We start from the raw sequence: 60,948 nt of genomic DNA, 5'->3' as shown, positions 1-60,948 counted from the left end.
CCCCACCTGAAATACTCCATACATTAAATGCCAGTTAGGGAACTGCCTATTCTTTCATGCAAAACGTGATTGATAACTTATACGTTAGCTTGTTGAAAACATTTGCACATATTTTTTGGGGCATATCTTTAACCCAAAACACAAATACTATCCCAGTTTCAAAACTCTTAAAAGAACAGCTATGGCATTGCAGATTAAATGAATGTAAATACAGCATCCAGAAACCAAATAATTCTTGCGTATGGTCGGGGCAGAATTGAACTAAACTTTGACATGGAAATTCAAATGTGACAGAGTCTACTGTATTTATTCAAATAGCGCTGGAGGTATGCAGACTGTCCAGGGAGAACTTTTTCCGCCTTTTGACACCTTAAATTTCATTTGTGGGAATCAAAATGAAATCTGGCAGGATTTAGGACCCAGCCTTGTTCAAAGCATCTTCTTTTTCAGGTCTTTTCAGGGTGATGTCTTAGTGGGAGGTAGCATCCAGGGCTAACTGACTGGCATGAATGAGAGAAGAGACAGACAGTAATTCTAGAGTGAAAAGCCTGAAACTGGAATAGTACTGTGGTATCTAAGCAACCAGCTTGACGCAATCACATATACACACATGAAGGGGGAGAGAGAGGTCCCTTTGAAAAAAAAAATCCACACACATTTTTCAAAGCTGAGGCAGACACAGATTGTGAAGGTGGAGAGGAAGACGAGGAGGTAAAATAGGACCACAGCTGCAGCTGGGCAGAGATTCCTGTTGGAAAAAGAACAAGATGCAGACCAAGATATGAAGACACAACTCTCAGATTTTAATGGAGGGAAAACCCTCCCTGCCCAAGAAAACCTGGTGAGTTCCTTTTATTTTTATCCCATTGACCCATTCACAAAGAAAGTGGCAAATCAAGAGCTTTCTATGAAAGCTGCTAGTATTGAGTCCAAGAGCATTCACACACAGAGTCATGCACACTTTTCTTCTTCCCCAGGTGGAGATTTTGGCATTTCTGCAGCATGTTGAGGTGGGCAAATCACCATGTTTTATTATAGCAAAGCTGCAATTTTAAGGACAGCTCTGAAAGTTCCATTTAATAGCACACATTGCATTTCCACAAATTAGGGTGGAGAGATCTCTATCTTAGACAGGGTTTCTTTTCTCCTATCTGTATCTATTTTTGTGTTATATTATTAGTTTTCCAATAAATAACATTATTTGGATAGCATGAAACCCAAAATAAAAATATATGACCAACAATAATAAATTGTTGAAAATGGAATGCAAACCATATTAAAGGGAGAGAATGCTGAAAACATCTTCTAGTAAATAGAAACATTCATCATTGCCCAGAGAGTAAGGCAGGGGCAAAGGATATTTGTGAGAAGCACAATAGCACTTTTGAGTCCCCCCAAAAGCTTGAAAGAGTGTGGGGTGAACTAAGATTTTTTTTTTGATTGAAAACTGAGTGCTATTATAAAGATGATTAAAAGGACAAGGGACAATGAGATAAGATTAGATACTATTCAGCTCTAGGATATTTCAATTAAGGAGTGTCTTTTGGGAAAAAGAGATGCTTTTAATGGGTGTCAGGCTGATTTTATGGGGGAGGGGGGCTCTTCATCCCTTGAGCCACAAATGTTACTATATGAGGAACTCATAATTCAACTTACTGATGTATATTTCAGAGGTATCTCTATGGATGGCTCATAGCACTCACATTGAAAAGGCATTCTACAGTTCTTCTCGCTCTGCCTTTCTCTCTCCCTTTCTTTGCATTTATACCCCACCTTTATTTCCAAGATGGCGTGAGAATGGGAACTCTTCCTTTACTTTATTTCTACAACTGCTCTCTGAAGTACATTGCTGGTGTGTGGGTGTGCAAATCAAAATAGAAATGAGATGATGAAAAACATAAGAGGAATCCCCAACAGAAACATTTATTCTGAAATGGCAAATAAAAGCATCTCCTGAAAGCTTCTTGAGTCTGTGCTCCTGCCATGAAATCCAGGAACAACTCTGGAATAACAAACCTGTAACTGCAGGTGTATGAGAGATGATTATTATTAAGACAGGGAGGGTTTTGATATACATTATGCATATTGAATGGTTGAATGGGATAGTAAGAAATATTTGAGGACAGTTCCATCCCTGGTGTAAACTCACCATTTTGTTAGGTAGTAGACTTCATCTCATTTTGTAAAGGCTTTTCTTGAAATATTTAAGTTCTCATCCATTTGCACTATTTTATTACATGGGAGAAAGACTCCACAGCCATCTTCACTTGTTTGCATGCACTTCCTGCTATAAAAATAACAAGAATGGCTCAGGAAAGGAACTTCAATAGCAACAGATGATTGTAATCTCAGCATAATAGAAAATTGGTCTGGTTTTAAACCTCCCTCCCCTTGTCCTCCCCTGATGGACAAGAAAGAAAGCAGAAAAATGAGATGAAATGGAGCAGAGGTTTTATGGTAACAACTATATGACGTAAACTGGCCCAATGGCAATGTGATCAGATTTTGCTTGCTTTGTCTCTAATGTACTTATTGTACTTTTTAAAAATGTGTTGCATGATTAATCAAAGTTAGTCAATTGTAAAAAAAATAATAATTGGTTGACTACAGTATTTGGAGAGAAGTACTAAATCAAAGCTTTGTTGTTGTTGTTGGTGAGGATGGTGCAAACATCTTGTCTTTAATATGTGTGCATTCATAAAAGTAAACATTCTCTAGCTAAATGATATTTTGAAAAGGGAGAGGTACTCTGTTTTTCACAATATGGTCTGTGTCCACTGGGAATCTGAGAGAATCTTGTAGCCTATTCTCAATCACTCTGTTCCTGTACCCAAATGGTCAGCTGAAATCATGAATACGTTTTATGACAAGATGTAGTAGGGCATTGGGCACTATCTAACAAAACAAAATTTAATGGTGAAAAAAGTAAGGTTCTACATTTAGGATAGAAAAACAAAATGCACAGGTACAGTATAGGGGATACCTTGCTCAATAGTAGTAACTGTGAGAGGGATCTTGGAGTTCCAGTGGACAATCACTTAAGTATGAGCCAGCAATGTGCAGCAGCTGCCAAAAAAGCCAATACAGTTCTAGGCTGCATAAACAGAGGGATAGAATCAAGATCACGTGAAGTGTTAATACCATTTTATAATACCATGGTAAGGCCACATTTGGAATACTGCATCTAGTTTTGGTCGCTACGATGCAAAAAAGATGTGGAGACTCTGGAAAGAGTGCAGAGAAGAGCCACAAAGATGATTAGGGGACTGGAGGCTAAAACATATGAAGAACAGTTGCAGGAACTGGGTATGTCTAGCTTAATGAAAACTAGGGGAGGCAAGGGGAGACATGATATCAGTGTTCCAATATCTCAAAGGCTGCCACAAAGAAGAGGGAATGAAGCTATTCTCCAAAGCACCTGTGGGCAGGACAAGAAGCAATGGGTGGAAAGGAGAGAAGCAAGGAGAGAAGCAAGGAGAGCAGCAATTAATCCGTGGAACAACTTGCCACCAGAAGTTGTGAATGCTCCAACACTGAACGTTTTTAAGAAGATGTTGGATAAACAACAAATCTGAGTCTGTAGTTTCATGGCAGCTCCTGATCTTTTTTATAGGATACTAATTGTTCTCCCTGTGAATAATCTTTTATTCTTAGATTTGTTTATTATTCAGCCATGCATACTTGCAAAAACTTTTGAAGAATGTTTCAAGGATCCCTTTTTGTGCTCACCAGTGTCTTGGAACTTAGAACATATAATTCTAACACACCTGAAGGCACCACTGTAGAGGAGGCAATCCTAGAGTGAGTACTAAACCATCTAAGGTCTCATCAATCCATGATATCAAATAATTACTAATTGGAAAGACCACAGAAAAACCCCTACTAACTGAAATAGATGAACGAACAATCTGAATCACCATAAAGTACTTTCAGAAGTATTCATTTAAATTACCATATATATTCACAGAGAAGCCAAGAATTTTAGGTTCCAAAATAAATGCCCCAATTTGGGTTCAGGTTACCTGTGGATATGCTTATCCATGAGTATATACAGTGAGAAGCATTTTATATGTATTATCCTTCTCCATCTCCTCTTCAATATCTTTTATTGGATGAATTGATGATACAGCTATTGCTTTGTCCAAAGAAGATTGTCAATTTCAGTATCTGTAATCAAAAATTATACTTCTTGGAAAAGTTTCTGGCTGGGATGCTGTTGAGTCACAATATACAACAGGGAATACTGTGCAAGGGTCTCACTCACTATAAGGCAGCTTCATGTGTTCTTCATGACCCAATACTTCTCTGGAGCAATCAGGGAAGATCACTAAAGGTGGAATTGATCTTTCAAAGTAGTTAAGGTTTTATTGGGGGATCCTGAGAAACTTTCCATGAATTTCATGTTACCTTGGAAAATATAGCTAAATGTTCTGGATAGAAGAAGACTGGATGAAATAAAGGAAACAGCTCTGTGCCCTTCATGATGTACCATGGCTGTGTTTGGATGATGTCCTGAAGCCATAAAACCAAATGTTGTGTAACTGTATCCCCCTCCCTCAAACCGGGTGAGGTAGATTTGCCTTTTACACCAAAAACAACACAATCTTTTTGCATTTTTAAAGTTAACAAATTTCTAACTGCATACCCCACTGTAGCCTATGATGCATTACTTATATATTTATTCCCCACATTTATTATTTTCAGAAATAACTCAAGACAGCAAACATGTCTGATATAATATTTCTCCCTCCTGTTTTTCCCACAACAGCAATCTTGAGAGGTGGTTGGGCTGAGAGAGTGTGATTGCCCCCAAAGTCACCATCCAGTTTTCACACCTGAGGTGGAACTAGAACTCATACAGTATTCTCCTTCTTCTATACTGCTGCCTTAACCAGTAGACCAAACTGACTCTTATGAATAGTTGTGACTTATGAATAGTAATAGCAGCTGTATTTGTATTTGTAGCCCATCTTTCCTTTAACACAGTTCAGAGACTGTTGTGGTGTTTAACCCTCCCTTTGTACCCCACCCCCACTGTTTCCTCAGAACAACCACATCTTCCTGAACCAAAGTGAGAGATAGTTTATAGTTTATAGTTTTATTGATTTGTATGCCGCCCACTCCCGAAGGACTCCGGGCGGCTTACAATAAAACAAGGGAGGGAGAATAATACACAAACAACATTAAAATATACAACAGTCACAATCTCTGGGGGGCTGGATATTTCGAGAGCCCCCCGGCCTGCTGGAGCAGCCAGGACTTAACAGCTTTGCGGAAGGCCGGGAGGGTAGTAAGGGTCTGGATCTCCATGGGGAGATCGTTCCAGAGGGCTGGCGCTGCAACAGAGAAGGCTCTCCCCTGGGGAGTCGCCAGCCGACATTGGCTGGCAGATGGAATCCAGAGGAGACCTAACCTGTGTGATCGAATCGGTCTATGGGAGGTGATTGGCAGGAGGCGGTCTCTCAGGTACCCAGGTCCGATGCCATGAAGGGCTTTATAGGTAACGACCAGCGCCTTGAAGCGGATCCGGAGACTAATGGGTAACCAGTGCAGCTCGTGGAGGATAGGTGTAATGTGGGTGTACCTGGATGCACCCACAATTGCTCGCGTGGCTGCGTTCTGGACCAGCTGGAGTCTTCGAACACTCTTCAAGGGCAGCCCCATGTAGAGCGCATTACAATAATCCAGTCTTGAGGTCACAAGGGCGTGAGTGACTGTCTGAAGGGCCTCCTGATCCAGGTAGGGTCGCAATTGGTGCACCAGGCGAACCTGGGCAAAGGTCCCCCTGGTCACAGCTGACAAATGGTGTTCAAAAGTCAGCTGAGGATCCAGGAGGACTCCCAAATTGCGAACCCTCTCTGAGGGGCGTATAATTTCACCCCCCAGCCTGAGAGATGGAATATTTGGCCAATCTTTGGGAGGGAACATCAGTAGCCACTCGGTCTTGTCTGGATTGAGTGCCAACTTATTTACTCCCATCCAGACCCTAACAGCCTCCAGGCACTGGCACATCACTTCTATTGCTTCGCTGAGTTGGCACGGGGCGGACAGATAAGAGATGGACTCTGTCACTCCATTGTCCCTCAATAAGCTATGTGACAGTGAAGAACTGGATGTGAATTTCATCAGCTTCAGTGCTTTTTCCACCAGACAAAGTTGCTGAGTTTAAAGGGAGGGGGGGGGGTAATAGCAATTTTGGACCATAAACCATGCATGTATGAGTAAATTTAAAAATCAATGACTGTCTGCAGGCTAAAAAAAAAGTAAAAACCAGGTTAGATTTCCCCACAGTAAGCATAGTTAAAATGTGCACACATTTACTATTTAGTGGAATAAGTTTCTATATTTATGTACTCCTTAGTGAGCTTGTGAGCTTTTGTCCATATATCCATTTCTGTGAGAAGGAGTTTATAGATGTTTCAGTACAAAGCTTTGGGCAGAAAAAAAAAGCCATTCATCAATTTTTCAGCTATTATCCATAAAATGCAGAAGCTCTACTATTTGGCCTTGACTTCATTGTAATGAAATGAATTTCTCCTTCTCCCATTGATAGCTTTGTTGCAAATATTCAACACAAATTGTCTAACTATTCACCACCAAATACTGGGGACATTTTTTTATTTCAAGTTTGATTTTTTAGCAATAGATTATTGATTCATATGTAGTAACACATCTGTTTATTTTTATGCAACTGTGCTTAGAATTTGTACGGTGATGTGAAACATTCTTAGATATTGTATTAACATAAAAAAAAGATTGATGGCTTATCCCTGTAGTATATTTCATCATACAGTATCTCTTACGGTTAAGGTGTTGGTCTAGAAACCAGGAAACTGTGAGAACTAGTTCAGTGGTGGGATTCAAATAATTTAACAACTGGTTCTCTGCCCTAATGACCAGCTGGGTTGGTGTGGCTTGGTGACCATGTGACCATGTGGGCATGGCCAACTCAACATCACTCAGGTCAATGGGTGCTTTCCCTTAGCTGTTACAATGTAATAAGGATTAACTGGAGAGGCAGTTTCTGTAAGTTGGGCAATAAAGATTAGGCTAGAAACAACACCAGAATGTTTCCTTCCTGCCTTCTGTACAGGATTAGCCTGTAAAGTGGAAAAAACAAAATAAGATTTCTTCCAACAACCGGTTCTCCAAACTGCTTAGAAAGTTAACAACCGGTTCTCCCGAATAGGTGCAGTTCGGCTGAATCCCAGACCCTCCTGAGGCATGAAAGCTGCATGGGTGACCTTGGCCCAATCACTCTTTCTCAACCCAACCCACTTCGGAAGGTTGCTGTTTTGGGGAAAATAGGAGGAGGAAGGAGTATATGAGATATGTTTGCCATATTGAATTATTTCTAAAAATCATAAAGGTGGGAAATAAATATATAAATAGTGCAAGTTACCAGCAGGGTATCTGATCCAAAATTTGTACTGAAACATTTTGTTATTTTTAAGTGTAAAAGGCAAACACATCTCACTATCTGGGAACTGTTTTGGGGAGGGTTTACCTTTACACAACATTTGACTCTGAGATTTGGTTTATGGCATTAGGACATCACCCAAACATAATTGTAGGGTATGTGACATGCAGTAGGGTTTGCATGTTTTCCATCTGATAATATTAAGTGGCAGCATATGAAACAAAATTGTTTTAACAGAACTCAAACAGTATGCAATATTAACTTTAAAATGAAATTTCATATTAAAAACTGGATGCTTCCTTTGAAATATTGCATTTAAGGTTTCTAACAAGTAAACTAGCTAGCAATTTTGCTGCATTAGTTCTTTTGAATAAACGTGTGTGTGTGTGTGTGTGCGTGTGTGTGTGTGTGTGTGTGTGCGCACACCTGTGGAGAGAGAGATTTGATATCATTGCATTACAAGCCACTCTGCTCCCAATCTTTGCATCTATGTATTTACTTCCTTTTGTAGGGTAGAGAAAGTGGCACTCGGCCGCAATTGGAGTTCCTCCCAGGATACTTATGTACCTCTCTCTGCTACTTCAAACATCTCAAAATTCCAGTATTTGGGAGGTATTTGACTTAGTCCCTTAAGACCTCTTTCCCTGTAGAAACTCGTTGGTATGAGCAAATAAACTGCATTCTTCTTTTCTCTTGGTGTACTTTTGCTCCACCTTCCTTATCTTTCTTTATAACTTTCGCCTTGGATAAACTTTGAATTGAAGATTCAGAAGAGGAATCTTTGTCTTCACTGATGCTCTATAAACTATTTCTACACTATGTGCATACAAAATGAATATATGAAAATGTGTGTGTTTTGATTGACTTAAAATTGGCAGCCAAGCAGTAGAGGGGGAAAAACAGCTGTTCCTTCTAACATCGCTTGTGGACTTGCTGCATGGGGTCTCAGCTTCCTTTTTCTCAAAATAGTTTTTTTTAAATCTAATAGTCCTCTTCCAGCAGCAGAGAAATCAGAAGTTCCTGAGATATGGCAGCCAAGGGGTTACAAAGATGATCCCCAGAGAGAAAGATGTCTTTTCCCTCCATCATCTGTGGTAGAAGACACATGAGTATTTTAGCGTAGCAGTAACTAGCACATCAGACATAAAAAGCAAAGATTCCCAATACCTCCCATCAGCCATCTGTGCCACATGCCTGCGATGTGACCTGGCCTGTTTTCATTCTTGCAGCCCTCAATGTTAAGCACAGCCATTAGCTACTGAATAGCTAACCCATCTCTGTTCTCGTAGGTGTCTCAAGCAGAATTACGCAGCGTTAGCATATTTTCAAATAGTTTCAGGTATTTCTCACAATGCGCTTGTTAAGACATGATGGGAAATTTTAAATGGTAGAGTCATGGCACAGTTTGGAGGAGCTACAGATTTTGTTTTTAATCTTATTTCTTATATATTTTATTTCATATTGTAATGTGACTGGCCACCCAGTCAACCAGATATTTAAGATGGATTTGGCATTTTTATCCATCCACCAAGTTCTTTCTAAGGACGTGGGATGGGCAGATGTTGTTTGATGGGGCTAAACATGCTGTCACACGATGTAAGATGTTCCTAAGTAAAGCTGCCTTTTATAATTGACTGATGGTGATTTTGTCAATGCCAATGGTGTTCAAGTGGGGCTCCAGGCACTTTCCGCCCCCCACCCCAGTGCAGTTATAATTTTGAATACTTGCTAAATAAATAGTTGTAGGCCAGGGACTACCTGTATATACATTAGGGGTGAAATCAACTTACCTTCACTACTGGTTCACAAATTTGAATGCACGCGCCACTTCTGTGCATGTGCAAGACCTTCCGCGCATGCACAGAGCATCAAAATCGGGATGCAAACTGCTACCGGTTTGCCCGAACTGCATAGAACCAGCTGAATTTCACCAGTGATATACATGCATGCATGCATGCATGCATGCATTTCTTTCAACTCAAGGTGGTGAACATACTGAATACTCATCTCCTGTTTTCTACACAACTCTGTTAAGGGAGTTGGACTGAGAGAAGGAAGTAGCCCAGTCGATTTTCATGCCTAAGGGAGGTGTAGGACTCACTGACTTCTGATTTCTAAGCCAACCCTTTAATCACTAGACCAAGCTGTCTACAATAAAAGAGTGACTCATAGCAGCATTGGAAAGGGGCCAGTAATCCCAGGCAGGACCCATGTAAAGGTGATGTTGGTCTTGGTAAATGATGATTGAACATAGACACTAAATCAATCTTCTCCCAGATAACACTGGCAGTTATCATGTAATGTAACTTGTAGCTCAAAACGTATATGGTCACTAGATTGGGATGTGCAGCCTCAGTGTTATATATGTTTCTTTATTAGTATTTTTAAGAAACAGGAAATTATTTTGGAAAAGGGAAATTTGATCCAGATGCATTTTCCATGCTACAAAAATCCTTGTTTTAAAAAAACACCATCTCCCACTCTTGTTTTATAGGGTATCTCCTTTTGTTTACAGAATATTGCAGAGTGAAGGAGAGAGAGAACAACCTCTTGGCCCATAACCAGCTCTTGAGATTTCACAATACTTCTCCTTTCCCCTCTAATCTCTAAAGCAATATTGATAACTGTAAAGTCACCCAATAGATGGCCTCTCAGCTGTAGTTTTGTTATCAACAACATAGTCAAAACACCATGCTGGGGCTGGGGAATTCTGGGAATCGAAATCCCATATTAAGAAGCATTGGACTAAAGTCATTCTTTCTCAGCAAACAAACAAGGAAAGTAAGAAAGAGTTCAGTGTTTCATGAAAGATGTATCTGAAATATGGGTTTGTACTTATTTAATCAAATCAATACTAGATTAAGTCTCAGTCAACTTTCTCAACCCAGGTCAAATCTTCTTATTCTTAATCTATCAATCAGTGCTTTCCCAGGCAAGCGGGTGGGTGGGTGGGGGGGGGGAGGCATTGCCTTATTTCCTTGGATTATATCCTGCTTTTCTTTTCCTGTGGAAAAATTCCCAACATAAGACAGACCCAGAAAACAAACAAAAAGGAAGCAGACAATAATAAGAGAGCAATATGAATGATAAAAATAGAATGCTGAAAATGCAAATAGCAAACCTGTTGCAATTCCTGCCTTCTGGAATATTGTCTCCTCTTGCCCCAATGTTCTTCAGGAAATTGTTGAAGGCCTTGGGGACAGATGGGTCATGGAGCCCTTTTTTGGTTTTGCTTTGCTCTCTTTTAGTATTTTTCTCTCTGATTAGTGGCATTTTTTTCCTTTAGATTGGTTTATCATTGTAAGCGAAAAAGAGTAGTTTTGGAGTTGGGTGTGTGATCTTTTGAGGTTGGGCAGCTAATACATTTAAACAAACAAACAAATAAAAATAATAACCTGATTACCTAGATGTCATTCCTCCTATCTATTCTTGTCATCCATGACGTGTGCAAGCATACAGATAAAATATTACATTTTACAGAATTTAGCAATCCACGTCATTCCTTTTGGATAATATCTCATTGTATAAGTAATCCTCTAATGGCAGAAAGTGAAGAGGAACTAAAGAGCCTCTTGATGCGGGTTAAGAAGGAGAGTGCAAAAGTTGGCTTGAAACTCAACATTAAGAAAACTAAAATCATGGCATCTGGCCCTTTCAACCCCTGGAAAATAGATGGAGAAGAAATGGAGGTAGTAACAGATTTTATTTTCCTGGGCTCCAACATCACTTCAGATGGGGACTATAGCCAAGAAATTAAAAGACGTTTGCTCCTGGGGAGAAAAGCTATGGCAAATCTAGACAGCATACTAAAAAGCTAAGACCAATGCAAGCAAAAGGCTATGGTTTTTCCAGTTGCAATGTATGGCTGTGAAAGTTGGACCATAAGAAAGGCTAAGCACCAAAGAATGGAGGCCTTTGAACTATGGTGCTGGAGAAGACTCCTGCGAGGCGATCAAACTGGTCAGTGCTAGAGGAGATCAACCCTGACTGCTCTTTAGAAGGCCAGATCCTGAAGATGAAACTCAAACACTTCGGCCACCTAATGAGAAGGAAGGACTCACTGGAGAAGAGCCTATTGCTGGGGAAGATTGAGGGCAAAAGAAGAAGGGGAGGACAGAGAATGAGGTGGCTGGATGCAGTCACCGAAGCAATAGGCGTGAGCTTAAATGGACTCCAGAGGATGGTAGAGGAGAGGAAGGTCTGGAGGAACGTTTTCCATGGGGTCGCGATGGGTCAGACACAACTTCGCAACTAACAACAAGTAATCCTGAACTGACAACACTTCCTTTGTTGACCGTTCAAAGTTACAACAGCACTGGGGAAAGTGACTTAGATCATGTTTCACACTTACGACTGTTGCAGCATCCCTATGGTCACATGATCAAAATTCAGATGCTTGGCAACTGACTCATATTTATGATGGTTGCAATGTACTTCAGATCAACTTTTGCAACCTTCTGACATGCAAAGTCAATGAGGAAGCCAGATTCACTTAACAACCGAGTTACTAATTTAACAACAGCAGTGGTTCACTTAATGGTGGCAAGAAAGGTCGTAAAATGGGGAGAATGCATCTCTCTCTTAGTAACAGAAATTTTGGGCTCAATTGTGGTCATAAGCCGAGAGCTACTGGTACCCATAAGATCTAGAAAAAATGTAAACACATTCCATATGGCAATGCTTAGGCTTAGAGCAGTGGTTCCCAAGCTTGGCAACTTTAAGACTGGTGGACTTCAACTCCCAGAATTCTCCAGCCAGCAGAGCAGAATTGTAAGCCGCCCTGAGTCCCCCCAGGGAAAAGGGCGGCATATAAATAAACTACTCATACTCATACTCATACTCACAAGTCTTAAAGTTGCCAAGTTTGGGAACCACTGGCTTAGAGCATGGTTATACTTCAGAAATTCTAATCAACTCCCTTAAGGGGGAAGATTTCTCTAGGGTGGGGAAAGAAATTATTGCCACGGAGCTTGGGACTATGCCAGCCACTATTTTTTGTCCTTTTTTAGCCAGAGAACATTGTAAGATCTGCCAGACTGAGATCTGCCAGCAAGAAATTCCATTATGAACTTCTCATCAACAACTGAGACAACCGCACCTTGTAAATGTCTGCCCTTTATAAGTGTATTTCTCTGAACGTTTCCTGGTGAGTAGATGCTTTTCCTTTTTAACTTTGCGTAGATAGCTCGTTATGTAAGAAGAGATCCTTCAAGTCATTAAGGAATGCTTCTTGCTTAAGTACACACCCAAGTGGCTCGCTAGGGTAATTTTATAAACAAAATCAACAGATGCTCTGGAAAATGTTACATGGAACAAAGCCATTAAAATCTCAGGTGATCTCAGGCTTCTATAGAGAGACAGTTAAGAATTGTATCCACATAATTTACATATAATATTACCCTTCATTCTGCTTTGTAGGAGAGGGTGGAAGGTAGATTGCATTTTCTAGATCCTGTTTAGCCGCGTGTTTATTTATTTACATCATTTATGTACTCTGAATCAATCGACCTTGAGAATCGTGTAGAACATTAAATCTAAAAAACAGAAGGCACAAGAATAAATTGACCCATGCTTTAATTACCTGTCATTAAAAGATCATTACAAATATTCCACATCACAGAAACCTGAAGTCCAAAATACATGATAAAAAAGTACCAAAACCTTTACCCTTTTCAAAAATAACAAAGGGTGCTTTTTTAATTGTGCACATTTCAGGATCTCCTATGTTTTGCATGCACTGTGATGGTACAAGTCTACATTTCATTTTCAGAAATGCTAACCTTAATTGTGACTGCTTTTTGAAATCAGGGGCAACCTGACTCTGAATAGCTCTGAACATGAACATGGCTTTTATGCTTGGCTTGAGATCCTTAGTACTCATCTTTCTGGAAAATGAAATAAGAAAGCTTTTGAGGCCAAAATATGAGTCAGCAGTGTGCGGCGGCAGCCAAAAAAGCCAATTAATAGAGGGATACAATCAAGATCAAATGAGATAATAATACCACTCTATAAAGCTTTAGTAAGACCACACCTAGAATACTGTACCCAGTTTCGGACACCATACTATAAAAAAGATGTTGAGACTCTAGAAAAAGTGTAGAGAAGAGCAACCAAGGTGATTAGGGTACTGGAGGCTAAAACATATGATGAACGGTTGCAGGAACTGGGCATAGCTAGTCTAGTGAAGAGAAGGATCAGGGGAGACATGATAGCAGTGTTCCAATATTTGAGGGGCTGCCACAGAGCGGAGGGAGTGAAGCTATTTTCCAAGGCACCCAAAGGCCAGAGAAGGAATAATGGATGGAAACTGAACAAGGAGAGATTCAACCTGGAAATAAGGAGAAATTTTCTGACAATGAGAACAATCAACCAATGGAACAGCTTATGAGAGCTTTATCACTGGAAGCTTTTAAGAAGAGACTGAACTGCCATCTATCAAAAATGGTGTAGGGTCTGCTTGGGCAGGGGGTTGGACTAGATGACCTACAAAGTCCTTTCCAACTCTGTTAATCTGTGTCCATATCTTTGAAATCAGGGGCAACCTGGCTCTGAATAGGTTCTGAACATGAGCATGGTTTTTATGCTTGGCTTGAGGTCCTTAGTAGGGCACCTTTCTGGAAAACAGAGTATAAAAAAGCTTTTAGGGTCATCCAACAAAATTCTTTTTATGCTTTATTGGAAAAAAAAAAAGCTAGAAATAGTTTCTTCCACTAACACTGACATATAATACTCAGGTTCAGACCACATTAAAAATGTATTCATTCAATAAAGTTAAAGGATAAAATCCTTTTTATAGGCAGGCAGATAGAGTCAGGGTCAAAAGATTATTTATTTAGACACAAAACTTCCTTTCACATAGGAAGCTATCAGCAAAACGTATTGTAGTTTTAACTTTCTCCATGCACAACAGGTTGTCCTCGCTTAATGACTGCCCTGTTTAATAACAGCACTGAAAAAGTAACTTTATGACTGGTCCTCACATTATTCAACCATTCCAGTCCTTGTTTAGGTTTTAGGTTTTATTAGGATTTGTATGCTGCCCACTCCCTAGAGACTTTGGGCGGCTTACAGATAAAAAACTGGGGGGGGGGGGACATATAAAAATTAAAAAACAAACATTAAAAGGCCTGCCAGAACAGCCAGGTCTTAATTGCTTTGCGGAAGGTCAGAAGAGTAGTAAGGGTTCGGATCTCCACGGGGAGATCGTTCCATAGGGCCGGAGCAACTACAGAGAAGGTGCTCCCCCAGGAAGTCGCCAGCCGACATTGACTGGCAGATGGAATCCGGAGGAGGCCTAATCTGTGTGATCTTATTGGTCTCTGGGAGGTAAATGGCAGGAGGCGGTCTCTCAGGTAGCCAGGTCCTAAACCTTGTCACTACCAGGTCACTATTTGCATGGTTTACAGTCGACTTTTGGTAAACAGAGTCAATGGAGAAGGGAGCAGTACAATTACACGTTCCGGTCATCTGATATCTCGCTTAACAATGACAGCAGAAGTGAGGTTGTAAGTCTGTCATGGTCATGTGATGTTTTTCTTGATGACCACATCACTTAGGAATGGAATTGCCAGACCCAATTAAGGAGGGCTGCCTGTACTGCATCTATAAGTGAATGTTTAAAAGGGAGAAACATTGAAAACTTTATAATGAAATGATCAGTCTCAGAATCTATCACTTTATCCTTTTGAATGCTAGTAGCCCTTGGACTTAAAGCTACCAGGCATCAGAAAGGGTAAACAACAATTAGAAAGAAAGATAAATGGTGGGGGCTGGAAAGGGGGACATTGTTTAACTGTCTTACAACAAAAGTTCCAGGGAAAACCTGCAGAAGAATGTATTGACGTCTATATAAATGTACAATTACTTTTCCCAGCATCAGAAAGACTGGTTTTTCAATTGCAGGAATGTGCTAGAGCCGGTTAGGAGGCAAAAGCTTTCTCTGTGTAACTGAGTAAGGCTTTGTCAGGAGGGCTCTAATCAACTAATTAAGGTCACAGAATGAAGCTTGTTAACTTTCAGTTAGCACATTAGGAAAGAACTGCACCATGGAGAAAAGCTGCATAGTAAGAGATACTTGAAAAGACTGACAGTGTTTGATTTTAAGACTATGCCTGCTGGACAGAGGACAAAAAAAGAGGACATGCCCTCCTTTTGCCAAATGTCTGGTAAATTTATAACGTATAATTATTTTGTTACATTCCCAAATACAGATTGAAAATGCCACAGCAAAGCAAATAGATGATAGTACGATTTTAAGAAATGCTTTAGCTAAAGCAGTTTAATTTCCACAAATCAGCATGTCAGGTGCCCTCAAACTGTCAACCAATTAGCTTACCCAGTAATGCCCGCAGCATCTTTTTCTTGGTGCTTGAAAGATTCCTTACCCTGCTAGGCATTATATTTTTTAAAGGTTCCTTAATTACCGAATGAATGACTAAATAAGAAGCAGACGTTCTGCAAATCCAAGCTTCTAGTATCCTGATTTAGAGAAATACCTCTGGGCCCCAGAAACATTCTTTGAAAAGAAACATGGCAAGTCTTTCTTTAGAAGTATGTCAACCTACTTCCCCAAAGGAAGATTAGGGAGCATTGTTTTAAATCACCATCATCATCAACAACCACCACTTGGAGAACTAGAAAGCATAGCAGGGAATAACTTCACCAGTTTATCGTGAATACATTTACAAAGGGGAAACATTCTGTGAATGGGCATCTCCTTCCTTCTTAACATATCTTCTAGTATATCTTCATTATATATATATATATATATTATATATATATATATATATATATATATATATATGTGTGTGTGTGTGTGTGTGTGTGTGTGTGTGTGTGTGTGTGTGTGTGTGTGTGTGTGTGTGTGTGTGTGTGTGTGTGTGTGTGTGTGTGTGTGTGTGTGTGTGTTTAAAAACACAAATATAACAGGCAACAGTAAAAATATTGGGTTTCTGTCGTGATGGACTCTTGTGACGAGCCGATTGACAGATGATGGAAGCAGTTAGCTGCCTCCCATAATTGGGGCTTACCAGGGGTTGTGACACTATATATATATATATATAAATATAAATAAATAATTCAGGTCCTTTCCCGTGAAAGATTGGGATTGCCAAGATAATCCCAATCTTACACAGGAAAAGACCAGCATATACCTACACCCGTGAAACACATATATATATGTGTTTATATTTGTGCTGATAAATAAATAAAGGAAGACTAGTATAGATCTATTTCAAGCTATTTAGCTCTCATCAGCTAGCCATATCCTTACTGGGATTCGAACCTATGGCTAGCTGATGAGAGCTAAATAGCTTGAAATAGATCTATACTAGTCTTCCTTTATTTATTTATCAGCACAAATATAAACACAAAATATAACAAAGGCAACAGTAAAAATATTGGGTTTCTGTCTGGATGGACTCTTGTGACGAGCCTAATGACAGAGAGTGGAAGTGTGACCTTCCTCCCACATTTGGGCATACCAGGGGTTGTGACTTTAAGTATATATATATATATATATATATATATATATATATATATATATATATATATATATATATATATATATATATATATATATATATATATATATATATATATATATATATATATATATGCTGTTTCCCCCAAAATAAGACCTCCCTGGACAATAAGCCCTCCCCAAAAATATTGCAACACAGCAGCAGTCATGAGATGACCACGCTTGCCGCCTCCTGCACCTCAAAAATAATAAGAACTGCTCGAAAATAAGGACAAGCGCTTTTTTCGGAGGTCAAAAGAAAATAGCACCCTGTCTTATTTTCAGGAAATATGGCACAATAATAACATTGATTATAGTTATATTCATCATAGTCATGCTAACAATTATCATTTTATTCTAATCTCTATCTTAATACATTTTCTATTCTTTTTATCTTCTTCTTTTATTTACAATGTCCTTTTTTATTCTCTAACCTTTGGTAAAACACCTCCTATATTATATAATAATCAGATTGTTCTTTCTACTTAATTGCCAATGTTAGTCTATTCATTTCTGCACATTCTAATATTTTCCTAATCACCTTCTTTTCAGTAGGAATCTCTTGCCCTTTCCAATATTGCGTAAATACAATTCTAGCTACAGTTAATATATGAATGTCTCTCTGGATTTCTTGCAGAGAATTCCAGCTGTCTTCATATGTTCCTAAAAAAATCAGTGCAAGGCTGGATAGGTCTCATTTACCACTATTTCAGAGAATAAATGAAGGAGAAGTAAAAAAAACTAATAGCCAAAAGCCAATATGGGTTTGTCAAAAACAGATCATGCAGCAGCTGCCAAAAAAGCCAACACAGTTCTTCTTTGACAAAGTGACAAAATTAGTGGACCAGAAGAATGCCATAGATATAGTTTACTTGGACTTCAGTAAGGCATTTGATAAGGTAGACCATAACCTACTACTAGATAAAGTAGAAGAATGTGGGTTGGACAGCATCACCACCAGATGGATTCATAACTGGCTGACCAACCGCACTCAACATGTAGTCCTCAATGGAACTGCATCTACATGGAGGGAAGTATGCAATGGAATACCCCAAGGCTCTGTTTTAGGCCCAGTACTCTTCAACATCTTCATCAATGATGTGGATGAGGGAATTAATGTGGAACTCATCAAATTTGCAGATGACACCAAGCTGGCAGGAATAGCCAACACTCCAGAAAGTAGGCTTAAGATACAGAAGGATCTTGACAAACTTGAATATTGGACACTATCTAATAAAATGAAATTCAATGGTGAAAAGAGTAAGGTTCTACATTTAGGTAAGAAAAACGAAATGCACAGGTACAGTATAGGTGGTACCTTGCTCAAAAGTAGTAACTGTGAGAGGAATCTTGGAGTCCTAGTGGACAACCATTTAAATATGAGCCAGCAGTGTGCAGCAGCTGCCAAAAAAGCCAACACAGTTCTAGGCTACATAAACAGAAGGATAGAATCAAGATCAGGTGAAGTGTTAATACCACTTTATAATGCCTTGGTAGGGCCACACTTGGAATACTGCATTCAGTTTTGGTCACCATGATGTAGAAAAGATCTGGGGACTCTAGAAAGAGTGCAGAGAAGAGCAACAAAGATGATTAGGGGACTGGAGACTAAAACATATGAAGAACGGTTGCAGGAACTGGGTATGTCTAGTTTAATAGAAAGAAGGACTAGGGGAGACATGATAGCAGTGTTCCAATATCTCACAAAGAAGAGGGAGTCAAACTATTTTCCAAGGCACCTGAGGGTAGAACAAGAAGCAATGGGTGGAAACTGATCAAGGAGAGAAGCAACTTAGAACTGAGGAGGAATTTCATGAGAGTTAGAACAATTAATCAGTGGAACAACTTGCCTCCAGAAGCTGTGAATGTCCCAACACTGGAAGTCTTTAAGATGATATTGGATAGCCATTTGTCTGAAATGGTAGGGTTTCCTGCCTAGGCAGGGGGTTGGACTAGAAGACCTCCAAGGTCCCTAGGCAGGGGGGGTGGACTAGAAGACCTCCAAGGTCCCTTCCAACTCTGCTATTGTATTGTATTGTATTGAGAATGAGAGGAACATTTCCTCATTCTGCATGAACAACCATTTTTATTAGTAGAGCTGGTTGATTCATTCCCCTAGATTAAACAGATCTTCCTAATGTAAGGACAAAAGGATCATTGTAACCATGGAGACAAACATCCTTCGGTCAAGGCTTGATATCAGCACTATAGTGTTTTTTTATTTTTTTAATCCTGCCTTTATTATTTTGAAAAATAACTCAAATAAACAAAAGTATTTAATATTCCTCCCTCCTCTTTTCCCCACAACAACAACAACCCTGTGAGGTTTTGAGGGAATGAATGGCCTAAATCTTTATTAGCAATAGCAATAGCAATAGCAATAGCAGTTAGACTTATATACCGCTTCATAGGGCTTTCAGCCCTCTCTAAGCGGTTTACAGAGTCAGCATATTGCCCCCAACAACAATCCGGGTCCTCATTTTACCCACCTCGGAAGGATGGAAGGCTGAGTCAACCCTGAGCCGGTGAGATTTGAACAGCCAAACTGCAGAACTGCAGTCAGCTGAAATAGCCTGCAGTGCTGCATTTAATCACTGCGCCACCTCGGCTATTAAGGGGGAGCTTCAAAGATTTCCTGTTCACTGGCACTTAGGGTGGGTTACAAATATCTGAAAGGACAAAGAAACATTTGTTCTTCTAGGAATCATAAGAGCATAACTTAAAAGGGTCTGGAAACATGTTCATGCATGGAGAAAAGATTCTGGAAAACCATCGGGGAGAAGAACATTTTGACAGGTTACATTTCTATTTGTATATTTACAGATCATCATTAAATTGTGCCAGCTCTTACTTGCATTTTAAATGCTACAACCTCATCCTGTGGCTGGATTTGCCCACATCACTAGATTAAGTTAAAACAGTTGAGTACTTTGCTGTTCAACATGTGGTAACTAGGCCATTGTCTTAAACAACAATAAGCTTTATTTCTTTTGGCAGAGCTTGTGAGGTGAAACTAGCAGTTGTATTTTTTCCCCTTCTGTTCAATCATGTTCAATTCTCAGAGACTGCCTGGGCGGGTCCCTGAAGTTTTCCTGGCAAAGTCTTGCATAAGTGGTTTGCCATTGTCTCCTTCCTGGGGCTGAGAGAAAATGATTGACTCAAAGTCACCCAACTGACTTTGTGTCTAAAGTGAGACTCGAATTCACAGACTCTGTTTCTAGCCTGTTCTCTTTTTTTTTTTTTTTTTTTTTTTTTTTTATCTTTCAGGAAATATATTTTATTCAATTTTCACATCCCATTTGCAATCATTTATATACAGGGTATTTACTATAAGAAAAGAAAAAAAAAAAAGAAAAAGGGAATAAAACGAACAAGTAAAAAGGAAACACAACTCATCATTCACAACCCCACCTAACCCTTGCGTCCTCCATACACCCCATCTACCCCCTCCAACTTTCCTTTCTCCCTCTAACACTCCCCTCCTACTTCCCTTTCCCCTCAAGCCTTCCTTCTCCCCTTACTCCCCAGACACCCTCCTTACATTCCCCTTACTCCTTACATTCCCCTTACTCCTTCCTTACTCCTCCCTCTTCCTTCCCTCTACCTCCCTCCTTGGTGTATGCCTTTGTTCGAGTGTTGTTTGATCTGATAAAAGTAAAGTAAACCAAGGAAAATAATAATAATAATAATAATAATAATAATAATAATAATAATAATAATAATAAAAAAAAAGGAACCACCGTATATAAATACATTCTTGTTCTTATTAAAACTATATTAACACCCCCCCACCCCACCCCCCACCATCCCCATCCCTAATCCTCCCGACTTCCCAGGGTCCACACCTGGCACTACCTTCTATCTAAGATATCTTGTATACATATGGATTAAAAAAATAAAAGTAATATATCAAAAAAAAAAAAAAAGAAAAGAAAAGCAGAGAAAGAAAAAAAAGGAAAAAAAGAAAAGAGAAAAGAGAAAAAAGAAAAAAAAGAAACCACTCTTTGTGTTGATCTCAGCCCCCCATCTTTATCTATGCTTAAATAGTATAAATCATTCTATCTATATTTTATTCTCATCTCTTACTTCTTTGCTATTTACCCCGACCTTCTGTAGACTCTCCCGTTCCCTTCCTAAACCTCATGATCCCTTCCAGTAAGATTTAAGCAGCGTAGTTTATGCCATATATTCAAATATAACTTTACAAACAAATAATCAAACTTTCCCATCTAATAAAATTTAAACAACGTAAATGATCTTTCTTTACCCCTTTTTCAAACAGTAATTCAAAATAATCTAACCCGATTTCCCCTTCTTAGTAAAGTTAAGCAGCGTAGATCAGATATTACTTTACACAGGAATCAATTTCTGTAATTCCAACCGACTTCCCCTTCTAATAGAATTTAAATAACTTAGTTCATTCCACATGTATTTTACCCTCATCCCCCACTTGTCTGATATTTACCACTATCAAATTTATACTACCATTTGTTTAAAATATAACTCAGAGCGATTTGTAGCATGAATCCTTCCACATATTCCAATAATACTTTCAGCAAAATTCAGTTAACCTTCTATTTTAAGGTAGTCGCTTCTAACAAAATTTAAACAACATAAATCATTCCACATTCTTTTTACAGTTATCTTAAGATAATCCCAAGCGGCTTCCTGTTCTAATAAGCTTTAAACAACGTAAATTTTGCCCTCATCCCTTGCTTGTCTAATATTTATCACAAATAACGTAGTACTACCATTTGTTTAAAATATAACTCAGAGCGATTTGTAGCATGAATCATTCCACATATTCCAATAATACTTTCAGCAAGATTCAGTTAACCTTCTATTTTAAGGTAGTCGCTTCTAACAAAGTTTAAACAACATAAATCATTCCACATTCTTTTTACAGTTATCTTAAGATAATCCCAAGCGGCTTCCTGTTCTAATAAGCTTTAAACAACGTAAATTTTGCCCTCATCCCTTGCTTGTCTGATATTTACCACAAATAACGTAGTTCATTCCACATGCATTTTACCCTCATCTCTTGCTTGTCTAATATTTACCACTATCAAATTTATACTAGCGTTTATTTGAAAAATAACTCAGAACTATTACAACCAACTTTCCCTTCAAATAAAAGTTAAATAGCATGGATCATATTCAAATAATGCTTTCAGCAAGAGTCAGTTAACCTTCTATTTTAAAATAGTCCCATCTAACAAAGTTTAAACAACATAAATCATTCCGCATTCTTTTAACCACTATCAGATTTATGCTAACGTTACTTTAGAATCTAGCTCAAAGTAGTTTCACCCAGCTTTCCCTTCTGATAAAAATTAGTCCACTTTTTCTACCGGAGAGAGGTCTCAAACCCCCATTCAGTCCTCAACTTTAGGAAGTCTTTTGAAGTATCTAAATTCTCGATCTGCGTTCTTCTGCTTCTCCGAGGGAGGAGGGGCTACCCCCTCCATCTTGCAGCCGCATGGCCAGCCGTTTGCTTTCTCCTTCCGCTTGTCTCTCCTCTCTTCCAAGCGCGTCAGGAAGTCCCGCCTTCAGAATCCTACAATAAAAATCTTGAGCTTCCGAAACAGAGTTAAGACGAAATCTTTGATTCTCAAATGTAACCGTGATGCCGGCAGGGGCCTCCCATCTGTATCGAATCTGTTGACTCCTAAGCTCTTTAGTTAAAAAGGCGTAGTCCCTTCTTGCTCTCAACATTTGGAGAGGTATATCTTTGAAGACAATCACGTCCTGGTCATCAACTCGGAGACTGTTATTATGGAACTTTTGCACAATCGCGTTTCTAGATTCTTTTGTAGAGAAATGTATAATTATGTCCCTCGGGAGCTGTCGCTGTTCCGCTATCAAAGAGTTCTGGCGATAGATTTTCCGAATCTGCCAATCAAAGTTAAGTCCCGGGCTTCCCAGCGCATGGCTGAAGGCTTCAGCAAATGTCTGTTTCAAATTCTCTTGCTCCTTTTCACGGAATCCTCTGACTCTTATTGAAAATGCCCTCCTATCAAAATTTAGCGTCATAAGCTGTTCTTCGTTATTTCTAATTTTTTCTTGTAAAATTTGAATATTGGTAGTCAAATCAAAATTAGCCTTCTCCAGACTTTCCAATCTGTTCTCTATTTCAGCAGAGTAATCTGACAGGGCAGACACGGCTGCAAACGTATTCGCCTTCATTTGATTAACTTTAGATTTTAGATCCTCATAAAGTTGCAATACAAATTCCTTAAGTTCTTGCTTAAGGGCATTAAATATTTTAAAGAGATATTCCTGTGTTAAAACTTCTCCAGTAGAGGGCGTAGGAGACAAAGGCTGAGTTTCCAAAAAAGATTGTTTAAATTCTTTAGACACATTTGTAGCAAGACGTTTCTTTGATCTGGGTGCCATAATAGATAAACAAGTAAGCAGTGCTTCGCTCCCCTCTATTTCCAAAGAAAAAGAGTTTATTTTGTTAAGGAGCGGTCTGCAGGAAGATAAGCCCGGCTAAGTACATCCAGTAATCATCCACGGAGAGAAATCGCCATTTTAAAGTCTATTTAAACAAAGAAGTCTTTAAGACAAATGGTGCTGGTATTTAAGATAGTAATAAAAGCATAAATCTCACAGGGGTGGTACCCTCCCGTATCAACTCTAGCTTGAAAAAAACTTTGTTTTGTCCTGGGGGGGGCTAGCCTGTCTGGGGCTGCCAAAAAAAAAAAAGGCAGCTGAGAAGAACTGGCCGGAGATAAAGGCTCCGCTTCGGCTGGATCTAATCTCTTCCACAGCCAAAAAAAGAAAAAGGCTGTGGCTTACGAATAGACCCTAACCTACGGAGCTATCCTCCCTGCCCCTCTCTTAGCCAAAAAGGGGTGCTATCTATGATCTTATTTAGATATACAGACCAGATCTCTGAGGAGCTCGGTGGAGCCCTCCTCGGCAACAGGCCACGCCCACAGGAAGTCCTCTAGCCTGTTCTCTTAACCACTAAACCAAACTGTCTCTCTCTATTTTGTTAATTCAGGTTTAATGGTTGTGTGAACCTAGCTAGTTCTGACAACCAGATTTTTACCTACAGTATATGTTTTTCTATTATCAGAAGAAATGAAACTCAGTTTTACAAAAATTTGTTCAGGATTGCATGAACCCCAATGACTAAGAGAGGAATTAGGGATAGAATCAAGATCACGTGAAGTGTTAATACCATTTTATAATACCATGGTAAGGCCACACTTGGAATACTACATTCACTTTTGGTTGCCACAATGTAAAAAAGATGTGGAGACTCTAGAAAGAGTGCAGAGAAGAGCAACAAAGATGATTAGGGGACTGGAGACTAAAACATATGAAGAACAGTTGCAGGAATTGGGTATGTCTAGTTTAATGAAAAGGAAGACTAGGGGTGACATGATAGCAGTGTTCCAATATCTCACGGGTTGCCACAAAGAAAAGGGAGTCAAGCTATTCTCCAAAGCACCTGAGGGCAGGATGCAATGGGTGGAAACTAATCCAGGAGAGAAGCAACTTAGAAGTAAGGAGAAATTTCCTGACAGAACAATTAATCAGTGAAACAACTTGACTCCAGAAGTTGCAAATGCTCCAAAACTGGATATTTTTAATAAGATCTTGGATATTCATTTGTCTGAAGTGGTGTAGGGTTTCCTGCCTAAGTAGGAGGTTGGACTAGAAGACCTCCAAGGTATCTTCCAATTCTGTTATTCTATTCTATTCTTAAATGTAATGGCAGAACAAAGATTACATCAAGCCCCACATCTGTTTCTAGGTGATAGTATTGTCTGATATTTTAGAATAATTAAATCCATATGTCAAATCACCTTGTTTTATCCCTTAGCCAAGCTACCTGACACAGAATAACACTATGGAGAACATTAAGTATGCTGCTTTGAGCTTCTCAAGAGGGAACGTAACCTATAAATGCAACAAGAAAGGAATGATGGAACAGATTCTCACGACTTAGGGCTTTTTCCCACTCTTAAGATGAGGTCATCCTTGGGTTGGCAAAAAAAATAAATGAATAATGAAATTTACTATATTTTCCCTGCATTTATCTCAGTCATGGCCTGGGGATGAGATGACAATTTAAAAGGGACTTTCAGGAAAAAAAAACATGTTGCCAGCGCATGTAAGGTCCCATGCTTGGTGGAAAGTGGGGAAACATCATAAACTAGCTTTTTCAAGACAATCTGGAAAAAGATAATTGAATTGAAGTTCTTTCAGTTTATGGAGTTTATAGGTGTAAATTCCTCTAGCCATTTTTTAGTAATCCAGATTACTAGATTTGGGGTGCAAAACGTTGGATAACCAATAGATGATGAACAATAGACTTTTCTGTATCTCTTTACTGCCATGTAGTGGTATTTTGCTGCAGATCAGATAGTCCCTGCTCTCTATTTATTCTTTCCCCAGTCACTGCTAAATCCCGCGCTTTCCTTCATAAACAATGGGTGACAATTCCTAAGAGAATTTTATACATTTTGCAGTTGCTCTTGGCTGGTACCAGAATGAAAGGGAAAACATTAAAACCAATTTGGCTAAGAACAATTTATTGTTAGCTTAGCCATGGTCTGGAGATGAGATGAAGACTTCATGGGGATTTAACAGAAAAGGGAGGTTGTTGGGACATGCTTAGGGGATGTGGGGAAACACCTTAGGTTTTTTTTTCAGGTATTCAACCATTTTGTGCCACTTTAAGGAAGCAAATATTTATTTCTGTATTGACTATACCTGGTGTATTAAGATAACTCTACTTGCTGTGCTACCATATATAGTCTAAAAAGAACAAAGGTAATTCATCTTGGTAGTGCTAAAACCAAAAGTTGCAATAAAGAATTATAATATTTCACTTAAATCATCTGTGCAAATAATGAAGAGGATGAAAAAGTAGATATTTATTCTTCATGGTGATTCTTTCTGTGAAAAGATTCAATTGAAATAATTACAGATTTGGTGTTTAAATTACAGGAGGCCCAGGTAGCATTCAGCAGATAGAATGACCCAATTACTCTGATTACTCGTTAATGTGCATGTACTTTGATGTCCAAGGACTCCTTTCTCTCCATGTTCTCAAATGGACAAAGAGCCGGTTTTGCTTTACATTGGACTTTAGAACAAGGGGCTTCAAGTACAGGACTAGGTGACTTTGTAATAAATAGGAGTTGCATAAACCATATTGCAAGTGAAATTTGAACACAGCTCTGCAGAAACTCACTTCGCTTATTCAGTTAGCAGTTTATCATTTATTGTGACCAAGTTTGGTTGTTTGAAGAAGACTTGGAAGCTCACATCAACCACAATCGGGGTAATCCCAGGTAAAGGTTAACACTTTCTCTGGAGTGAAGACTGGAATGCTAAAGTATGAATATTTTAAAATATGAAAATAGCCTCCAAATCAGTGGTGGGTTCCTACTGGTTTGGACCGGTTTGGCTGAACCGGTAATGATATGGTGGCCTGGGTTGCTGGAACTGGAAGCAACCCAGGCCTGCCATGCTCCTGAACTGGTTCCCCAGTCTCTTCTGCTGTTGCCGGCAGGTTTCTGTGCATGCACAGAACAGTTTTCAGTCAACTGCGCATGCACGAACGAAGTGAATACTGCATGCACAACACGCCTTCTCAGCGAACCAGTAGTAAACTGTTAGGATCCTACCACTGCTCCAAATGTGTTTTTGTTGTAACTAAAAAGCAGCCAGAGAAGATGCTGTGTCTGAGTGGAGAAATTGTGGGGAACAGTGGCAGTATGTAATCCTTTCTTCACACTTCAGAAGTGAACCCCTCAACTATTATTTATCGTGACTGCCCAAAAGAGCAACATCTGGTAGATTGAAATGTGACTGATAATACAGCTGTATGTGAGCTGTAAGTCCTTTCGCTTTAGGGTACTCTTTCACTGATTGTCACAACCTCCACATTTCCTTTTCAATTTAAAATATGCTCAGACATTGATATATGCATTATTTGTATGACGCCTAATTTGACCCTCCATAAAGGCAGCTCCTTTACTTATTTATCTATAAATAATGTTTATTTATTTATCCTTTATTTAGGGACGCAGTGGCTCAGTGGCTATGACGCTGAGCTTGTTGATCAGAAAGGTCGGCAGTTCAATGGTTCGAATCCCTAGTGCCACATAACGGAGTGAGCTCCTGTTACTTGTCCCAGCTTCTGCTAACCTAGCAGTTTTAAAGCATGTAAACATAGCAATAGCAATAGCAGTAGACTTATATACCGCTTCATAGGGCTTTCAGCCCTCTCTAAGCGGTTTACAGAGAGTCAGCATATTGCCCCCAACAATCCTCATTTTACCCACCTCGGAAGGATGGAAGGCTGAGTCAACCCTGAGCCGGTGAGATTTGAACCGCTGAACTGCTGATCTAGCAGTAGCCTGCAGTGCTGCATTTAACCACTGCTCCACCTTGGCTCTTGACAAGTAGAAAAATAGGGACCACCTTTGGTGGGAAGGTAACAACATTCTGTGCGCCTTCGACATTTAGTCATGCTGGCCACATGACCATGGAGACGTCTTCGGACAGTGCTGGCTCTTTGGCTTTGAAATGGAGATGAGCACCACTCCCTAGATTCAGGAACGATTAGCACATATGTGTGAGGGGAACCTTTATCTTTACCTAAAGGCACCTCTTGAAGTGACACAGGTTTTCCATCCTTACTACCCCAATCTCTTCCTCTTGTATTGAAAACAATAATGGTAAAAAGTTCAGAACATGTTAAGCACAATATAACAATCAGAGTTATTAATTGTGTAACACCCCGTCATTGCATTTCTTCTTAATGTCTGACTTCATCCTTAATAATCCACTTTATGGCCTGAAGCATAGTTCTTGACAAGTCTCATTGCAGCAAAATGTTTCTCTGCAAAGCTAAAAGCTTGTTTGCTCTTGCCCCAGAACTTCGCCAGATAGCTGTGCAAAATCTCTTAGCTAAATGTTTTCTTAAGTTGAAATATTCAACTTCCATTTCTTCTCAAGTCAAGCCATAGAAGGAAGTACTGATTTCATGTGTATTCTTTTTTTTTTTATGGTTCCTGGCTGAATCAAACAATATGCCTTTGTTTTTCTGCATAGATGATTGGATGAAAGGAGTGTCTTGAATTGAGTAGGGAAAATTGCTGTGTGCCCAGGAAGTTCTGAGGAACAAATCTCTGTTTGAATGGTCCTGCCTGCACCTGGGACGCTACTGCAAACCTTTCAGTGGATGTTTCTGATTTCTCAGCAGAAAGGATGACATCCACGCCAGAAATCCAGATAGAAGAAATGCTGGATAGTGTGGATGATAAGGCTGAAGGTGGTCCCCCATTGGATGACCATCTGCGGAATCTGAAAGCCCTGACAGAGAAACTGAGGCTGGAGACCAGGAGGCCTTCATATTTGGAGTGGAAAGCTCATCTGGAAGGACTGTCCTGGAAGAGCCATCCCAAACCTCCCGAGGAGGACATGGGCAGGCAAGAGAAGAAACCAACAGAGGAAAATATTTCTTTGAGAGAAGTGCAGGTTCATATCAATGGAAGCTCTTCCAGAAAACCAATTCTGCTTGTCCCAGAGAAAGTGTGTGGCTTTGGAAACATTGATGAAGCATTAAATTGGCTCCGGAAAGAGTTGGTAAGTAATTCCCTATTGTTTTTTAAAATTGTTTATCAGCAGAACCTCTAGGTATGTTTTAGGATTACTGCTGAAAAGACAAAAATGAGACCTATCCCTGGCAATGATTTTTTTAAAAAAGACTTTTCTTTTCCTCTTTCCCCTAGTTCTTCTTCTTTTTCCAATTCTTTCCCCAAAAGCACAAAGTGGAGTTTGCTATATGATTTTATAATGTTTCTGGAAGATTAATAGATCCTGACTCCAACAAGGCATTCAGTAGGAGAGTGATAATTGTGAGGCAGACATGGTAATATTAATGTAGATGCCCTATAGACTTGATAGACTTTCAGACAATTTGAACTAGGGATATACAGGTGAAACTCAAAAAATTAGAATATCGTAATGGAACTTAAAACTAATATATGAGATAGACTCATTACATGCAAAGCAAGACAGTTCAAACCATGATTAGTCATAATTGTGATGATTATGGCTTACAGCTCATGAAAATCCCAAATCCACAATCTCAGAAAATTAGAATATTGTGAAAGGGTACAATATTCTAGGCTCAAAGTGTCACACTCTAATCAGCTAATTAAGCCATAACACCCGCAAAGGGTTACCAAGCCTTTAAATGGTCCCTCAGTCTGGTTCAGTGGGAATCACAATCATGGGAAAGACTGCTGACCTGACAGTTGTGGAGAAAACCAACATTGACACCCTCCATAAGGAAGGAAAGCCTCAAAAGATAATTGCAAAAGAAGTTGGATGTTCCCAAAGTGCTGTATCAAAGCACATTAATAGAAAGTTATGCGGAAGGGAAAAGTGTGGAAGAAAAAGGTGCACAAGCAGCAGGGATGACGGCAACTTGAGAGGATTGTCAGGAAAAGGCCATTCAAAAGTGTTGGGGACTTTCACAAGGAGTGGACTGAGGCTGGAGTCAGTGCATCAAGAGCCACCACACACAGACGGATCCTGGACATGGGCTTCAAATGTCGTATTCCTCTTGTCAAGCTGCTCCTGAACAACAAACACCATCAGAAGCATCTTACCTGGGCTAAGGAAAAACAGACCTGGTCTGTTGCTCAGTGGTCCAAAGTCCTATTTTCTGATGAGCACAACTTTTGCATCTCATTTGAAACCAAGGACCCAGAGTATGGAGGAAGAATGGAGAGGCACACACTGCAAGATGCTTGAAGTCCAATGTGTAGTTTCCACAGTCTGTGTTGATTTGGGGAGCCATGACATCTGCTGGTGTTGGTCCACTGTGCTTCATTAAATCCAGGGTCAATGCAGCCATCTACCAGGAGATTTTGGAGCACTTCATGCTTCCTTCTGCAGACAAGCTTTATGGGGATACTGACTTCATTTTCCAGCAGAGCTTGGCACCTGCCCACACTGCCAAAAGCACCAAAACCTGGTTCAATGACCATGAGATTACTGTGCTTGATTGGCCAGCAAACTCGCTGACCTGAACCCCTTAAAGAATCTATGGGGCATTGCCAAGAGAAAGATAGAGACATGAGGCCGAACAATGCAGAAGAGCTGAAGGCCGCTATTGAAACATCCTGGTCTTCCATAACACCTCAGCAGTGCCACAGGCTGATAGCTTCCATGCCACTCCGCATTGAGTCAGTAATTGCTGCAAAAGGGGCCCAAACCAAATGCTGAGTACATATGCATGCTTATACTTTTCAGAGGTCCGATATTGTTCTATGTACAATCCTTGTTTTATTGATTGCATGTAATATTCTAATTTTCTGAGTTTGTGGATTTGGGGTTTTCATGAGCTGTAAGCCATAATCATCACAATTATGACACATCATGGCTTGAACTATCTTGCTTTGCATGTAATGAGTCTATCTCATATATTAGTTTCACCTTTTAAGTTCCATTACTGAAATAAATGAACTTTTGCACGATATTCTAATTTTTTGAGTTTCGCCTGTATTTTAATGGACCACTGTGGCTTACATGTGTTATGCAGCTCAATATTCACATTACAAAAAGCAAGAGCAGGATACATACATGCATATGCCTTGCTTCAATTCTGTTTTTAGAAAATGAGAAAATGGGGAAAGATATTATTTGGACTCATTTGAAACAGTCAAGGAGAAACTTCATTTTGTTAAGGCGTGTTTCTTTTTTGTCTCGGTATTTGAGTATTGCTTTTAATCACTTGGTGAGCAATATTGCAGCATGGTAAGACGTGTAATGCTTCAAACTGATGTATTAATAGATTGCATCCCATCATAAACTTTACATGGGGAGGAAAAATCTGTTCATATAACTTAAACTACCTGATTCCAAGGGTGAGATCATTTCATCATCAGACTGGAAATAGATGCTGTGATTATAATGCCACCTTCTCTAGTTTTGATGGAGATGCTTGTAGGGCCATGAGCTGAAAAAAAGAGGAAGTATTAGCAAAATACTTTTGAATTTCTACATATAGCCTCCATAAATGTTCCACCCAGCAAAATGAGAGATGATTCTTTAACGCTAAAAGGAAGCACTCAATCTGAGATTATAAAATCCCTAATCCTGGAATCAATGAGATGGGGGGGGGGGGAACAGGGCCACATCTGAAACTTATTTTTTAAAAATAGTTTCAAATGCCTTTTTCTTTTTTAAAGTGCGAGTCCAAGAAAGGATAATATTTGTAGCTCAGGGTCGAAATCAGGGGTCCTTGGTGTTCTCGGAGGTTGCTTATTTTCTTGCAGATGTTTCATTACCCAAACTATGATGATGTTACCTAGTTTGGATAATGAAAGGTCTGCAAAAAACCAACCAAACTTAAGAGAGCACCAAGGATCCTGCAAAGTAGTGATTACTAGCCAGATGGAGTGAGAAGTTATAATAGAGCCCTGCCAAATTACATAGACCCTAGTAAAATGACAGAGAGAGAGAGTGGGGGAGGGAGGGAGAGAGAGAGGGAGGGAGAGAGGGAGGGAGGGAGAGAGAGAGAGGAAAAAGAAAGAAAGAAAAGGAAAGAGGTATGTTTATTGCTTTTTCTCTTCAAACCTGGAGCCACTCATCAAAATGAATGCAATTCTAACCTCAGAAAGGAATTCTTACAGTATATAAAGTGCCAGCAATCCTACATGCTTCCAGCAGTCTCCTGGTAAGCAGGGACTTATTCCTTACCAAGAGCACTTCACATTACACTATTGTCTCAAAATGGGATATGGTCATCAGATGGGTAGCTTTAAAAGCTGGCTGGGGAAGAATTAATGGAAGGAAGTTAATTTTTTAAGTCATTGGAGTGAAGTAGAATTTAGAGTTCAAAACAAGTGCATTTTTGAATACCAGATGCTGCAGGGAAAACCTAGGAAAATGATTACTAGCTTAGGTTTTTTTTTTCCTATTGGTCCTCCTAAAAACATTTGGGAATGTAATGTTGTGCTGCTGAATTGGAACTGGAGAGACCTAAGTTCAGATTTATCCTCAATTATTAAAGTTCGCTGGGTGACTTAAGGTCAGGCACTCTCTTAATATTAAATTGCCTCAAAGAGTTGTGTGAAAAAGTTGAAGGAACATTATATGTCATCAGTGGTGGGATTCAATGTTTTTTACTACTGGTTCTGTGTGTGTGCCTTGGTGGGTGTAGCAGGGGAAGGATACAGCAAAATCACCATTTTCTCCCCATCCCACCAACCTGCTTTCCAGCTCCGTTCTCCTATGCAGGGCAACAAAAGAAGACGCAGCCGACCATCTGGGACTCGGGAGGCAGTGAATAGATTGGAGGGAGGGCCAGCCAGAGGTGGTATTTGCCAGTTCTCCGAATTACTCCAAATTTCTGCTACCGGTTCTCCAGAACTGGTCAGAACTGGTGGTACCACAGAGTACCACCTCTGTGTGAAGCTCTTGAATGACAGGCAAGCAAGCAATCTAGCAAATTAATGAATAAAATGAACGACACTGGACAATCATTGTTTCAGTTTAGCAATACATTCTTCTTATTTAAAAGTGTTACAGTAACTGAGGATAAAGAGAACAAAACATGATAAAGAAAAAACAACAAATACATTCATTGAAGCACATTCTTTTATTTTCATGCAGTTTGATTGGATAGCGTTTTGCATACGCGGTTTCTGGAAGGAGGAAAGCTTCTTTCATTCAATAGAATTTGTATTGGGGGTTGTCGAAACAACATAATTTTCAACATGAAATATTCCCATGCTTTTTCATCACTGCTTCCATGTTTTTCTTACTATAAGGGCTTTTGATTGAATGCCAGAAACTGTCTGTCTGAAGCACTCCAGGTCACGCAAGCAGAGGATAAGTTGCATTCATTTATTCTTCTTCTTACATCTCTTTAATTAAGGAAACTTTCTTAGAAACCCAGAAAACATCAGAGAAGATTTTATGCTTTAGCAGACTTCAGAGATCAACACTGTATCTCTGTGGAGTTGGAAGTATTATTTTTCTATCCCTGTATATGTTTACATTCCCAAATAATATTTTACTATGCAAGAAGCTTGCTAGTTACCCAAGCTATCAGAAACTAAACACAAGTACTGAACATGGGATGGAATCCAGCAATGCCATCTTTCTCCTCATTGTCCATGTAATTCTTCTGTCAACCATCCCAAGTTTTACCTTGTGCCCTTTATCAGCCTCTTCCCTCCCACTTTCAACCTCTCTGTTTTTATTTTATTAGAGTACAAAAAAGTCTTCTCACCCTGAAGGCAGAAAATTCTTGACAGTAAGAGGCTTTATCTCCCTGGGAAAAGTTTGATGCTATTGGACTTCAGCTGGTGAAAAGCTGATCCTTATAAGAAAGCGGGGGGGAGGGGGGGGAGAGAGAAATCAGTACAGGAAAAAAAATCTAAAAATAAAAACCATGTTCTAAAGCCACAAAGACACAGAAATGGCCTGACAGCATGGATTAACTTTGATCTAATCTGACATTTTGCTTTTACCAGCAACCTCTTAGAAAGAAAACAAGGATAGCTACCAAACTAAGTGTCAGCCTCTGTTTCGCTACTTGCTTTTCGGCTGTCATTGAAATGGGGAGGGGGAGGCATGGTATTTGGGAAGGGAAGTTTTTAGTACAGGAGAGATTATAAAAAGGGAACTTTGTTCTCACCATCTACTGTGCATGCTGGAGAAAGTGGATGGGCCCGCCAAGGCCAACTGTCCTGCATACCAAACTGATGATGTTTTTTGAAGATGGAACTCACATGACACCCGAGGGATTTGCAGATTGGACTAGGGATGAGGTTACTAGGGGGAGGGGGTTGGGTCACATAGTGATATCTATCATTACACGCGCTTTTGCCTCAGATCTTGCTTTGCTTAGCTGCTATCTTTTCAAAACCAGTAAAAGTACTCTTAATTCTGCGAAATGGAGTTAAGTGGTTTCTTTCTTGGTTGCTGAGGGAAGCTGGATTGATACTAAGCATGTTTAGCGTTTCATGAAAGGCTGCCTTTGAAATGTGATCCTATGTAATCAGATTTAGCATTTGTTCAATCTGCAACCCAGTCATCAGACTCTTCAGCAGCCTCCTAGAACTAGAAGTGATTCTTTTCAAGGAAGTTTCTCACAAAGTTCTCCTTAGCGAGATTCATTAATATCGTGGGTGTTACGTATAGGGGTTCGTTGTTAAATTTACATGTTTTCACATGCTCACCGGGGATTGGTTGCCCAAACCCCAGGAAGTTTAAACAACTGTCATTGGCTGGCTGCTCTGCCGGATCTCCTTAAAAGGTGAACTCCAGCAGCCCAGCCGGCAGAGCGCAGTCACTTACTCTTGCAGTAAAAAGTGCTGAAACTCACTCATGCCTTTCGCCTGCTGTTTCTCACCGATCTAACATTGGGATTAAAGTATTCCAGCAACTGAAATATTTTCAGTTTAGAATTAATATATATCCATGTATGCGAATATGGAGAGTTTCTAATTCCCCCCCCCCATATCCTGTTTGTAATCTACTGTGTAATGAAGTCCCTTCACTGACAATGGGGAGGATTTCAACTGGTTATTTACAAAAAAGTCCTCAGAAACTTTATCAGTCTGACAGTCAACTCTCATATTGGTTTTATAACGATGCTCAAGAAAAATACAGAACTAAAACAAATTAAAGACATTTTTCTAAAATAAGGTTGGCGGATAATAACCCTCCAAGGTCTCTTCCAACTCTGCTATTGTATTGTATTGTATGGAAGAGCAGGCAAAGATAAAACATGAAGAGATTCCCAGGCACCAGTAAACATTATTCTACTGCTGGCCTGACATGTTTTGAAAAATATATAAAAATATATCCTCACAAGGGAATTTAATGTGCATTGTTCAGATAGCTTCAGGAACAGCTTTTGGGAAATGCATATAAACTGCCCTCAGTAAAAGCTCCAAAGTTCTAGTGATGGGGAAAGAGTGGGATGATGTAAATGAGGCAACAGGAACAGCAATTAAATTCAAAACCTTTGGTGGCCACTAGGTGGCAGACATCCAACAAATGTAAATGATACACTGAATATTATTTGTAGGCAGTATTGCAATCATCATTATCTAGAATTTTATTAAGGTGTTTGGGTAGCATAGAACAGTGTGAAATGGTGAGGACTGGTTTTGTTATTAATTCATTAAATCTAGCATTAAGATATGTCTAAATGTCTATAGATTCCTGTCCCTGTGATTAGATAGTGTAGTATTTCAGATTATATACTGTATATAGGAGGAGCAGCATATGTAGGGAGATGATACAGATGTTAAAATAATAGTCACAGCAAAACAATCAAAGTCTCATCCCTTTGTATGGGCATGTAATATAACATGGCCATTCAAAATTACAACATCACTGAAGAAATGGATTTATGACCAGTTTTCACACTTAAGACATTAGTTACGTGATAAACATTCAGGCACTTGGCAACTGGCACGTATTTATGACAATCGCACTGTCCCAGGATCACGTTTGTAATTTTCCCAACCAGCTTCTAACAAACAAAGTCAATGGGGAAAGCCAGATTCACTAAATAACTGCAGTGATTCATTTAACCACTGTGGCAAAAAGGGGAACAACTCAATTAACAAGTACCTTGCTTGGCCATGAAATTTGGGGCTTAACTGTTGCTGCAATTGCCATCTTAGGTGTTGTTTTTTTAAAATCCCAATTCCCTTCTCCCCTCCATGTAGAAACTGCTATATAGGTAGTCCTCAATTTACAACTGTAATGGACCCTTCCAATTTTGATTGTAAGTTGTGACCGGCATGAAGTAGGTCACAAAAAAACCCTTGTCCTGGGACAAAAACTTTCCTAGACCCTGTACATCAGGGATTTTCTCATTGTGTTTAGAATAGAATAGAATAGAATAGAATAACAGAATTGGAAGGGAGCTTGGAAGTTTTCTAGTCCAACCCCCTGCTTAGGCAGCAAACCTTACACCACTTCAGACAAATAGTTATCCAACATCTTCTTAAAAACTTCCAGTGTTGGAACATTCACAACTTCTGGAGGCAAGCTGTTCCACTGATTAATTGTTCTAACTGTCAGGAAATTTCTCCTCAGTTGCTTCTCTCCTTGATTAGTTTCCACCCATTGCTTCTTGTTCTACCCTCAGGTGCCTTGGAGAATAGTTTTGACTGCCTTTTCTTTGTGGCAACCCCTGAGATATTGGAACACTGCTATCATGTCTCCCCTAGTCCTTCTTTTCATTAAACTAGACAGACCCAGTTCCTACAACCGTTCTTCATATGTTTTAGCTTCCAGTCCTCTAATCATCTTTGTTGCTCTTCTCTGCACTCTTTCCAGAGTCTCCACATATTTTTTACATTGTGGCAACCAAAACTGAATGCAGTATTCCAAGTGTGGCATTACCAAGGCATTATAAAGTGGTATTAACACTTCACATGATCTTGATTCTATCCCTCTTTTAACTATGGCAGCAGTGGTGATAAATAACCCATCTCATTTTCTGCCAAAAGAGGTACAAGTTGCAACCCCAGGTCTTTGCATCTCCTCTGCTGTCCTGTCACACTCTTCCTGATTTTGTGTTCCAGATGGAAATGCGCCTCCAGGACCAGCAGCTGGCTCGGCAGCTCATGCGCCTGCGCAGTGACATCCACAAACTCAAGATTGAGCAGACCTGCCACCTCCACCGGCGGATGCTGAATGATGCCACCTATGAGCTGGAAGAGAGGGACGAGCTCTCTGACCTCCTCTGCGATTGTCCCCTCACATCCTCCTTCAGCCTCTCCACCCCACTCAAGCTCATTGGCGTGACAAAAATGAACATCAATTCCCGCCGCTTCTCACTTTGTTAAAGTGGGAGGAATGGGCACCAGAAGTGTATGGGATGGGAGATACCTTCAAGACCTAGGAGAAGAAGCTCCCATTGTCTGGTTGGGAGATAGGCACAACAAGGGAGAAGAGAGAGTAAAGGGGCTCTTCCCCTGATCTAATAGGAGTGGGCTGTGGTGCCAGTCAAGATAGTATCCAGAAGGATTTGAGGACAAGTGGAGAATAAGAACAATGAGGCTCCCAAAGGACAGGAACACATCAAAATCTAAGTCATACAGGCAGAAGCATCTCTTCTTTCAGTGATTAAACTTATCCTAAACCATGTGATGACCTGGAGGCTCCTTAACTGAGAACAACAAAGGAGAAACATAGCTGAAAACTATTAGTGAAGTCTTTTGGCCCCATTCAAATGAGAGAGATGAAGAATTCATGTTGCTGCAAGGAAGAAAGAGAGAAGGGGAGCTAGCCAGAAAGTATTATGTACTATCTAAAAAAAGATTTCAGTTTAGTTTTTGTCAGTGGGATGCAGGTAATGTGTATATACAATTGTTTATAGAGATTCTCCAGAGCCATCCAGGTCATCATTGTCCCCAAGATGCTGTTCAAAAGGCAAGTAGACTTTCTTGGCTTTTTTCCCTTGAAAATGTTTTGCTTCTCATCCAAGAAGCTTCTTCAGAACTTCAGACCTGAAGAAGCTTCTTGGATGAGAAGCGATACAATTTCAAGGAAAATGTATACATTTTCAAGGAAAAAGAAAACAAGACAATCCAGTTGCCTTTTGTAGATACAGTTGCTAGTTTGCTTCTATGACCAACTAAGGTCTTCTTGTTGTGAGATGTGGTTTCTAGAATCTCAGTGGTCTCCAACCTTGGCAACTATATGACTTGCGGACTTCAACTCCCAGAATTCTTCAGCCAGCACATGCTGGCTGAGGAATTCTGGGAATTGAAGTCTATAAGTCATAAATTTGCCAAGGTTGGAGACCCCTGTTCTAGATTGTGCTTACTTGGGACAATTCTGTATTGCAGTTTAGGTGCCTGGTGTCCCATGATGCTGTTTCTCAGACCTTCAGATTTCAGGAAGTTAGTAATGGGTTTTTGCTGGTGCTCGGTCCAGACTGGCCATTGCAAGATCTGATCAACTGTTCCTCTGTTTTTGCTTTTCTCAAGTCTTATGGTCTAATCAGCTAGGTGAAAATTAGGCCTTAGTAGATATCACCCTCCTAGAATTTGATGAAGCCAAGCTGCTGACTTTCGAGCATGTCAGTTAAAGCCAGTGGTGGGATTCAAATAATTTAACAACCGTTTCTCTTCCCTAATGACCAGCTGGGTAGGTGTGGCTCAGTGGTCATGTGACTGGGTGGGCATGGCCAACTCCATGTCACTCACATCGATGAGTCAATGGGTCAATGGGCGCTTCGTCTTAGCTGTTACAATGTAATAAGGGTTAACCAGAGAGGTAGTTTCTATAAGCAGGGAAATAAAGATTAGGCTAGAAACAACACCAAAATGTTTCCTTCCTGCCTTCCTTACAGGATTAGCCCTGTAAAGTGGAAAAAACCAAAATGAGATTTCTTCCAACAACCGGAACTGCTTAGAAAGTTAATTGGTTATCCCGAATAGGTGCAAACTGGCTGAATACCACCACTGGTTAAAACTATATCAATAAGTGCATACATCAGGATATTCCAGAAGGAGTGGGATCAGAAAAAGCAAAAACAAAACAAAACAATGAATTATATTTTGCACCGTTTATTTCCATGACTTAGTACAGTTCATTACCAGAGGATATGAGATGAGAAACAATAGCTCTCAAATCTTGAGAAATGGACCCATCTTTTCCAGGGTTCAAACACAAATGTGCAGGCACTGGGACAAATGGGAGGAATCACACCTTTGTGCACTTCTGATAAGCAGCTGATGGACCAGTGTAGGAAGCCAAAAGTAGCATTTTGATCTGATGTAGCAGTTTAGTTATTTTGTCTTATAAATGTATATTCTGCCCTTCTCTGCTAGTAGTATCAAACAGGCTACATTGCTTCAGTTTCTCAGTCATTTCTGATTCTTTGTGATCTGAAGGACACAATACTGCCAGGAGTAACTGAAATGATAAAAAATGAAAGGACATTTATTCAAAGATCAACAGCAATAAGAATACTACAGAATAAAATGTCAGTTAAAGCAACAGCAAAAAGATATGGGTGGAAGAGGATTTTCAAAGCCAGAAGGAATGCAGAAGTTCTTCAGCTATCACCAAAAAAAATATAAGATAACAATAATTTATACAAGATGATTGTGCATTGCTCTCTAGACTGGTGCGCTTTATATGTGTTGAATGTATCTCCAATTATTACAGCCAACATGGCCAAATTAAGAGGGTCCCAAGATGGCTTTTCTTTGTTCCTGAAATGTAAAGAAAAACCATGGTGGCACAGTGTTGCAGTCTAATTTTTCTGAGTGCCAGCAGTTTGATTCTCACCAGCTCAGGGTTGACTCAGCCTTCCATCCTTCTGAGATCGGTAAAATGAGGGCCCAGATTGTTGAGGGCAATACGCTGACTCCGTAAACTGCTTAGACAGGGCTGTAAAGCACTGTGAAGCGGTATATAAGTCTAACTTTTATTGCATTTAATATAGATTAGCCATCTCCCAATTCCCAAAAGGTCATACAGTCTTGATTTGTTCCCACTTTACTCCTCATGAAATTACAAAAAAAAGCTTGTCACAAAAGTACAAAGAGTAGCATTTAAGCTCCTTTTCCAGATAGAGAATATCAGAATCAGGGGATGCTACAAAGAAGACCTCTTCACAGGTTTTCTGACTTATATCTGATGACAATTGGACTAAGGACAGTCCTGGACCACTAGACTGTCTTCTTATTAAAGTTGCAGAACATAATTGGATTCCAACTAAGCTCGGATACATTCTAGTTCTTGTCCTACCATATTTAGAAAGCTATATTTCAAAATCTTATATAAGCAGCTGCTTAAAGAAAATCAAAGACTTGGTACATGATTTGTAGACCAGCTTCTGAATAGTTGCCTGCAGGCACTTCCTCACTGTGAGTTCATGTTTAAAGCAGGAAAACAACATCTGTGTATGAAAAAGTAAGAAGGATGATTCTGTGACAGCTGGACTAAAAGAGAAAGTTCATTCTGCTTATTCACACAGTTTCTAACATATCTGCAATCACAACTTTGGCTTAAGCAGAAAATGTGCAGGAATGGGAAACTCAGATATTTTCTTTCCTTCCTGAAGAAAACAACTATCCAGGCATACACATTTAACATTATGCATACTAATATTCACATGTGCTGCCTCAAATAGCTGATATCCATTTCCTCTTGAAAACTTTGGAGGTTGTTCTACCTCTGAGATATAAGGATAATATTCTGTCCATTGGCATGTTGATGGGATCCATTTTGTTTTAATGATACTATCCTTTTCTATTCAAATAAATGATTTGATTCTTTTGGTATTGACTGGAAGTGCTTATTTTTTGTTTTGTTTTGGGGAGGATGGGAAGAAAGGGAAAAAAACTGAAGTGGAACATTCAATAAAGTGTTTAAACATATTTAATCTTCTTTTCTGCAAATTCAACGTGCCAAGATGTCCTAATATTGTGTCTATGACTGTTGTAACAAGAAAAAAAAACCTGGTGTAGATGTTGTTATCACATGGTCCAAGCAGTAAACAGAAATAATTTAGAACTGCATGGCAGAAATTTTCTAGAAAGGTACAGAGTTTGTCTACATACATCTAATTATGTTAGGATCCTGTTCAGGAAATTCAGTACATCCAAATCCTCCTCCCCATCATCTTAATCTATTCAAATCAGTTTCACAAAGTTGGAACATTTTCTGGCCTTTCTCTGGTTGTGTAAATATCTGGGTCCCATAAGTAGAATTGTAGCAGTACAGCTTTGATAGGACTATCAGATCCAGGCAGCAGAATTCTATTTCTATATCTCTTTGCTACATTCTCATGACCATCCGAATTACTGCAGTTTATGGAAAGCGCTGGTTGGGCATTATACAGAGAGGTGCCTTTGCCAAATGACAGGTATCTGGTCTCTTATACAACCAATTTGCAAGCCAAAAGGGCCCTGAAAGGTAGTTCCTTCTGGCTGGAGTGATGCCATTTGCCTGCAGCAGCCTAAAATGGCCAGTAGGAGGTGGATAGAACCAGAGGTGGGTATTCAGCAGGTTCTGATCAGTTCTGGAGAACCAGTAGCAGAAATTTTGAGTAGTTCAGAGAGTCAGTAACTACTCCTTCTGACTGGCCCTGCTCCATCTATTCTCTGCCTCTCGAGTCCCAGCTGATTGGGAGGGAATGGGGATTTTGCAGTATCCTTCCCCTGGAATGGGGAGGGAATGAGATTTTACAGTATCTTTCCCCTGCCACGCCCACCAAGCCATAGAACCAGTAGTAAAAAATTTTTGAATACAACCACTGGATAGGATCCATATCTCTGATCACATCAGTTGTCATTTCCAAGAACACTGTTAGTAAATATCCACAGCCAAAATAGTGTCAGGAGAAGGAGAAAGACATTATTTTAATACTAGAACAGCTAAGGAAGACATTACATTGACTCAGCAGTGAATTAGACAATGAGACAAATTTCCCAAGGACATTATATATAAAAAGCTGTCAGACTGTCGTTAGAGAGATATGAGAAAGAAGTTTAAAGAACACTATTCTGGCATGTGACAATTTATTATTGTTGTTGTTGTTATTATTATTATTATCATCATCACAACAACAGAATTGTATCACAGCGGCCAGTTGTTTCACCGGATTTGGCATTGAAATACGTCGTAACGTATTTTCGTAATATACATGCGGATCCAAGCAGTGCGGCTTTTTGCATTTGACTGATGGTGATTTTGTCAATTTTTAACTGTTTTAAATGTAATTCCAGTGCTTTTGGAATAGCACCCAGTGTGCCGATTACCACTGGAATTACCACTGCTGGTTTGTGCCATAATAGTTGAATTTCGATTTTTAAATCCTGGTATTTCATGATTTTTTCATGTTCCTTCTCGTCAACCTTGCTATCACCTGGTATTGCGATGTCTATGATTGTAACCTTATTTTTCTCAACCAGTGAGATGTCTGGTGTGTTATGGGCCAGTATTTTGTCCGTTTGTATACAAAAATCCCATAAGGTCTTAACCATCTGATTTTTGGTGACTTTTTCAGGCTTATGTTCCCACCAGTACGTTGTTGTTTCAATATTATAATTTTTGCACAAATTCCAGTGGATCATTTGTGCTACTGAATTGTGCCGCAATTTATAATCAGTCTGCGTGATTTTTTTACAGCAGCTGAGTATGTGAGCAATAGTTTCATCAACTTCTTTGCAATGTCTACATTTGGCATCATCAGAGGATTTTTCAATTTGGCCTTAATGGCATTTGTGCGGATAACTTGTTCTTGCGCAGCCAGGATTAGTGACTCTGTTTCTTTCTTTAATGTACCTGTTGTTAGCCATAACCAAGTTCTTTCACTTATTTTTCATTTTTCATTTTTCAATTATTATTAATACTAATACTAATATTAACATTAATGTTAATAATACTAATATTAACATTAATGTTAATATTAATAATAATATTAAAGTTAATGTTAATATTAATATTTAAAAAGGAAAACACAAATGCAATGGTCCAAAACTGGAAAGGGATTCTAAAATACTGGCAATAACATCTTTAAATCCTCACTTCAACCCCAATTATTTCAATCTGCTGTTACACCAGAGGAAAAGAAGTCAAATGGGTGTAAATAATCTTATTGTCCAAGGAAATAAAAGGGTAAGTGGCAACACTGTGTTTGGTGTCTGCCAGAATGAGGTTTTCTTCATTTGTTCTTTTCTGATTTGCAATTGCTTTAGGTCAGCAAAACATTGCTCCAGCCTAGAAGTGCTTCACGTATTTTACTAACTAATTCTGTAGATTGCTGTTTAGATTTATGTTGAAGTCCCAGAACTTGGTTCTAGGACATTGGAAGGAATATAAAATGTGTAGCTATCTTGTATTTTTATTTTAATAATTGGCATGTTTCAGAGAGAGAGAGAGAGAGAGAGGGGGAGGGAGGGAGGGAGGGAGGGAGGGAGGGAGGGAGGGAGAGAGAGAGAGAGAGAGAGAGAGAGAGAGAGAGAGAGAGAGAGAGAGAGAGAGAGAGAGAGAAATTCAGAATGCCCCAATGCTTAGGTTTTTTTAAAAAATAAAACTTCTCCACACTTATCTTTGGAGGCCTGTCTTTGGAGAAGACTTCCTGCTGGGCAAGATGAAACGAGAAAGAACTTGGCATCCTCTACCTGTTAAGTGATCAAATGAGCCAAAGGCATCTTTGGGATGTGCCGGTAGCAAAGCTCTATCTCCAGCAATTCCAAGATCCAAGCAGCAGGCAGCTGATCAAAAAGGTTTCCTGTGCTGGAGTTACTTATTACTGCTTAGTAAGGGCTGTGCAAAAAAAGCTGCTATGATGTGTCAACAAGTTTTAGCCAGGGGCAATTTTATTTCAATTGTCTGGAAATCTGTAACTTGTCTTTTGTTGCATTGGAAAACTGGAAGACTTTAGAATACAAATGGCAACTGTCAGGATGAAGTCTCCTCCTACCTCCCCTCTTTAATTTTAGTATATAAAAGGTAAGCAGATCAGGGAGGAGGATAAATGCTCTTGCAGATTGAACGCACCTCTGAGAAGTATTTGGGCTGAGCCTCCTGCTAATATGATGCATTTCTTAATCACACTACCATTTCCTTGTATATCCCAATAGCAGAGTTTGCCAATTGCACAGTGGCAGATAGGACAGCACAGCAGAGGATCATTGCCCAGAGGATCATTGGTTGCCCTCTCTCCTCTTTGGAAGAACTTTATAGCTCCCACTGCCTTAAGAAAGTTCAAAACATTCTTAAAGATCCATCTCATCCTGGGCACCCTTTTTTTGAACTATTGTCATCTGGCAGACGGTACAGGATAATGAAAACAAGGACAACTAGGCTGAAAAACAGATTCTATCCCAGAGCAGTAACTATATTGAATTCTACTTTATAGTGAAATATTAAAGCAATATCAGGGTTTTCAATTCAATTGTTCAGAATGTGAAGGATGTGTGTTTTGTTTTTATAGTTTTCTTAAGTATGATATACACTGAGGATGGCATTTAATTTCATTGTACGAAGTGCAATGACAATAAAGTAAAGTTAAACTTCAAGATTGATCTTCAACAGGATGGCTCAAAGTAGAATTATCAACACGATTACCCTGAGGTAGTGCAGATGGAACATTTTTACATGCAGATTGAAAATATTTTTTTTAGATGACGCTAGGAATCAACCCATTTGGTGAATCTGACTCACTAAATGCTAATCAATGAAGAATACAGTAACTCTGCTTTACATGTTTTTGATTTATCTATCTATCTATCATCTATCTATCTATCTATCTATCTATCTATCTATCTATCATCTATCTATCTATCTATCTATCTATCTATCTATCTATCTATCTATCTATCTATCATCTATCCATCCATCCATTCATCCAGTAGAAAATCAAGGGTCTGTATTGCAGATGGGTATCCATTTAATATTAAGTTTGTCCAGAAGCCAGAAAGGTTTGTTTCAAGAGATGAGCCAAACATTTGGTGCTACTGTAGTAGCAAAACTGGACCAATTGGTTGGAAAGAAACAAAGCAAATATGGAGATTTTCCAATTTAGAGATGATTAGAAAGAGCAATATCATGCAACCCCAGGAAAAGAAATAGTTGGCTTAAAGAGTTCTAAACATTTCTGGACTCGTATGTTCTCTGAAGCACCACCTGTGGAAGAAATTAGAAAGGTTGCATAGCTCTAACATTTTACAAATGTAGCATTTTTCTAATTTTTTTCATATCTGTGCCAATTTAGTACTTTTGAAACATTTTGTATCTATATTTTCATACAATTATATTGGCTAGATAGCAGTATTTATTTTATTATTTAATATGATAGCAAGGGATAATTTTATCTTTGTAACAGATATCTTGCTTGTATTGTAGCTTTCCATAATCATTTTATCATTGTTGTGTGCCATTTAGCTGAATTGCTATGCATAAACTAACTTACAATATGTTAATTGCCAAAATCCCGATGGTAAAAAGTTTTATTTAAGCTAACTGCTTTTTTTGTCTATATTATTTATTCATTCATGCACTTTTAGAGGCCACCCAGCTCCTTAGCAACAACAACAACAACAACAAAGCATAATACTTCCATAGCTTGTTCCATAATTTGCAGGGATCCAGTTGAGGGAAGCCGTATAAAGAAGGGATTAAAGTTCACGTTAAAGATGCACAATCTGAGACCTCACATGAGTGCATGGGGTTTTCCCAAAAAAAACCAGAGCCTTTCCAAACATTTCCATAGATCTGCAATTTTTTTTAAAAAAAGATTCAACTGAAAGGATGAGAAAGTACATAACAAATGATCATATTGATGGTAATTGATGGTAATTTCATGAATTACCGCTGCACTTACATTGTAAATGGGACACGGTGGCTCAGTGGCTAAGACGCTGAGTTTGTTGATCAGAAGAGTCAGCAGTTCAGTGGTTCGAATCTCTAGTGCTACGTAATGGAGTGAGCTCCCATTACTTGTCCCAGCTTCTGCCAACCTAGCAGTTCAAAAGCACATAAAAATGCAAGTAGAAAAATAGGAACTACTTTGGTGGGAAGGTACCAGCGTTCCATGCACTTTCGGCATTTAGTCATGCCAGCCACATGACCACAGAGACGTCTTTGGACAGCGCTGGCTCTTTGGCTTTGAAATGGAGATGAGCACTGCCCCCTAGAGTTGGGAACAACTAGCATGCATGTGCGAGGGGAACTTTTACCTTTACCTTACATTGTAAAGTTCATACTGTAAATTAAATATATTAAATTCAATCAAGTTTAATTTCTATCCCAGTCTAGTCTTTGTTATCCTTGGACTTACTTGCTGATCCAGTAGGCCACCAAGAGGCCATGTACAGCCCTCAGTCCTCCACTCCCCCAAACAAACTATGCACCCTTTGAGTCAGTTTTGATTCATGATGATTGTCTGGACTAAACCCTGCAGTTTTCTTGGCAAGGTTTTTTTTCCCAAAGTGAAATTGCTATTGTCCCTTGCCTAGGACTAAGAGATAGTAATGGGCCCAAGGTCACCCATCTGGGTTTGCGCCTAAGGTGGAATTTGAATTCACACTCTCCCACTTTCTAGTCTGGTACCTTTAACAATGACACCAAACTGACTCTGAAGGTATGGTTGCTGACATTTAGGCTGCTATTGTCCTTATGCAATCACAATGTTTTATGTATTTCAAATTGTTCTGGCTGATTTGTTTTGGTAACCTTTCCTTTGTTTACAACAGCATATATATGAAAGGTTGAACTATGAGCTGGAGAAGACTCCTGCAAGTCCCTTGGACTGCAAGATGATCAAACTGGTCAGTCCTAGAGGAGATCAAACCTGACTGCTGTTTAGAAGGCCAGATCCTGAAGATGAAACTCAAATACCTAATGAGAAGGAAGAACTCACCGGAGAAGAGCCTAATGCTTTGAAAGATTGAGAGCAAAAGAAGAAGGAAATGACAGAGAATAAGGTGGCTGGATGGAGTCATTGAAGCAGTAGGCCTGAGCTTAAATGAACTCCAGAGGATGGTAGAGGACAGGAAAGCATGGACGAATGTTGTCCATGGGGTCACGATGGGTTGGACATGACTTTGTAACTAACAACAACAATCTATATTAAAAGTAGAATTTGAAGGCTCTAGTCCAATATACCCTTCCCAATTAGAATCCTTTTACTGGACTCAGTAGGCTGTATTTTTCAAACATACATACCTGGGATTTATTGCATTTTTTGTCACTTGAACTCAATTCTTCTTCTTTTCTCTAATATTATAGTTAACTACCTTTGGGAAAGATATGTCTTCGCTGTTCGATCGGGTAAATGAGGCACACAAAAGCTTCAGTAACAACAGCTCTTTATTGCAAGTCAAGTAAACATCCGGCTGGGGAATGGTCAGACAGCATCCCCTTTTAAAGGGATCTGTCAGACCTCTTGACCAATGGGATTCAACCTCTGTTCCCGCCGGAACAGAGGACCTTGGTGGAAATCTCTGTCAGCGGCGTGGGGGGGGGGATATCTAACTCTCTCAGTCCTCCCTCTTCCTCACAGCTTAGATTTAGCTACCATGGATTAAAAAGATCCTTATAGCAAAGTCATGTTATTTTAGCTAAATTTAGTGAAGGCATGTGTTATTTTAGCTAGAGATAATTTGGAGGAAGGGCTTATAAACATTCTCAAGTCACCTTAACCATCAGCAAGAATGATCTTCAACGTATTACTGGGGATAAAGATGATTTTACATATCAGATAAAATTGTTTCTTTTTTTCCCAAACTGCAACTGTGCAAGTTTAAAACAAGGCAGTGTCATATAGCTTAGAATTATTTTGCAATTTTCATAACAATGTTATTTCAAGACTTTCTCAACTGTCTTGTATCATAACTATTGCTCCAATGATCAGTTTTGCATTTCTCAAAACACCACCAAGTTTATTATTGCATAAGCTAATCCTCTCAACAGTTTAACTGGCAATTAAAATTTGCTTAATCAAGAAGGGATAAAATATGCCTGCCAAGTTAATTTCTTTGAAAAGGTCACAACTTAATGCCATGTTATTTACCTTGCCCGACCTGATTAAGCAAAGCATTCTTCCTTTTTTTCAAAACTTGTGTATCACCTGCCTGATGAAGCAATTCAATTACAACTGCTGACATTTTAATTAAAACACAGTAACAGGATCCTGCTGTAGTGTCAGGGGAACTACGCCTCTTACAAGCACGGCATACAGGACTCAATTCAGAAAACAAAATAAAAATTCAGTGAAAGAAATTATACCGGGCATTTTAATTCCTCATCACTTTTTTTTCCAGCTGTCCTTCCTCTTACAGAATGTATTAGAGGCTGTGTCCACATGACACAGTGGCTTGCTTAGACAATACACTTCACTGGGCCAGGGAAGGTTAGTTTTTCAAACACAAAAACTTGCATCCCCTTCTTTATCCCCTGTCAAACTGGCAGCCCGTGGGCCGAATATGTCACACATAAGCCATGGCCACCCCGGCTCCACAAAGGCAAAACACACCGTCATATGTCGAGATACAACATGTGATGCAATCGAGTTTGACACCCCTGCCCTACAGGACTAAATTCTAACTGAAGGAATTAATTGTAAGTCCAACTTACCTGAACCTCGTGGGAATGAGTTAAATCTTCCAGTTGAATTGCACTGTGCAAATGATTTAATAGCGAATAAAATGTCCACCCCCTCCCCTTCCAAAACATGTAGCCCCCAAAGAAATGAGGAAATGACCAGAATGGGTGGAATGGAGCAGCTCCTTCCAAATCTGCAGATTTCCCCTTGATTTTTGAGTTGATTTTAAACACAGGGGAGCCACTAAGTAGTCAGTCACATTTAGTCTAGTAGAGCGAGTAGTTCATCTGGATTGTAGTATAGTAGTTTAATCTGCTGTGAAAAATTATTTATTTATTGGATTGGACAACCATTTGTCTGAAATGGCATAGGGTTTCCTGTCTGAGCAGGGGGTTAGACTAGAAGACCTCCAAAGTCCCTTCCAACTCCATAATTCTGTTATTTATTTATTATGTATTATTTATTTATTATTTATATATTTATTTATGTTTGTATGTATGTATCTATATCTATCTATCTATCTATCTATCTATCTATCTATCTATCTATCTATCTTTCTATCTTTCTATCTTTCTATCTATCTATCTATCATCTATCTCGATCTATCATCCATCATCCATCATCCATCATCCATCATCCATCATCCATCATCCATCATCCATCATCCATCATCCATCATCCATCATCCATCATCCATCATCCATCATCCATCATCCATCATCCATCATCCATCATCCATCATCCACCATCCACCATCCACCATCCACCATCCACCATCCACCATCCACCATCCATCCATCCATCCATCCATCCATCCATCCATCCATCCATCCATCCATCCATCCATCCATCTATCTATCTATCTATCTATCTATCTATCTATCTATCTATCTATCTATCTATCTAAACCTCTTACCTGCTCATCTCCCTCATAGGTGCAAGGAATGAGATTGGATAACTACTTTCAGTTAACTACTGGTAAATATATTGTATCCCCAAAAGCTACTCAATGAAGAATGAAGTAGAATGAATAACAACATCTACATTGTTTAGAGTAGGGTGGGGGAAAGCGCCATTTCTGTTTGTCCACATTACTGCATTAAACACTCATTTGCAAATGAGGGAGAAATCCTGGCTCCTTTTTTCTGTTTATCATATTAATTGATAGCAGAATATGATTCATTACATTCAGGCATTTGTGTCAGTTTATCATTCAGTACCATCCTGTGACTCTGTAGGTATAATATAAAATCCTGGATTTATATGATTTTATAGCCTGATTGATAAAAGAATTAAATTGCAACTCAAGTTAAAGTCCCTGCATGATTGTATACTTACTTACCCATGTCACGTACAGTAAAGATGTACAAAATGCATGTATACAACATGCTACAAATGGTTAATGACAGGGGTGGGATTCAGCCGGTTTGGACTGGTTCAAATGAACCGGTTTGCTCAGACAATCAGGTGGGCCCACCCGCCCCTGCACTTTACTTACCTATATCCTTTCAGCTGATATGTGCGGCACTTCAGCTGTGTTACTCCCCAGAAGTAACATGGAAGGTAAGTTTTGTTAAATCTGTGCATGCATGCACAGCATGCGTCAAGCATGCATGCACGAAGCACACAATCACTGAACCAACTGTTAAACTGGCAGGATCCCACCACTGGTTAATGATAACCTTAGCTAAGCTTTTTGTGCCTTATGTTATGGTGCAAACCTAACTTACTTGATTAGGTGTTCTGCAAACCCAGAAAATTCAGTACTGTAAGCAAGTTAAATATGTTGTATGAATCAGTTAATGTCTGTGAAAGGGTCGTTCGACCCCCAAAGGTGTCCCGACCCACAGGTTGAGAACCACTGGTCTAGTGGGTAATGCACCAGGAGAACATGAGTTCTAGACCTGCTTTAGGCACAAAAGCCAACTGTATGACTTTGAGTCGGTCACACTCTCTCAACCCAACTCATCTCACAAGAAGAAGAATTAATATTACAGTATGTTAAACTCCTTGAGTTATTTATCAAAACAATACTAGATTAAAAAAAACCTAAAGTCTAAAAAAAATAGCAATTTATTGGGCAGCAATACTTTTTTTTTGTGCATAATATTTTATTTCCGTTTCATGCTATACAATCACATGTTTACTGTGCATAACCAGGGCATATAACATTGAGTAATAACCACAACCCTCACTTATATAGAAAGTGTCCCCTACAATACAAACCAAATATACCACCTTAGTGACCCACCATACACCCTCTTTCAACCCCCTCCAACTTTCATTCTCCCTTCTCACATACCCCTCACGTACCCCTCTACGCCTACTTCCCCTCCCCCTCTATCTAACCCTAACCCTATCACTCCCTCTCTTAATCCATTCCCTCCCTTCCTTCTCCTCCTCCTCTCTCTCACTCTCTCCACCCTCCTTCTTCTTTCACTCAGCTCCTCCCTTCGGTATACTTCTATTACCTTCCAATATATTCGGTTTGTTCTGTTTTAACACTAACATTAAAAAGCCACAGTATACAAGTGCAATCATGTACCTTAAAGTTTAACACATATTATGTTTCCCCCCTCCCCCCCTCCCCCTAGATCCCCACCTCCCTTCCCTCTATTGGGCAGCAATACTGAAGTAGTTTGTTACTGTTTTTTTTTCTTCTAAGACGTTTTTTAACATTCCTGTTCAGCCTAAAACTATGTGATTCAATGCTCTCCCATTTAAGGAAAAGATAATTGGACTGTGCTTATCTTTTTGAGATACCCAGGATCAGTTAGGTGCTGCCTTTTGGCAGGGCAAATTAAGGAGAGCTGCAAGATAATGACAGCAACAAAGCAACCAAGTAATTCTTTAATTGCTCAGTTCCAGCCTGGATGATTTAAGCAATTTTCCTCCACTCTCCCTGCCAAGATGTGCTGTAACCTCTTTTAAATCAAAGGAAGCCTGGGTGGAGCTATTTATCATGTACAGACAGGTGTGAGAATTGCAATATTTAGATGGTATTATTTGACCCTGAAGCAAGTAGAAAAATAGGAACCACCTTTGGTGGGGAAGTAATTTGACGTTTAATCATGCTGGCCACATGACCATAGAGACGTCTTTCGACAGCGCTGGCTCTTCGGCTTTGAAACAGAGATGAGCACTGCCCCCTAGAGTCGGGAATGACCAGCACATATGTGCAAGGGGAACCTTTTCCTTTACCTTTATTTGATCCTGAAAAGAGGATAGCTGGGGTCTGAAAGTGCAGCTTCCATAAACCACTGTTTCTTTGTTTCTTTGTTTCTTTGTTTGATTGATTGTTTTCCTTTTGGGGGAAAGGATAGCGGCAGATGGGAGGAGTGGTGCGGTGATCTAAAGGTAAAGCTCTCACCTCACAGTCAAAAGACTGTGAAAAAATATTTTGATAATAACCTGGGTAAAAGGCAGAGGTGAAATGCTACTGGTAGTTAAAAAAATGCTACCATCCGCTTGAACTGGTATTAAAAAATGCTTTAAAAAGTTTTTTAAAAAAGAAGTTCTAACGATTGTCTGTGAGGTTCCTGCTTGTTGCAGGGGCCACATTGTGTATGAGTCAGTTGTGCAGCCACGCCCACCTGGCCATATCACTACCAAGCCACACCCACATGGTCACATGACCACCAAGCTGTACCCACCCAGTCACATGACCACCAAACCGTACCCACCAAGCCACACCCACAGAACTGGTAGGGAAAATTTTTGAATTTCACCACTGGTAAAAGGACAAATTTAATGACTGTTTTGGATGCTAATAAAGTGGTCATGAGTGGCTATTTTACACAATCATGAGTGGCTATTTTACAATCATGAGTGGATATTTTACAATCATCTAAAGGACAAACCCAGGAAAAGATGCAAAAGATATTGGATGAAATAAAAAGAAAGAAAGAAAATGAATTGCAAAAGGCACCAATGGATTCTAAAATCCTACATCAAATTAAACTGTTAGGCCAACAATTGTTTATGTTAGAAGTTCAAGAAATAGAAACTAATATGAATTTGTGGGGAAAAAACATTTTGAGTTTGAAAATAAACCAGAAAGTTGACTGGCATATAAATTAAGAAAGGAAAGAGAAAAGGGAATTATTGAGAAAATCCATGAAGGTGACAATGTGATAACAGACTATTATCTTATTAAAAAGTCATTTCACAATTTTTATTCCAAACTCTCTAACCATAGCATGAGCTTGTTCTGGTAACAGCTTTTTTTATATAATGTCCTTGGGATATTGCCTTTATCTCATTGTCTAATTTACTGCTTATTATGTAATGTAATGTAATGTAATGTAATGTAATGTAATGTAATGTAATGTAATGTAATGTAATGTAATGTAATGTAATGTAATGTAATGTAAGTGCTTTGGTCACATATGGAGAATAAATGAATGAGGATCAAATCCCAAAGCAAGTACCACATGGAAAAGTGACTAGGCAGAGAGGAAGGGGAAAACAAACATAATTCAGGTTGGATGGAATTGATGAAAATCTTAAAAAGAGAGGTCGAGGAAAAATGAGTGCAAAAATGAAAAGAGAATGCATGATGTGCTGTTTGGTCAAGAAGCAACAGTGAAAACTGGACATGGAACCACTGATTGGTTCAAAATTGGGAAAGGAGTCTGACAAGGCTGTATACTGTCGTCCTGCTTATTTAACTTATATACAGAGCACATCATGGGAAAGGCAGGGCTAGATGAATCAAAAGTTGGAATTAAGGTTGCCAGGAGAAATGTCAACAACCTCAGATATGCAAATGATACCACTCTAATGGCAGAAAATGAAAAGGAACTAAAGAGCCTCTTGATGTGGGTGAAGAAGGAGAGTGCAAAAGTTGGCTTGAAACTCAACATTAAGAAAATTAAGATCATGGCATCCAGCCCTCTCAATTCCTGGCAAATAGATGGGGAAGAAATGGAGATTTTATTTTCCTGGGATCCAAGAATACCACAGATAGGGGCTGCAGCCAAGAAATTAAAAGACACTTGCTCCTAGGGAGAAAAGCTATGGCAAATCTAGACAGCATACTAAAAAGCAGAGACATCACCCTGCCAACAAAAATGTATATAGTCAAGGCTATGGTTTTCCCAGTTGCAATGTATGGTTGTGAAAGTTGGACCATAAGGAAGGCTGAGCGTCAAACAATTGAGGCCCTTGAACTATGGTGCTGGAGAAGACTCCTGCGAGTCCCTTGGACTGCAAGGTGATCAAACCAGTCAGTGCTATAGGAGATCAACCCTGACTGCTATTTAGAAGGCCAGATCCTGAAGATGAAACTCAAATACTTTGGCCACCTAATGAGAAGGAAGGACTCACTGGAGAAGAGCCTAATGCTGGGAAAGATTGAGGGCAAAAGAAGAATGGAATGCCAGAGAATGAGGTGGCTAGATGGAGTCACCGAAGCAATAGGCGTGAGCTTAAATGGACTCCAGAGGATGGTAGAGGACAGGAAGCATGAAGGATTGTCCATGGGGTCACGATAGGTGGGACACGACTTTGCAACTAACAACAATTTATTTATATATATATATAGTGAATAGATCCTTTATTTGTTTATTACAATTTGTATATTTAATTTAATAACTAGTGTTATCTAATATGTAATTAACAGTTTGTTTGCTGTAACATGTGTTACAGCATTTTTCTCAACTCATTTCTCATACTCTACCACCTCCCACCACCACCAAAAACTTTTTAAAAAATCTTGGGAATTGGACCACATCTAATTAAATTGGAACATATTTTCCTCTGGGACCCTTTTGTTGTTTCAAAAACAAGCATTTGATTGACAAATTGCAGAAAAAGGTTTGCAGTGGCAATTGGTTCATTCTTCTTCAACTGGCATGTATCATAATTTCCCAAGAATGCTATAAATTGGGGGGGGGGGGTGGCAGCATTTGCATTAAAACACTGAGCGACTGTCCTATCTGTAGGTCCCTTGGAAACCTTTGTAGACTCTGACTTTCTACCTGAAGTCATGAAGATTTTTCATTTCATTTCATTTCTGTTTGTGCTCTTTCTGGTTTCTACAGGTAATGAATAAGGGAGGGAGAGAACTTTGGGACTTGTTCCATTCATAGGAACTCCTTCTGCTTTGACCCTTAAATGAAAGCATCTTCCAGATCAGGGACAGGGTCTCCAGCCTTTGCTGCATCCTTGGGAACATCCTGACTTGGTAGCAATGCAAGCAAACATTAAGGAACATGGAAAAGAGGGAACAACATATGGCAGGAGAATGGGGTCTCATAAGCCAGTTCTAGGTTGGTTTTTTTTTTTTTGGTTTGTCAGGCATGTATAAGAAAACAAGTATAAGTATGAATATAACATATAAACATATAAGTATAAGCAGGTACAAGTATAAACATAAGAAATGAGTACAGCTAAATGGAGACAGTAGGACAGGGACGCTAGGCACACTGGTGTGTTTATGCATGCCTCTTTACAGACCTCTTACGAATGGGGCGGGGTCCACGCTAGACAGTTTGGGGGTTTGAGGCAGGGGTGGGTTCCTGCAGTCACTACTGCCTGTTTGCTCATGGGTGCGCTGTGTATACGCAGTGCAATAAAAATTGCTCTGTGCATGCGCAGAAGCAACAAAACAAGATGGCAGCACCTATGGCGCCACCCAGAGGACCAGTTTGCAGGCATGGCAGGCCTGGGTTGCTGCCAGTTCCAGTGAGCCAGCCAGACTGTCAAACCACTACTGGTTCAGCCGAACTGATCCAAATCAGTAGGAAGCCACCACTGGTTTGAGGGTGTAACAACAGAGTCAGGTAGTGCATTCCAGGCATTGACCACTCTGTTGCTGAAGTCGTATTTTCTGCAATCAAGTTTGGAGCAGTTTACCTTGAGTTTGTCTTATTGTTTTCCCGTGTACTATTGCGGTTGAAGCTGAAGTAGTCGTTGACAGGTCATTGTAACAGACAACTTTGTGTGCTATGCTCAGGTCAGACTATAGGTGATGTAGTTCTAGATTGTCCAGGTTCAAAATTTCAAGCCGAGTGGCATAAGGTATTCTATTGCGAGCAAAGGAGTGGTTACTTTTACTGAAGCTGGGATGGGGTGGGGAAGATGATGGTTTTTTTAAAAATACTTTTAAACAGGGAAAATGGCTAAAGTTTGTTAGGATAGAGGCTGTGACATCACAGTAGATGACAAGGTCTTTAACCTGTTGCCTCCTCTCCTCTAATGAACTCCTCTGGAATGAGGTCTCCATACATTCTGTTTTTTCTAAAGAAACCTCAGATGCCTTGTGCACTCCTTGATAGAGAATATCCTTCTGCCTTTGAGGCTTAGCAAATCACAAAAGGAAAGTGAAATGGTCATTCACTAGCAACCCCTTGGCCAAAAGCCAACTGAGTGTCACCTGCTCATGAGCCTCTCCTAGGTTGATATTTATTACAATTCTCTTTCTGTCTAAATTACTGCATAAGAATTATGTTTCTCTCTATCTTCATACCAGTGATTGGGAGAACTGTGCGGAAAATTATCCCAACAAAAGGAACCAGGTGTCCAGGCAGCAAACTGTTTTTCCACCACAAAACTAACCACAGTACAAAGCAACCCTCAGTTGCAAATTGCTGATTCTTTGTGGCAGACCACAGGTATCCATGATGAAGAAATAGTCACACATTGAAGACACACAAATTTTGGGGTTAGCAATAGCAACAGGACTTAGACTTATATACCACTTCAGAGTGCTTTTACAGCCCTCTCTAAGCAATTTACAGAGTCAGCAAATTGCCCCCAACAATCTGGGTCCTGATTTTACCCACCTCAGAAGGATGGAAGGCTGAATCAACCTTCAGCCACTCAGAATTGAACTCCTGGAGTGAGCAGTGAGAAAGCCTGCAATACTGCACCACCACAGTTACAAAGGATTTCCACACAAGTGAAGCTTCCATGGCACAACTGGTGCGGCTTTTTGGCTCCAATAACCTGAAATGAAAACTGAACTTGAAATTATTTATTTTTCCTCTTAAAATGAGTCTATTTGCAACCACTCTCAACCTGGAACTCTCACTCTCCATCTTCCACATGTTAATACAATAAACACATACTTCTTAAACTTGGATTTTCCAAACCTATCAGCCCACCAAGATTATTTTATAGGGAATGGTTCCAATGTATGAAAATTAAACGTCCCCTTAGATCCTTGATTAAGATCAAAACACTTGGCATAGTTGGGACTGAAATGTTTATACCAAGAAAACTAACATTCAAATATACTGTACATTATTTTGGAGGACAGTGTTTGCATACATTTGATGTTTTAGCAAAGATCTCACAAAATGTACATGGAATGTATTCTATAAACATACTCATAGAATGATAGAATGTGAAACTTGTGATTGGCACATCAATGGGAGTAATAAGTAAAGGTCTACCAGTAGAAACGAATTTACCTTCATTCAGCTCCTGATTCTGAGGCATGAAATAGTTTTCCAAATTTTCTCGAGTTGTGGAACTTTTATGGGAAGGTAAACCAGGAAGACTGTTTTGAGAAGAGAAAAGCTGGTTTACTCTCATATGCCACAGACAGCGTGGAGAGGAATCAAAGCAGGCCTTCTGTTCATAGTTCACTCACCATCTTTGGATATATCTTCCCTAGATGGGCTTTGTTGGACAATGGCTATGCTTCTGGAGATTGGCCAGAGATCCAATCCGATATTAGATATAGTTTTTCTGCTCAACCCAATATGAAAGTGTGGTCATCATCAGGCCTGGCCTTGAGGAGAAGGAGGTGCAGCTGGCACATTGTTCCAGGACCCATGGACCTCAAATGGGGCCCATGAAGGGGAAATGCTTTTTAAAATTTTTAGAAGACTAAATTTTTAAAAAGAAAAACAATATTGGATATATACTTCATACTCTATACTTTGTGTGTATAGCAAAAGCACCTTGCAGCCTTGTTTGACAAAACCTTTACTAATCTGTAACTCAGTGAACAGTTAATTATGTAATTTATTGAATTTTAATTTCATTACTGATTTAGTTAAGTTTGCAAGTTTAGTTTCATTTCATTTATGAACGTATTTTATATTTCATTTCAGTTTATGAATGGCTATGAAATGTCATCTTAAAAATCTGGGGCTCAAAAATGTAAGGAAAAACAGAAACATGATGAGATTAATAAAAAGGGGTGACACTTTTTCAATTTGGCGTTAAATGAAAAACAAGCAAAACTAACCAAAATGTCTTCTTTTTAATATATTTGCAAGTATGTTTGAATGTAATTAATAAATGAAAGTATGACATTATTTTTTAAAAAGAATTTTATTTTTTATTTTTGAATAAACACAAACAGGCAAAACACAAGAAAAAAATCCCCACAAAACCATCTTCCATTACAAATTGTAGAAAGTGTGTCGATTGGTTACAAAAACTTCCATGCATCCCTTCCATAGTCATCACCTACAATTCATATCAAATCATATATTTCAAATCAAATATATTTATCATCATATCTCAACCTTCATTTGACTATAATTGTTTTTACGTCCTTTTATATAAAATATTCCAGATTTAAAGCAAAACCACATAATGGCATTCCATTAGCTCTTCCCAATATTATCCAGTAACATTACAGCTTTATAACATGTTCTAAATAAAAAATTATTATATTTAATAACAGAGTTTCTAAACCTCCTTTCGTAGTCACCATTTGCAATTTATATCAAATTTCCTCTTATCAAACCAATACATATATACGCATTATTATAATTATCAATCAATTATTTAACTTTATCCATTATCACTTCATTTTATACATAATGCTCTAAATTTAACTAAATTTGACTTAATTTTTTATTATAAGCTTTCATTACATCAACCTGTGTCTTTCCAGTAATAGTGCAGTCTTATGTCTCTTGCCATTTGTGGCATTAGTATTCTGGTTATTTCCTTAGTAAGTTTTATATTCTCTTCGCAACTTATTGCTTATTGCATATCTTGTATAAGCTCAAAACCCTCTGTCTGCTTCTTCGATCAGCTTATCTTTGATTATCATTAGTGCTTCTGACAAAATTTCTCTCCTTAGTTCCATCAATTCTTCTCTCTTTTCTTCTTCTATAGTTTGAAATCTGGGGTAGAGCTCCAGTTCCATCTATCTCCCCTTTCCATATTCCACTCTTTCCATTTCCAACCACGTTCAGTTCATTGTCAGTATCAACATTTTTCTTGTCTCTTTGTTTATTTTTTCCTTCAGTTTTTAGAACTCTGACCTCCACTTTCTTCATTTGATGAACATCCTCAATTTTTCCATCACATTTTACTGTTCTACAATCTATGTTCTTCAATCTCTTCTCAATTTTCTCTGTTACTTCTAATAATTTTTGAATTTTAAACAATCTTTTGCAATGTTAAGGTTTCTTTTTCATGTTGTGTCATTCTTCCAACACTGTAAACACTGCCACTCTGGCAATCAAAACTTTTTATTAAATTTAAAGCAAGTTCATTTATAATCTATCAAGACAAGGCTTTGTTTTCACTCCACTCCAGCTGCCAATAAAGCTCCCAAAAAGCACCTGTATAAACAACCCATGCTCTTCTCACTATCACTCTCTGTAAACAAGCTGAGGAACCTTGAAATGCAAAGTCGAATGATCAAAGAGAAAAAATAATAGACAATATTTCCAAGCCTTCCAAGCCTCCAGCCTCCAAGTGGCAGTGTTACTTTCTTTCCCTCTCTTATTACAGCCCTCTTTGTATTCCTTTTATATATTCTTTATATACCAGGCTTAAAGAAAACAAAATTCTTAAATGGAGCAAAAAAACCCCACCAATCATCCAATCTAGCACTATAAAAATAAGGAAAATTTTTTAAATCCATAGGTATAAAAAAAGAATATAAAAAGTAGTAGGAGAAAAACTAATCCGTTCAATTTAAAGAATAGGAAACATTTGCAAAAGTTCCATCCATGAAAGAAAATTTAAACAAAAGGATAACACACTATCTAATGTAGCTTAATATTGCTGCTTGTTCTCTTCTGTTTTCAAATTTAATATAGCTTTAATTTTTTGGGGGGGGTAGTCTCTTTCATAATAATAATATTTCCTCACCAGATAGACACACTTTCTCTTTCCGTTTTCCTCCCGTTCCAGAGCTGTCCCAACTTCAGCAGCTTCAATGGCTGCGCTTCTGTCGCCGGCAAAAAGAAATTCTCCTGGATCAATCAGGGACTTTGCAGTGTCCCTGAGATCGGCAGGACATACTCTTCCCTGTCATCATCTCTTTGGGACAGTTTAGGTACAAAAGAACCCTCCAGCGGTAAAAGTATCGACTGTGATCTTGGAGCTCCAAGATCGCATGTCGTGTTGTTGCGATGTCAGCTCCTCCTCTCGAAAGTATAACATTATTGATATATGCGTCCATGTGTAGGTGAGGGGGCTGAGGTCTGTTCTAGCACTTAATAATCCTCTTGGCGGCCTTGATCATCATTATACTAGAAAAGAAATGCTTGGATCTCAGCCTTAAAGCTTCTGAAGCTAGTCTTAAAAATTAAATTCATGTCACAAACATAAGGTTTCTCTTCTTTGACTTTCAACTAATTCTTTTAAATGGCTTGTATCCCTCAGTTCACAATTGCCAAGAGAATATCCTATTGCAGCTAGCTCACCATCTATTTTTTGAAACATCTGAGAGGTCTTCTTGTTTGAGAGCCTGAATCCTGCCTTTTCCTTGCCAGTATAGAATACTGCCATGTCTCCAAACTGCCTTGGCCTGCAGTCAGGGGTGGATTTCAATTTTTTTTACTACCGGTTTGATGGGTGTGGCTAGATGAGGGGGCATTTGACTGAGTGGACATGGCCAACTTGACACCACTCATGCACATTCAGTCACATGACCCCCCCTCACCAAGCCCCTCACCAAGCCCCACCAAAATGGTCATCTCCAGCCTTGCCGGAGCTAAGGGAGCGCCTGCAAACTACCCAATAAGAAAAAAAAAGTTTCTGCCCTCCCTGGTCCCCCGGAACACTTTGCATGCTTCAACAAAAAACCCCTGTTTTTTGCCAATTTCCCCCCCTCAAAATGGGGACATTTTTCTCTTCCTCCAGTCCTGCTGAAGCCTGCAGAGTGCTTCTGGAGTCTGGGGGAAGGAAAAAACTCTCAGTTTTTGCAAAAATACAGCCCATCTCTGAACCCTCTCTGGGACTGGCATGCATACACCATTAAAAAAAAAGGGGGGGGTATATTTTTTCAATGATTGTTCTGTGCACCTGCAGAACAGAAAATAAAGACACCCAGGATAGAATCAGTATGGTTACATATCTGGCCAAGTTACTACCTATTTGGCCCAACCAGTCCAAACCAGTAGGAACCCACTTATGCCTGCAGTTAAAGAAAAACCGTCTGTTTTGCAAATATTTCTGTGAGTTCTTGCATCTACAAACAAAATAAATAAATCATTCTTGCTATTTTCAGCATGCAAAATAAAAAAGTTGTGGCTAATAAGTATTTATAAGTACAGCCCTGGAGGCAACAGAGTAGAACCACTTCCAAGAAGGGCAACCAGGATGATCCACTAAGTTGCATGAAAACTGAAGGAAGGACCTGGGCATGTTTAGCTTTGAGAAGTTGTGATAAGGTGGGAGGCCTTTTCAAGGAACTGAAGGGGTGCCACACAAAGGAAAATCAAACTGTTTTCTGTCTTACCTCAGAGTGGAGGACGTTGAGTAATAAATTTCAGTTAAAGGAGTTGTTGCAAATTTTGGTTGTAGGTTAGGAAAAATGTTCTTAAAAAAAGAGAAGTTCAACTGAATGGCAATATGGAAACAATTTCATAATTGAAAGATATTCATTCTTTAAAGAAGTAAGAAAAATAATAAAACTGTTTGATATTTCTTTAGAAACAAACTTAGGAATGGAGGGAAAAGAAATGTATTTACAGAAGAAATGATAGTCATCTGCTT

General features: G+C 39.2%; 1 protein-coding gene across 2 annotated transcripts; it reads left to right on the top strand.

Moving 5' to 3' along the window:
• The first annotated feature begins 687 nt into the window (after positions 1-687).
• Positions 688-38,168, top strand: FAM167A (family with sequence similarity 167 member A). 2 transcript variants are annotated; one of them, XM_087717478.1, is made up of 3 exons: positions 688-841; positions 28,174-28,556; positions 36,539-38,168. In XM_087717478.1, the coding sequence occupies exons 2-3, from the start codon at positions 28,179-28,181 to the stop codon at positions 36,800-36,802; spliced, it is 642 nt and encodes a 213-aa protein (XP_087573604.1). In that variant the 5' UTR covers positions 688-841; positions 28,174-28,178; the 3' UTR covers positions 36,803-38,168. The 2 variants fall into 2 exon arrangements, with proteins under 2 accessions (XP_087573604.1, XP_013912698.2); XM_014057223.2 differs by having other exon boundaries at positions 689-841; positions 28,023-28,556; positions 36,539-37,474.
• Positions 38,169-60,948: the final 22,780 nt, after the last annotated feature.

Source organism: Thamnophis sirtalis, unplaced genomic scaffold (assembly GCF_051295495.1).
Source record: "Thamnophis sirtalis isolate CommonGarterSnake01/CBP01778 unplaced genomic scaffold, rThaSir2_p1.2 scaffold_6, whole genome shotgun sequence".
In the NCBI taxonomy this organism is placed as follows: Eukaryota; Metazoa; Chordata; class Lepidosauria; order Squamata; family Natricidae; genus Thamnophis; species Thamnophis sirtalis.
This window is presented reverse-complemented; position numbering and strand designations above follow the sequence as displayed.

What these genes read in the sequence shown, in the direction of transcription:
- FAM167A (XM_087717478.1), top strand. Translation starts at nt 28,179, where the DNA reads ATGACATCCACGCCAGAAATCCAGATAGAAGAAATGCTGGATAGTGTG. An exon ending in ATTGGCTCCGGAAAGAGTTG is followed by an intron (nt 28,557 to 36,538) that starts GTAAGTAATTCC and finishes TTTGTGTTCCAG; the next exon opens with ATGGAAATGCGCCTCCAGGA.